Source organism: Candoia aspera, chromosome 2 (assembly GCF_035149785.1).
Source record: "Candoia aspera isolate rCanAsp1 chromosome 2, rCanAsp1.hap2, whole genome shotgun sequence".
Taxonomy (NCBI): domain Eukaryota; kingdom Metazoa; phylum Chordata; class Lepidosauria; order Squamata; family Boidae; genus Candoia; species Candoia aspera.
In genome coordinates, this window is record NC_086154.1 from 8,412,529 (window position 1) to 8,482,609 (window position 70,081).

The following is a 70,081-nucleotide window of genomic DNA, read 5'->3' on the forward strand; positions in this document are numbered from 1 at the left end:
GTCTGATGGAAACACTTTCCTCATCCTGAATGGGTGTCTACCCACCACATTAATGCTCCTGATTTAGTTCACCGTTTCCACCTTGCTTACCCTTTGAAGCCTGCGGCTTAATGTATTCTTTGTTTTGGGGGGGCAGTATGTCATGTTCACTGATTCAATGTAGTTTATACATTGTAACATTTCACATGCCATGGCGCTGACGCGCGTTTCTGTTTGGGAGGGAGCTGCTGTGAGACCTTGTGCCAAGCTCTGTATCTGAAATCAGGACAATGGAATGAGTTTGGGTTATGTTATCTGCTCAAGGCCTTTTCCTGCAGACCATCAGAGACCATTAGGAGCACCTGGGATTGTGAACTTGAGAAGATTCTACGGGGGGAGGGATTTCGTTTGCGCCAAGGATTTTTAGTTTGAATTTGGCGCGCTTCCATCATTCTCAGCTTTCTTTGTGATCCTGCTTACTGTTCTTTAATAAATCAGATATCCTTGAATTTTGCCTGTGAGTCTGATACTGTTTTATAATAGGCAATCATTACACATGGTTTCATAGGAAAGGGGACTAACTAAGGGAATGTAGTTTTTAAGTTAGGTTTGAGTGGGAAATCTTTATTCGCAGCTTGCCTTCTGTACCATTCATTACGCTTCATTAAAACAGTTAAAGGAATCCCAGCCTCCTGACTGTGATTGTGTGAATGCTCGAATGATCAGGTGCTGACATTAGGCTGCGAATCCATCTTTCGAAAACTCTTCCTGAGCAAGTAATCAGCTGAGAGTTGACGAACCATGCCTAAACATGGAAAATCCCAGGCTAAGCACCATCACCTTTACCGTCATCGGAGAGAACAGTGCTATATGCCAAAGTGGAAGAAGAAAAAGTTGAGACAGAGGAGAGCTCAGGGAGTGGGGACAGTGAGTGCGAGATGGAACCCCGGCTCAACACTATGGAGTTGGAAAGTGCCCTCCATTCCCTCAATTTTGTGAGAGAGCCTCAGACGCCAAGCATTATTATAGAAGAACCACAGATGGGTCCTTCCCAGCTCGGTGCCAGAGAGGAAGAGGGAAGCGCCCCTCCACCCATGGAGGCACAAGTAAGGGTGCAGAGTCCGGGGTCGCATGGGACCATTCCAGACCCCAATGGAACTCCGCAAGAAATGTAGAACTTGGAGGCGAGGATGTCTGCTATGGAAGTGATGTTGCAGCAGGTATCGAGAACCCTGGAGGCCATGGCATACCCCTTGGCAGAAATCTCAACTCAGCTATCCAGAGTGGCGTCGCCGGACTCGCGAGGAAGATGGCGTACCCTAATCCCAATCCAGGATTTCGAATCCCCAGTGAGGTGCCGACGGAGTGGAGGCCACCCAGAGAGCCAAGGCGACTGGGGGAGAGCTCTGCCCAGTGGGGCAACACTGGCTGCGACCCCGAAAGACATACAAGTTAAGTTTGATGGAGACCCACGACAGTTGGCGTTCTTCTTGACCAACGTGTCCATATACATGAAAGAATATGGGTCTTGCTTTCCCACCGAGTACAAGAAAGTGAGCCAGGTAGGCGCCAGACTTCAGGGACGTGCAGCGGAGTGGTTTGTGCAACTGCACGATGCCATGGCCCCAGAGCTGAGCAGCCTGCGTGACTTCATGAGGGCACTGAGAGACCGGTTAGAGGACCCACTTGACAAGATGAGGGCGAAGACAGGTATCCAGCAACTTAGGCAAGGGGGAAGGACCATGGCGGAGTATGCCATGGAGTTCAAAGCTCTTGCCAGAAAAGTTATGGACTGGTCGGAAACCACTAAGATTGATTACTTCAAAGGAGGCTTGCAGCCAGAAATCCTGAGATGGGCGCTCTGCCACGGAGACCCCCCCACTTTGAAAGAATGGATCTGCCTAGCAGGGGAGGTGGAGAATACCCAATACTAATTCTGTTGGCAACTCCAAGCGCAAACGATGGGAAGAAATACCGTAGCCCCATGTCAATTTCCCTTCACCCAGCAAAAAAACTTCCATGACAAGGAGGACCAGAAAGACCAGCCAGGGAAAAGAGGCAGCTGTTTTAAATGCAGGAAGGACGCCCACAGAGCAGCAGAATGCGCACGCGGGGAGTCAGATGCCCCGAAAGGAGCAACCAAGCCAGCTAAAACCCTGACTAGGCGCAAGGCAGCTGCTGCAACGGCACTGGCCCGAAAGGATCTAGAGATGAAGTCCCTGATTGACTCCAGCGAAGACTCCGAACAGGAGGAACTGGAACCGGCGGGAAACAAATTTCACCTGTTCTAAATCGTGCCCGCAAGCAGGTGGAAACTCCAGGGCACAACATGCCTACTTTGGAGATAGACGACAAAGAAGACCCTTTGGTGAGTGATGATTGCCCCACCTTGCTGGTGAAAGTAGAACTAAAAAACTTAAGAACCTGGCACAAAGCCTATCTGACAGCTATGTTAGACTCGGTGCACAAAATGCTTGATACACCCCACCCTAATTGACACACTGAGCCTTAAAACCAAAAGATTTAAAAATCCAATTATTTTTACTCAGATGGACGATTCAGTTGCCCATGGGGGACCCATGGAATTCTGGACTGAGACTTTGGCCATGAGGTTGGGGGGGCATAAAGAAACCTTGCAATTTATTGTGGCCCCTATTGCCAACTATTCTATCATCCTGGGACTCCCATGGCTAAAGAGTAGAAAGCCACAAATCAACTGGGACTCAGGTACTTTATTGTTTAAAAATGGGGCTGGCAACCTCCTTACTGTACCACAATCCAGGCGGAATGTAGCCGGCACCCTCCCCGACCACACCCCTGCGGCGGAACCTGTGGCACAGCCCAACATTCCACCCAAGTATACAGACTTTCTTGATGTGTTCGATGAGAAGGAGTGTGACCAATTGCCTCCTCACAAAAAAACTGACTGTGCCATTGAAATTGACCCAAAGGCTAAACTACCTAAGCCTAAAATGTATGCTATGTCAGAAACTGAGAAACAAGTTCTCAGGGAATTCATTGACAAAAACTTAGAGAGGGGGTTCATTGAGCCTGCCAATTCACCTTTGGCAGCCCCGGTGCTCTTCCCGGCGAAGAAAGATGGCTCTCTGAGACTCTGCATGGATTACTGTGGAATAAATGCCATCTCAATAAACAATCAATACCCTCTCCCCTTAATGAAAGACATGCTATCACACCTATCAAAGGGAAAGGTATTCACCAAACTTGACCTCAGAGAAGCCTACTTTAGAATTCGAATTCGGGAGGGGGATGAATGGAAAACAGCACTTAACTGCCTTCTAGGTTCCTATCATTACAAAGTCCTCCCATTTGGGTTAGCAGGGGCTCCTGGAGTGTTTATGCAATATATCAATGAGGTCCTACATGAACATTTGTACAAAGGGGTCGTGGTTTTAATCTGTTCTGACAACTTCAAAGACCACGTTCAGCTTGTCAAGAAAGTCTTGCGCAAACGGAGAGATGCTAAGCTGTATGCCAAGCTCTCTAAATGCGAGTTCCACAAATCCCAGCTGGACTATTTGGGCTATCGTATTTCTTCCAAGGGGGTCGAAATGGATCCTGCCAAAGTACAAGACATCATGGGGTGGGAACCCCCTTGCACCAGGTGTCAACTTCAAAGTTCTCTAGGCTTCACGAATTTCTATAGAAATTTTATCCCCCAATTTGCTCAAATTGCTTTGCCTCTAACTGACTTGTTGAAAACTAGAGGGAGGGGGGAAACCTGGAAAGTTACCTCCCTGGGGGCTAGACTTGCCTGGACTTCTGATTGTCAAGCAGCTTTTGACCGTTTAAAGCTTCTTTTTTACTAAAGAACCCATTCTGGCTCACCCAGACCCAACTCGCCCCTTTTTTGTGCAAGCAGATGCTTCTGACTCAACCATCGGGGCAGTTTTGGTTCAAAAAGATGAAACAGGTTTCCCCCACCCCTGCGCGTACCTCTCACACAAATTTTCTGACTCTGAGCGCAACTGGCCCATTTGGGAAAAAGAAGCTTTTGCTGTAAAGACTGCTCTCACACATTAGAGGCATTTGTTAGAGGGTGCTCGTTATCCCTTTGAAGTTTGGACTGATCACAAAAACCTCCAAACTTTACAAACCCCCAGGAAATTGAATGGCAAACAAATTCATTGGGCTCAATTTTTTAGCCGTTTTAATTTTACCCTAAATTTCCTTCCTGAAAAGAGGAATTTTGCTGATGCACTTTCTCGCCTCCCGCAATATCACACTGCCCAAACTCAAAGTGTAGACACAGTTTTCTCTCAGAAGCAGCTTGGAATGGCTTGCGTAAGGTGCCAACAAGCAGTAGCCGGGAAAGTGAAAGTGCAGGCTGACCTAAAAGAGGAACTGCTTCAGGCGCTCCCTAATGATCCCTGGCTACAATGTAACAAAGCCCAATTAACTGAAATTGACAACGTCTGGTATTGTAACAGCGTCTGGTATTGTAACAGCAAAATCTACGTGCCTGAGTCTCTTCGCCAGACAATTTTGCACCGTTCCCATGATATTAAATCTGCAGGTCATTTTGCCTTCACAAAAACTCTCCACTTGGTGAGGCACCAATTTTGGTGGCCCTCCCTTTGTGCTGATGTACAGTCCTACATCACATCATGCCACGTCTGTGCCCAAGCGAAGAGAAGGGGGGGAAACCGCAAGGACTTTTACAACCCATAGCCTCCCCCAAGGCTCGATGGAAAGAAATCGCCATGGATTTTATTGTGGATTTACCTGAGAGTAAAAACAAGACTGTTATTTGGACTGTAATTGATTTGTTTTCCAAGCAGGCTCATTTTATACCTTGTGCTAAAATCCCAGCTGCTCAGCAATTAGGCAAGCTATTTCTCACACATATCTATAAAATTCATGGGTGTCCCACGCGTGTAATTTCCGACACAGGCGTCCAATTTACTTCCAAATTTTGGCGGGCATTTTTGAAATTAATTGGTGTCCAACAATCCCTCAGCTCGTTGAGCCATCCGCAGACGGATGGAGCGACTGAACGGGCTCAGTCTACTCTAGAGCAATTCTTACGCTACTACATTAGCTTCCAAGATTGGTGGACCTCCTTCCTTTCGCTGAGGTTGCTTATAATCAGTTCACCAGAGCACTGGGTTTTCCCCTTTTCATATTGTTTATGGTCAGCTTTGTTCCAATACCTTAACTTCAATTGCACTCCTTGCCTGACTCCTCAGTAGCCAACTGGGCTGCTCAGATTGCCACTAATTGGCCGGTCATCCACCAGGTGTTAGATCACACCCATGAAACTCAGAAAAAGTTTGCTGACCATCACAGGAGCCCAGATTGGAAATTTAAAGTGGGCGATCTTGTTTATCTCTCTACCAAATTTTTACACTCCCAACAACCCTCAAAGAAGCTTCCCCCAAGTTTGTTGGACCTTTCCCCATCACAAAAATTATTAATCCAGTGACTGTTCAATTACAATTAACCCCCACCCTCAACCTTTTCATTGCAGCTTGCTTAAACCTGCACCGGAATGTTCTAAGTGGCACCAGCCTGCAGCAACCCCTCCACCCATCATGGTTGATGGCCACCAGCATTTTGAAGTTAAAGACATTCTGGACTCTCATTTTTTTCACAAATCTTTACAGTACTTAATTCAATGGAAACATTTTCCAGATCCTGAGTGGGTTAATGCATGTAATGTTAATGCTCCTATTTTAACCAAAAAGTTTCATGCAAAGTATCCTTCTAAGCCCCCTCCTTACTAACCTCATTGCTTAATTTTATGTGATATCTGATTATTTTTTTAGTCTTTCTTGGGGGGGCGGTATATCAGATCCCCCCAATCAAAGGTTTCACAGAAACCCTTATCGGAGCATCTCCCATCATTTCCTTCTCCAAGGAATGGAATCCGTGTTGCCAGGTGGGAGGGGGTGTGAAGTTGGAGTGTGAAGTGGTTTATTATGGCCATGGAGGACGTCAAGGACATGGGGTTGAGATATACCATCTGGATGGGAGGGGGGGTGACATGGTTTCATGGGAAAGGGGACTAACTAAGGGAATGTAGTTTTTAGGTTAGGTTTGAGCGGGAAATCTTTATTCGCAGCTTGCCTTCTGTACAGTTCATTATGCTTGATTAAAACAGTTAAAGGAATCCCAACCTCCTGACTGTGATTGTGTGAATGCTCGAATGATCAGGTGCTGACACTCTTCTTTGCTGCATTATGAGAGAAAAGGAGGAGTGGGTGAAGGTTCCCCTTTTCTCATTGTTTTCCCCCCATAGTATGTCATTCAGAAATGGATTCCCCTTCATTTCCCACATACACATGATATCTTGATTTTCTGAAGCACTTTCTCCACCAAAATCATGAAGAGCCCATCTTAGCAGCTGGGTGGATAGCTAGCAGTTTGAGGAGAAGCCGCAAACTGTGTCTTTGCTCGTTAAGTTTCTTGATGCCAGGGTTCATATTAGTATCCCTTTTCAAGCAGGGACTGAGACTGAGGACAACCAAGTGTAGCTCTATTGTTACCTTAATTCTCCCCTTGTTTCAACAGGGGTTGACTTTCTCAGTGAGAGCAAGGTACAACTTTTTCAATGGAGTTTTCCATGGATCTGAAACCCCTTGACTCATTTGGAGAAGGAGGGACCCTCACCAAGTGCCTTGAGGAGCACATTGTCCTTCATCCTCAGCAGGAATGAGAGTCCCAACAGGGGAGCTGTTCATTGGAAGGAGCAGGAATTTTTATCCCTCCCTGGAAAAGCTTGGAGTCTGCCATTCCACAGACAATCCCCACCGGAGAGAGCCATGGACTGTGGGTTGAGAAGAAGGAAAGCCGTGCGGGATGTTGGCCAGACTTCAGGGGAATCCCTGAAAAACAAGCCAAGCCGTACTTGTGCTCCAAGTACAGCAAGAGCTTTGGGACAATTAGTCTCCAACCTAAAACCTCCCCCCTCTGGGGGAAACAGGAGGCGGTTGTTTGCTCAGCCAGCACAAAGAAAATGCAGCAGCTTCTCGCGGAAAATGCACAGTTTGCACAGCAAGTCGCTCTCCTTACAGCTCAGCTAACTCAGCTCCAGTCCTTGTGCTGGAGAAATTCGATGGGACGCTAGCTCAGTTTCCAGCTTTTTTTGCTCAGTGCAAACATTACATAAGCCTCCATCTGGAAGACTTCCCGACAGATCGACATAAGGTGGGATTTCTAATAAGCTTGCTGTCTGGTCCTGCAGCCAGATGGGCCACTCCCTTGCTTATGCAACAGAGCCCCCTGCTGGACGACTTTGATGAATTTAGCAGGCAACTGAAACTCCTGTATGAAGATCCTTTTAAAACTCAGACTGCAAGTAGATGCATTAGAGAACTGAAGCAGGGTCCCCGGCCAGTAGCTGAGTATATCGGTGACTTCCAACTTTTGGCTCAGGTTTTGCAGTGGAATGATGCGGCCTTGGTGGACCAGTTCGAGGAAGGTTGGTCATCAGAACTACTGGATGAGCTGGCCCGGACTGAGTGCCCACAGACCCTCCAGGCTGTCATGCACCTGTGTCTCTGTATTGACAGCCGTCTCCAGCAATGGTCAAGGAGGCACCCCCTGATAGCACCTTCGTGCAAAACAGCTCCGGAACCCAGGAATCCTCCTGTAGAAGAGCCCATGCAAGTGGGTGGTGCTAGGCCTCGTCTTACTCAGGCAGAAAAGGACAGACACTGGCGTGAGGGATTGTGCCTATACTGTGGGGGCCAAGGCCACTTGGCTGCCACTTGCCCCTCCAAGAAGGTCTGACTCATGTGTTAAACACCCTTCAGGAAATGGACTCGGCCCAGTCTAGCAGGGCAGCTAGGCTGGGCCAAGTTGGCAGCTAGCCAATCCCAGATGCCCCTGCTTACACCTGCCAAACACCCGGTCACAGCTGTTTCTCTTCAGATCCCAGGAAAGCCAGCTTTACCAGTCCGTGCCATAATTGATTCAGGGGCCGCTGCAAACTTTATGGATGACGTCAGGAAAGATGCGTGGGGCTTGGAGTCAGATCCGGATGAGGAGGAGGGTGAGCTGACAGTTGAGCCTGAGCCGGCAGAGAAGGCGGAGTTGTAGGGAGAGTGGCAAGAGCAGACGCTGCTGATGGCAGAAGTAAGGACATTGGGTTGCTGCTGCCACCCAGCGCTCGCGAACAAAAAGCAGAGAGGCGAGCAGAGCAATGGAGGCAAACAGAGCTCCTCGTGCATAAGAAGGCACGCCCTCCTGAGCGCACGGGTGAGCCTCTGGGATGGCGGCTATATAAAGGGGGCCTGGAGCACGGAGAGGTTGTCAGGAACAACCGTTTGACTGAGGTTCCTCTGCCTTGCCCCAAAACTGAGTCGGATCTGCCTAGCCCTGAAGCTGAACCGAACTTGCCTTGCCTTGATATTGACTCGGACTGTGACTTACCTTAACGCTGGCACTGGACTATGCCTTGCTGGAGGGAGGAAATCGGATTCCTCTTAAACACGGATTTCTGACATAACATGGCAGTTGCTGACAGAACATTTTAGAGCTGATTGAATCCCATGAACCGGGGAGGGTGTTGCCTTTCGTTAACAGTTGCGATAATAAATCGTAGTGACCATTACCGTGTGTGTGTCTTAGACGGGAAAAGGACAGATGAAAAGTTTGCCCAAGAGTGGGCTATTCCTCGCCATGCAGTAGCCCCTCCTCTGCTAGTTGAGACAATCGATGGGTGGCTACTGTGCTTTGAGACAATCGATGGGTGGCTACTGTGCTTTGGGCCCGTGGCCTCAGCAGCAGACCCCATGCAAGTGGACGGTCACCCAGAATGGGTGGAATTCTCCCTGGCAGCTGCACCTGACTTTCCTCTTGGGTTGGGATTAGAGTGGCTTCAGGCCCACGACCCTCGTATCATGTCCTCAGGGGTCATTACATTTAGCGGCCCTTGTTGTGAAGCTCATGTGTTGAACACCCTCACTGCGGGGCAGCTGGCCCTGCCTCTTCAGGGTCTTCCCTGTCAATTTATGGACTCTGCGGATGTGGTGATCAGTGAGGAGGAGGCAGGCCTACTCCCACCCCATAGACCCTATGACTGTCCCATTGGTCTGACGCCAAGCTCCCAGTGGGTCACGTGTACTCCTTGTCAGAACCGGAGCTGGCAGCCCTGGGAAATTTCATTGACAAGAACCTGAAGAAGGGATTTATCAGACCTGAACTGAAAGTCCCATCATTCCCCAATAAGCACAGCTATTGGCCATGATGCCTGTCCTGAATCTTATGCACTGGACAGGTGTCATGCATGGGAACTTGGTCTCCCTTTCCCACCAGGAACGATGCAAGATCTGAGGCCACTGTGGGGATTTAAAATGACATCTGTCTGATGCTGATTGGAGCATGGGTAAAAAAACCCGTCGGAGTAGAAAAAAGCTTACAGGGAGTCCTCACTTAACAACCATTCATTTAGTGATGGTTCGGACTTACGACAGTGCTGAAAAAACCGACTTACGACTAGTCCTCACACTTACAACTGTTGCAGCGTCCCCACAGTCACGTGAACGCAAATTGGGCGCTTGGCAACTAGTTCACATTTATGACCATTGCAGCATCCCTTGGCCACGTGATCACCATTTTCGACCTTCCTGGCCAGCTTCTGGCAAGCAAAATCAATGGGGATCCACCTGAGTTGCCTAAGGACCACGTGGTTTGCCAAACACCCACAGCGATTCCCTTAATGACCGCTGCAAAGAAGGTTGTAAAATCGGGTCAGATTTGCTTAATGACTGCTTAGCAATCAAAATTCTGGTCCCAATTGTTCTCTTTAAGCGAGGACTAGCTGTATCGTAGAAGGCACTTGGTTGAGGAGCAAAATAGGAGCAATGCTCCTCTTTTGAAAGTGAGTATGGAGGATACCAGCAAATATGTTTCTTTTAATTTCATCTCTGTTTCTTACACAATCCTCAACTGCCAGTTATTTAGGCATAAAATCTGATTGCATGTGTAATGATGCAAAATTGACAGCCAAGGAATCTCTTTATTGGGACCAACTGAAAAGGCTGCAAAAGGCATCTGTGGTCTGTTTTATGCCTCCTTTTTTCAAGGACAGGCCAGCATACGGTTCTGAAGTTCTGGTGTAGGATTAAAATAAGCACCTCCTCATCCACGTGCAGCACACTTGCTGGTGCCTTTCATGCGGGGGTTGGTGGCATGAAATGTGGGCAACATGCCTTCGTGGCCTGGTGCTCTGTAGCTTTCCAAATCATCTAGCGATCAACAGGGTTATTAAGCAGTTGATGTTTGTTGCGCTGCTGATTATTTCGTGTAGAAAGGGTACTTTTCACCCATGGCCACATGGGGGTTCAGGGCCACTTTGGGAGGTGCTTCAGAGCCTTCATACTTGATGCAGCACGTGGCAATGCTAAATCCTTGGATGGGACACCACCAGGAAATCCCAGGGCAGTAGACTACATTGGGAAGCTGAAAAGAATTACAAATTGGAATGCACAATATGGCGTATCAATTTAATAAACTATTATTATCATTATAATTATTATACAGTCGCAAAACACTTCCATCTTGTTGCTGAGAGAGCTACATGGGCAGGTCCATGAAATCACCAGGGTCAAACTCAACTCAGAGGTGTCTGGTATATCAGGTTTTTTTGAAAAACGGCATCTTTCCAGAGACTCAAATCAAGCTGAAGCCTTCCTATACTCTTATTCTAATACCCCCCCAGTTATGTTTCCTCTGCGAATTGGGAAGAGGCACTCTGCAAATGCTTAGAATCTCGACAAAGACTCCGTGGCTGGCAGTCTGCATATGTTCATGAGGAAAATTATGATTTATGATTTATTACCATTAGCAGGTATCTGGAGTCATTGAGGAGTTGGACGGACACCCAATCGAATAAACAAACACACATAAACACTACTTACAATTTTGTTGTCTTGCACACCTCTAGGAATGCATTCTTTGCGCATGGTCAGAGTCAAGAGGATAATTGCACCAGGGCTCCCAGGGGGCAAAAAAGTCAAGATGGCATCTGTGACTGTGATCAAAGCCCCACCCCATTTTTACAGCCCTTGCAGATGCCCTGGTTACTAATTTTTTTAAAATAGTAATTTTATTAAAAATTACAATTGCAACAATAAAAACTGATGCAAACTAAAAAAATAGAAGAAATAGAAGATGCATAAAAGAAAAAATAGAAAAATAGAAAAGAAAAAAATAAGACTAAGGAAAAGAAATATACAGAGAAATGACTTCCCCCTTCATCACAACATGTATAAACAATTTTAGTAACTTAGCACCTTCTCTTAAAATACAACAAATTATCTCTTCTCCCCATACCCAATCTCTTATCTATAAATAAATCCTTAAAGCCTCATCATTTCAGTCTTATCAGCAAAAGTCCATTAAGGGTTACCAGAGATAGCAACATATTATTTTAACCTTAATCAAATAAACCAACTTTAAATTCCTTCCTTTTACTTCTAACAAACTTGATCTTGATCTTTAGTCCCTTCAAATAAGGTCCTAGAATTTGATTTCATTTTTTTCTTTGTACCTTTTCACAAAATTCTTTACCAAAGCCTCTGTCCAATATAGGAAAATTATCCAGGTCACTCTCTTGGTTTGTTATTTGTATATCCTTTTTTAATTATTAAGACATCAGCCGGTTTCTTTTGTATGTCCAGTGCAGTATCTTTTTCCATATCATTCCTGTAGTCTGTCATTTCTAAATCCACTTTCAGATCAGTCTCAATCCTGTCAGGTAAAACTTGTTCCTCTTCCATAACATCTTTTAAACACTATCTATAGAGGCAGACATTCTTAAAATTAACTTCTGGGTCCATTGTTCAAAAATATCCTTCAATATGTTCAATGTTAAAATATTTTGAGAGCCAGCTTAGTCTAGTGGTTAAGACTCCAGGCTAGAAATCAGGAGATGGTGAGTTCTAGTCCCCCCTTAGGCATGAAAGCTGGCTGGTGACCTTGGGCCAGTCTCAGCCCTACCTACCTCACAGGGTTGTTGTGGGGAAAATAGGAGGAGGAAGGAATATTAGGTGTGTCCCCCACCTTGAGTTATTTGTAAAAATAAGGTGGGATAAAAATAAATAAAAAAATAAAATTTTGCTCCATTCTGTATTAGTAAGTCAAATTCCAAAAAAAAGGAAGTATGTGAACCCAGTGTCCTTTTGAAGGTCCCCACTACGGTTTGAGCAAGATAGCTATTCCCTCGTCTCCCAGAGATCTGAACCTGCCGGAGGTCACTGTCCTGCAGTCCTCCCACAAGGAGCAACTGTCTGGAGCGCTTGTGCGCGATCTCAAGTCCTCTCCTTGTCTGGAGAGGAGTTACAAAGAGCCAGCATACTTGTCGGCAATTCACTCTCCCACTTTTTGCAGAGCCATCTCCAGTTCACCATTTCTTCCCCGGAAGTCCACTTGAAGGCCGTTTAGAGACAGCACATATCTCAAAGGTGTGTTAGCAGAGGCTGTTGGCTACAAAATGTGGTAAAATATATACGCCCAAAGCTCAATCCAATGAGACTCTGGACACGAAGAAACTTTTCTCCATTTTATTTGGTACCAAGTGAAATGGGATTCCTCTCCCAAAAGAGGAACCCTGAACTTCTCAAAAACCAAGCAATTTATACTTTTTCAAGAAGGAGTGGTTACAAGCCAAAAGCAATAACTGGATAATTTTTGCTGCAGTGGTCTCAGGTATCTCTCAGGTATGCATACATTTATGTTTTTACCTAATATAGTTATATTTTCTACTTCCTAAGAATCATCTCCACCTTAAGGCAGGAAATCACCTAATGGAAGGTGTGATTTTTACCATGCTAATGAGCTGTCCGGCTACTTTCAGGCAAGATATTTCTTATATGCGCATGCTTGCATTCTTTCCCATCTCTCTACTGGCTCTATTTTATTTCACCCTTGCTATCTCCCCTCTGTGCCATCTCTGCTGCCCATATTACCTCTACTGTCATCATAAATCAGCATTCTTCTCCAGGTTTTACAATTGCAACACTCATTTCTGTTCACTGCTGTCAAGGCTCCTTTAAGAAACTGCGTGGCTGTCAAGATTACCAGATTTTCCTCTCGGGTTATCAACTTTGCTTGCCATAACTAGTACCTTTTTTTATTTAGGGTAAACTTATGTTATTTGGTACCCAGAGAGAGGGAAAGATTTTCTGGAATGGATGGCCCTTCAGGGCAAATAATCTAATTACTAGCTTGATATATTTATTTATTTATTGAATAAATTTATATGGCCGCCCACCTTGTATGCATGACTCTGGGTGGCTCACAATTAGAGTAAAAACAAAATAAAACCAGGGTAAAAAAGACCATTTTTTTAAAAAAAACAGTATCAATAGAATAAAATAGCAGCCAAGAACATTCATATACCATTCTATGCTCATTCATATTACATTATAGCCCCAGGCTAGATGGCAAAGCCAATTTTTTATTCCTTGTGATTGGGACAAGTCTAATCTCAGGGGGAGGATAATAAGGGAAGGATGTGTGTTCATTTTTAATCACCTGGAATTGTGATTATGTGCTATAAAAACCCAGAATTCATTTTATAGTGTGTGCTTTTTTAACTACTTCTCTCCACTGCTCAACAGGAGTGCCTTGTCTACATGGCTTAGGGATTATCAAATCAAGTGCTAAGTACCAAGGCATCCATAGAACCTTAACAGAGAGGCTTAAAACTGAATTAAGAACTCAAAGGGTGTTAAAATATCTGGGAAAATAAAGTATTTTGACTGAAGTAAGAAATCAAAAGGCGTAGGATGCCATTATGAAGATGTGGATGCTAGTCTTCTGCTAGAGACATTCCGGAAGCCAGCAACCATACAAAGTTCTGTTCAGGTCTAAAGGATGGATCATAAAGACTGGAAATGGCTAGAGTGTCCTTGAGGGACAATGCTATCATTGTCCAGGGCAGATGTTCTATGGCTCAGACCCACCTGGAGACACAGTCAAGCTGTTCTCTTCTGTCTGTGTGTATCTCCTTTGATGCTGAAGGTTCTGAGTTCCGAAAAGAAACGAAAGGTTCTGTGAGAAGGCAAAGATGGGAAGTTGCTGTTTCAGATTCCTCAAGTGCTTATTCTTATTCCTCAATATCTTTATCTTTATTCTGGGAGCTACAATGTTCGGTTTCGGAATCTGGGTTTTGATCAGCAAGAGCGCCTTCATTCCGTTTCTGCAGTTTCTGACACCCTCCTTCAACAAGCTGCTGTACATTTTCATTGCAGTGGGGGCTTTCACTATGATTCTTGCCTTAAGTGGCATCCTGGGAGTCTTCTGGGGAAAGCGATATATTTTGTTCCTCTATATCCCCCTCCTGTTACTCATTTTCCTCCTCCACTTAATTCCTGGCTTGTTCATCTACCTCCGGCAGCTGATGATTGAAGAAAACATCTCCAAGAGCATCATCAGCCTCATCCAGACCTATAACCCAACTGACACCACCAATCAGACCAAAGAGATTGCTTGGGATTATGCCCAGTTCAAACTCTCTTGCTGTGGCTGGACCGGGCTAGAAAACTGGCGAAACAACACTTTCTTCCAAGGCAAGGCAGGAACCTATCCATGTTCTTGCAGCAATCACATAACCAACTTCCAGACAGCGCTGGGCGTCTGCACGTTGGACACCATTTCCTATAAAGCTGCCGTGGATGACTGGCCTGTGAAAAACCAGGGATGTGGTAAACTTGTGCAAAAGCGGTTCAGGAAGGTAGTCAACATCATTCTCCTCATTTCTACGATCATTGCCCTTGCCGAGATTCTGGGATTAAGTCTTTCATTTTTCTTTTGCGTGGGCAGAAAATGTGTATGCTGAAAGTGACACCCAAATCTCCAAATGCTGTTAGGGGGAGCACTCCTCCAAGGGAAAAAAAAAAATCCCTTGTTTCCAGGTTTTCTTCGGCACTCAATGGGTGTTCTGAGACATCTGCCATTGCTGATAACCAGTTAGCTGAACTGGAACCATGAACTCTTAGAGCAGATGGCCTCCAGGTGTTAACCAAAATGTCCAGCATCTCTCACCCTTGAGCATCCTGGATCAGACTCCTGGGGGCTGAGTTCCACTATGCCTGTAACTTAAAAGGTTTTTGAAACCTGGGCAACCCCCACCAGTTTTTGGCTCTTCTCTACAAGGCCCCAATCAACATTATCCACCATTACATGTATGACACCTTGAAACATTAACACCAGCTCTGAGCTACATAGTCTACTCTTTAAGCCGTAGGATGTCAATGTCAAGACGTAGGATGCGCCTTCTCTGCAGGTCTCTAGCACTCTCCCTTTATCCAAACACGCAAACTTGGCATTCAACTGAATCCACAAAAAACTTGGGACCTTTGCTGCCAATTTGACTCTCTTCTTCAAAATGCAGCATAAAAAAGAGCATTCAGATTGGTCTCTTTTCTTCAGCAATGCACCTGACACAACAGAGCGTCCAGTTGCTTTGTTTAGTTGGCGAAAAGATCTCCCTTTCTGCGTCTAGTCCAGCACCGCTGATCTCAAGCTCTTGAATCTGTTGTTGCATTATTTCCCACTTTCTCCATTTTCTTAAAATAAAATCATTACCCAAAAAGAAGGCCACTAAATCCTTTCCATTACTGCTCATTTGTGGATGACATCGAGCAGATCAAAGACTGGCCCAGCCATGCCCGTGTGATTTTGCAGATCACCCCCTTGGACAGCTGCATCCAATGCCTTGTGGTGGTGGGGATTTAATATCTCCTGTCTCTCTATTCTGCCAAATTATTTTTCCTGGATCTTGTTAGGTTGGAGGCACTTCAGAAGGTATTTCAGGAGTGGGTCTCTAGGAGAATTTTTTCAGTTATCAACTGTTGTAAAAGATGCTGGTTTCTCCTAGGCAGGGTTTCTCGACCAGGGTTCATTGGCACCCTAGGGTTCCATGAGAGGTCCCTAGGGGGTCCCTGGGAGATCACAATTTATTAAAAAAATTATTTCAAATTCGGGCAACTTCACATTAAAGAGGTAAGTTTCATTCTTTATTTTCAGTTAAAGAACTCTGTTAATGCATCTATACACGCCTACCCGTGAAATGAATATAATAATTCTGTAACTTCTGGCCTATATTTGAGCCTGAACGTGCAGGGGTTCCCCGAGGCCTGAAAAATATTTCAGGGGTTCCTCCAGGGTCAAAAGGTTGAGAAAGGCTGCTCCTAGGGGAAATAGGGTCTACCTTCCATAATTATGTCCCCATGTTGTTAAGCGTGAAATAATTAGAATTAATGGCTTTTGGGGGCACCAATTCTTTACACAGGCTTCTGTCTCACTCACTTCCTGTCTCACACACATATACACAGGGGAACAATGATGCCTTCCTCTTAAACTACACCTTGGTGTGTCATGCCTCCTAGGAATTAACTTGTACTCTTTTTTATCTATTCCAACCCCATATGTGGCTGATGACAACTTCTGTTGAGTAGCTTACCAGGGACACCTATGGCCAGGGGGTGGGAGAATGTCAGCAGCACAATTGAAACCTCGCCCCTGTTTTAATACAGATCCCGCATTTAAAAAGGGCAGGGCTTCAATCGTGTGGGGCAGCTGCCATCTTGACGTTTTCGGCCCCACTGCCCATGGACATGGGCTGGACTTACAGTATGAAATCAATTGCTAAAACACTAGAGTTGTCTGTAGCGCTTCAAGAGAGCCAGTCAAAACGGAATTTGGGATCTTACAAGATGTTCAGATGTTCTGGAAAACATTTCAAAAGACCTCAGAATAAGTGCCCAAGAGGTTCCCTTCGATCTGGAGAAAAAGGATTTGGACACCCCGATGAGAAATCTGGATTGGCTTCTGCACCCTGAAACTTTCTGGTCCTTTGGATGGGAAAATAACTCAGGGAGGGAAATAAGAAAAGAAATACGGGTGTCAGCCAAAATCCTACCTAATTCAACCCCCCTCTTTCTCCAGATTTCAGGCTGGTGTCTTTCCATTCAATCTACATAGACAGGTTTTCTTCGTGATCTTCTGCCCCAACCTGGTGCCCCCACCCCCACTGCCACTGAGCCCACCCCCCTTGCTGCTGGTCCTCCTCCTCTTCGCTTTCCCTCCACCTTTCCCAGCATCAGCGCCTCCTCCAGAGAGCGGGGTCTTCGCACAAGGTGTCCAGAGTAGGATAATTTGAGCCTGGCCCTTTGTGCCTCGAGTCCACTTATGCTTCTGAACACACCGGGGGGGGGACCCTCTGCAGGAAGACCGGAGACCCCACGTTCCCTCCTGGGCTGTTCCTGAACGGCTTTGCTGGCGTCATCCGCAGGCTTGATAGGCCCTTAAAAGGGTTAAGCACAGCAAGGTTTGCGCCCTAGAGGGGACCCGCTCTCGCGTGGTGCCTTCCCTGTCCAGCTGATAGAAAGGAAGCCGCCGCTGTTGCTGGCTGGCCGCGAAGCCCCGCGGAGGTGAGGTGGAATTTCAAGGGAGGGGAGAAACAGCAGCAAAAGGTTTGGGAGAGAAGAGGCCAGCCAGGAAGAAAAACCCAAGGCAGAATGGGCAGACGAGTAAGAAAACGTGCACCATCTCTCTTAAAAAAAATCTGAACTCCGATCTTTCCAATTAAAGGTGCTAGTCCCTTTGATCTTCGCCGGAAACAGAACATGAATTGAATTGCCATCTTTTTTTCTTGGTAGGGTTTCTATAGTTACTCATTTTCTTGGTAGGGTTTCTATACTTAGAGTCCCTCCTTTGGGGGGGGGGGGAGATGGGCGTTGATAACAAATTTGATAAATAAATTTTTGAAGGGTGGTCAGCTTGGGGTGGGGTGGAGGGGCAGGAACAGGAAATGCCTGTACATTTGAGTGAAGTTTTGATGGCCTGGAATCGGAATGGGGAAGCGTTGCAGGGCCTGGAGATAAGCTGTGGGTTCAGCTGAGTTTAAAGACTCAGCGGATCTAATTTTGCCAAACCTAACCACAGTGCTTTGGAAGACAGAAGAAATGGACCGGTGAGGAACAAGAGGGTCTGCGCAGGTTGCCGCTTGTTGGACTTCCGGATAAATGTTTGCGGAGTATTTTGTCACGAGGCATCTGTCACAGAGACGAGGTTCAGCCTATTTCCAGTCAGCTGGATTTCCCGGAATATGATCAGCTTGTGCTTGCGTTTCTTCGCTGGGAGGCTGTGGGTTCTCTCTCTCTAGCTGGTTTTAGGAAGAGCTGGCAGCCACGTTTCAAAGATGATTTAATTGTTTTTCCTTCACTTTGCAGAGGGTTGGACTAGAGGGTCCTTGTGGTCCCTTTTGATGGCATAATTCTAGGATTCCGTTACTTAAATTAATTAGTGGGATTGCAACTTCGTCTGTCGTAAAAATGTAGTAGTTTGTTATTAAATTTAGAAGGCTGCCCACTCCATAAGGCTCTGGGTGGTGTACAACCTCGAAAAGGGTAAAAACAAGATATAATGTTTCATGGGCTTCCTTACTCTCCAGAGCGGTGTTTCTCAACCTTGGCAACCTTAAGGCATGTGGACTTCAACTCCCAGAATTCAGTGTTTTACAAAAGGCTGTTCTCTGAATGGGAATGGAATTGAAGTCTCAGAAATTGAATATTTATACTCTGGAAAAGAGACATCTTTCAGACCTGCTTGTCATTTAGCTGATGGAGCAAAAACGTTCCGTTTTTCAGTAGGTACTATTAAACAGGCTAAAATTATCAGAAGGAGACTTAACAAGGGCTAGATTGTCATAAGACCATTGACTGACTAAGGGATTCACTGATTGACTGGTTATGTGCCATCAAGTTGGTGCTGACTCTTATTGACTCCAGAGATCAGTGTTTCTCAACTTTAAGAAGTGTGGACTTCAACTCCCAGAATTCCCCAGGCAGCATGCTGGCTAGGGAATTCTGGGAGTTGAAGTCCACACATCTTAACATTGCCAAGGTTGAGAAACACTGCCATATATAGATTCTCTCCATGAACTGCTGCCCCCAACCTGGTCCTTCAGCTCTTCCAATGGTGCCCCCCTGGCCACTGTAACTGAGCCCATCCCCTTGCTGCTGGTCCTCCTCTTCTTCTCTTTCCTTCCACCTTTCCCAGCATTACAGGCTAGCCTAAGATGAGGCTGGGCAGTTATGGGTGTTGTGGCCAAGTGTCCCACATCTTAGCATTTTCTGAGCGAGGCCATTACCTTAAGCCAGAATCTGTTTATTTGGGGAGACATGTCTTGTTATCCGAACGCAGCAATTCTATTTTATTATCCAGGCTTTAGGATTAAGCACGGGATAAACTCAGCTAAGGGAGATCTGGGGCTGTGGGGACTTTTTAAAATGTTGAATTAGTTTTTCAAATTGCAGAGTGAAGTTGTGATTTGGGTTTCCTCTTTCCTCCCCTTCCTTTTTCATCCATCCATTCCCGATTGATTCATTTCTGCCTCCTCCTTTTAGAGACCACCTTTTTTGAGTCCCCTGTGAGACTGCTGCCTCTCAGCCAAAGTTTCACGCTGGTGTGATTTTGGAGCTGCAAGTTCTGTGCCATGTTTGAACGGCTTCCTTGCCTGCCCAAGAGAACTATGCCAAGCTGAGGAGGAACCGTTTACGAAAATGTGCCACAAGGCCGAGACATGAAAGAAGGGAGGCCTGAACTGGGATAAACCTGAGACAAACCAGACCGAGCTGGAGAGTGTTTTCCCTTTCTCAGCGGGGTTGGGGAAAGAGACAGGAATGGCTGCAGAGCAGGTCGCCCCAGTAAGCCGGACTCTCTGGCTCAGCCCAAGGTTGGAAAATGAAGTTCTACCTCCGATGGAGAGAGGGAACCAGGATTCGTCTGGTTCCCACCTCGTGGAAAGGTTCACAGGACCTCCCCAAAGGGGTCATGGTGAGAACCTGGGCAGCTGCAAAGGGGAGCACCCTGCTAAATGGACAGCTCTAAATTCAGGATGGGGCGTTGCTCAGCCACCCGACCCTGACCCGTGGGAGAATCCCAGAGCTGTTTTGCCTTTCAGCACGGGAAATGAGGCGTTTCCCCCTGGAAACCAGGCAGAGCCTCATGCGCAAGGTTGGAGCAGGGAAGCTGAACCAGCTGACAGTGGCCTACCTTCCAAGGAAGGCTATGCCTACGTGAGGGAGGAAGCTTCCAAGACAGCCATCCCCACCGAGATGCAGCGGCTGAACTTCCGCCAGTTCCGCTACCAGGAGGCCGAGGGTCCCCGCCAGGTGTGCAGCCGCCTGTGGTACCTCTGCTGCCAGTGGCTGAAGCCGGAGAGACACACCAAGGAGCAGATGCTGGAGCTGCTGGTCCTGGAGCAGTTCCTGGCCGTCCTGCCCCCGGAGATGCAGGGCTGGGTCAAGGGAAAGGGTGCTGAGAGCTGTGCCCGGGCGGTGACTGATGCCGAGGACTTTCTGAACCGGCTGCGAGGCCCTGGGAGTTGGTGTGAGCAGGTGGGGTGCACGTCATCCTGGCTGAAGAAGGCTTCTTCTTCTGTGTCAGCTAAAGTTTGTGCTCAGGTGGTCGATAAGATAAGAGTCAAAAGCAGATAAGAGATTTGAAGGGGGAGAATCATAACAGTTCTGTAATACACAGCCTGCGTGGGAGATAGATGGAGTTCAGGGTTGAAATTGTGGACGTGTGTGTGTGTGTGTGTGCGTGCCTTCCAGTCTGGCTACTACCTGGGCAAGTCCCTGCAGTTTTCTTGGCCACATTTTTGGAAGTGGTTTGCTGCTGCCGCCTTCTTGCTGGGGCTGAGAGGGAGGGATTGGCACGAAGTCGCCCGCTGGCTTTGTGCTGAAGGCAAAACTAAGATTCGTAGTCTCCTGGCTTTTAGCCCAGTGCCTTTACCCACTACACCGCATTGTTGGTGTTTCAGACTGGTGTTTCTCAACCTTGGCGACTTGGAGATGTGTGGACTTCAACTCCCAGAATTGGAACTCAGACAACCAGCTATTCATAGGGTAGTTTTCAAATGTAAGTTACTCGTGTCAGATTAGTGGCGAGTCTACTTTTCTGTTCTGGAGCCCTGGGTTCACAGAAAGATGGTGGCTTGCAAGCTAGGAGAGGAAACTCAGCTGCCATCTTCATTTTTTTTGTACCACCCCCCCCCCCACATGGATACACCTGATTTTTGGGGGGATATCAGGCATTTAAAGGGGTGAAATCAGCTCAAGTGGACCTCCTGTAACAGTCTGTGGAAATGACCCTGGGAGACAGGAGGGAGAGTCACAGATGGGACAAGTGTCGTGCAAAAGATATCTCAGCCCACAGAAGGAGAGATGGCGTGGGAAGCATTTCAGAAGGGACCCTCCCTAGTTTTCCAGAGAGTAAAGGAAAGGAGGAGAGAAACACGTTCAGACTTGCGAGGTTCTGTTAACGTAAGCTAACAATAGAGTTAGTATTCATTGCTGTGCTTCTTGTCTGGACTGCCTCAAAGGGCTAACACCTCCTGACATCTCCCCAAACCAATAAAAGGGTTGAGAAGTTAAGCCTCACTCACTGAAGCGGGGGTCAGAGGAGACCTGTGCATCCCAAAAGCCATGCTGGCAGTCCTCCAGGGTGGCTTTGCATCTCAGATAACAAAGACCTGGTGGTGACTTGCAGCCTGAAACAAGGCTTGGTGGATTGCAGCAAGAGGACAGTCTGTTTTCGGTCCCCCTCCTCATTGCTGCTTCTAATATGGCTACCAGCTTATCAACATCTTCTGGGAAGGATCCCACTGTCTGGGTTCACTCATCACAAGCCCTAATGTAGTTTGTTTGATTTTCACTTACCTGCGTGTGTGAACCCTGCCATTATGGTTGGTTAGTTGGTGGCAAAGGTGAGCAACCTGTGGAGCACATGCATTCCCCCACCCCATTTCATTCCATGGGAGAGTCAGTGTCGGGTAGAAGGGAAAGTGCTGGACTAGCAGTGGGGAGACCCAGGTTCGAAGGAAATGCCGTATATGCTGTCTCGAGCTCCTGAAAAACAGGCTGGACATAAATGTGATGTACCACTCATTGTGTAGTCTTCCAGTGATGGTGGGGCCACCCTCTGCTCTGCCAAACCTGCTGGGATGATGGGAATGGGAATCTGGCAACATCTGGATGGCTCCCCCATTCCAACCAGGCTGTTCGGATCAACAAGGCCCTGAACCTAGAATCAAATCCTTCCTTCTGTTTTTCAGGTGCCTTGCCCAGCGCGGCCTGTGAACTCCCTCCAGCCTGGGGGTGCTGATTCAGAGGCTGGGGAGGACCAGCCTGGCACGGAGGTCAAGCAGGAAGGCTTTTGGGGTAGGTGTCCCATTGCAGGGTGGACACTGGGCTATCTCTAGGCCTGCATGCCTATCTATAAGAGGGGTGGGCAACTGGCAGCCTTAGAGCCAATGGAGGCCCAAAGGCTTTTCTTGCCCCTCTCTTAGAGCTGAACATGTTATGTTAAACCAAGTGTGTTTATCCAGACATAGCTTTTCCCTTTTATTGTTTACTATTTGTTCATGTAAGCTTCCCAGTCATTCTGGACAGCCTCTAAATCTCATAAATTGATTTTAAAAAAATCAGTGACATGTTGCTTCTCCATTTTGAAGCAGGAAAGAGTTTAGTACCAGCCTAAAGTAGGTAGGGACTCCAGTGAATTAACCCTGAGTCATGTAGTTTTCTTGCCCACAAAAGTATAGCTGCCCAGAATAGTTCTGGAATAGGGTGGTACCAAAATCAAATTAAGTAATGATTATGATAATGATGATGTCATGGAATGGAATGCTCCAGTGAATAAAACAAAAGAATGAAAGCTTATTTTGTACAGGTAGTCCTTGTTTAATGACAGTAATTAGGACTGGAAATGCTGTCGCTAAACGGCACAGTCATAAAGCGCAATGTCACATGACTGTGCCGCTTAGCGACAGCAGTTACGGCAGTCCTGGTTGCCATTGTTAAGTGAATCGCTGTGGGTCATTAAGTGAGGACCTCATGTGACCGCGACTTCTGACTTCTTGCCGGCTTCCCCGTTGACTTTGCTTGTGGGAAGCCGGCAGGGAAGGTCACAAATGGCAATCGCGTGACTGCAGGGAGCTGTGATGTCGTAATTATGAGCCGGTCCCCAAATGCCCAAATCACGATCATGTGACCGTGAGGCCAGAACTTTGAGGACCAGTTGTAAGTACAGTGCCATCGTAACTTTGCTGAACAAGAGATCATTAAGCAAGGACTACCTGTAATAGGCTTCTCTCTTTTCAAAGAGAAACCGCGCTGGGCTTCTATGTTAGCAGAAACATCCTAACAGAGCAGCTTCGCAGCAGCACTGATCACCGAGAGAGGGATCCCATCCAGCTCCCATTCACTGCATCCAGGGAGAGGCTGCTTGAATTTGGATTCCTGCACTTAGTGGGGGATGGACTGGATGACCTCAGTGGGGCCTTCCAGCCCGATGGTTCTATAACAGAGAAGTGTGCCTTGTCCATCGCAATAACTGCCCTCTAGAATAGCCTCCCCCCAGAGATCCAGGGATGTCCAGAAAGTCTCTGGAAACCTGGCTATTCTTCCAGGCCTTGGGTAGTTAATAGCCTCTGGGGGTGTTCTTTTGCCTGAGAAGTATGATCTTCCCCTTCTGGACATACATAATCTGTTTTTCTATTTTATTGCTTCCTTTTTAAAGGATAACCCTCCCAGGGTTATCTGGAGCCGGGTAGCCTCTAAATTGTACAAAACAGTGTTTTTCAACGTTGGCCGCTTGAAGCATGGCTGGCTGGGGAATTCTGGGAGTTGAAGTCCACACATCTTCAAGCGGCCAACGTTGAGAAATGCTGGTATAAATAAATCAATGCACCATTTTATTCTTACAGGTGAGGGACTGGCAAGCAAGACGCTGGAGCCAAAGCTGAAAAATTCAGAGCCAGGAACGTTTCAGGAAGAGGGGGCAAGAAGCCACGTCCTTCTTGCCACAGAGGAGGAGGTTGGTTCAAATCATCCCAAATCAGAGAAGAAGCCTGGAAAGGGTCTGGAGGAACATGTTGCTCAGGGAGAAGTTTCCAGCTCTCTGGAGGAATGTGCTCAGCATCCGAGGACTCCCCAAGGGAAGCAGGAGGCGATGTGTGCCGTGTGCGGGAAAAGCTTCAGCCGGAGGACGGGCCTCCTTGCTCATGAGCGAGTCCACACGGGGGAGAAGCCCTACAAGTGCTCGCACTGTGGGAGAAGCTTCCGGTCCAAGTCGACCCTCGTGGTTCACCAGAGGACCCACACGGGGGAGAAGCCCTACCAGTGCCAGGCCTGTGGAAAGAGCTTCCCCGTCACCACGCAGCTGATTGAGCATGAGCGGACGCACTCGGGCGAGAAGCCCTACCCGTGTGGGGAATGCGGGCAAGCCTTCCGCCAGAGGTCTCACCTGAAGAACCACCAGAAGATCCACTCTGGCCTCAAGCCGTTCAAATGCTCGTATTGCAGGAAGGGCTTCAGCATCAGCTCCGACCTGATCCGGCACGAGAGGGCCCACACGGGGGAGAAGCCGTACCAGTGTCCCGACTGCGACAAACGCTTCTGCAACAGCTCGCAGGTGATCACGCACCGGCGAGTGCACACAGGGGAGAAGCCGTACAAGTGCCTGGAGTGCGGGAAAGGCTTCACCGTGAGCCAGCAGCTGATCCGGCATCAGTCGGTCCACACGGGGGAGAAACCGTATCGCTGCCCGGAGTGTGGGAAAACCTTTGGGGTGAGCACCCTCCTGGCCGGACACTTGCGCATTCACACCGGGGAGAAGCCATATGAATGCTCGGAGTGTGGGAAATGCTTTCGGCTGCGTTCGACCCTCATCACACACGTGAAGATCCATGCTGCAAAAAAGGCATAATTGTTATTGCGTAATTCCCCATAATTGCAGGGAAAAATAACTTGTGGGGTGGGGTGAATCATTGCAAAATTTCTCATTCCAGGTTAAACTGAAAGCCAGCAACAGCCTGGATAAAATGCTTTGCACTTTTCCAAGGGCTCCATCCTCTCGTGACTGTAACAACGACCCTGTGAGGCGGTCACATTCCCTCTATTAGAGTTGTAGCAAGGCAGCTGAGGTGGGCTTCATTAAGTTGATCTTTTCTCAAGGCCAAAAGTGAGATTGAAAGTGAAGGTCTTCGGATCCATTGGTTGGCCCGATTCTGTGATGAGCTGATTTGAGAATGGAAGGAAGTTTATGTGTAAGATGGGATGGGCAAGCTCAGGACAAGATTTGGGGGCAAATTTTTTAGTAGTCCAGTCTTCCTAAGGGGAGGAATGGGAAGCTTAAGGCACTCATTCTGCTCCTTAAAAAAAAAAAACAGGCCAGAAATTGTTGGTGCCTTCATCCAATAGCTCCAGAGCCCACAAAGTATTTTTAAAATTAAGGGAGCAACCGCTACCTTAAAATTCAAATCCCCCACTAATTTAAGCAGACAAGTAGCTTGAGGTCTGATGAATTGTGGAAGGGTGAAATATGAAAAAGGGGGGAGGCAGGAAAAAGAATGAGATTGGTTCTAATTTTATCTATATTCATTTAATTAAAATGAAATACACATAAGGTGATTACGCCCCAATAATCTATTGATTCCTCCTTTTCAACACATTCAAAATGAATACTTGGTAATAAAGTTTTGTCTTCTTGGAATCTACCTCCAAGGCTTTAGGGGATGCATGTGACTCCTGAAATCAAGCTTTGACCTTGGGGTTTAAAAATCACTAAAGGAGAGTGATTTTTGCCACTAATGGCTGCCTGGGGAATTCTGGGAGTTGAAGTTCACACATCTTAAATTGCCAGGCTTGAGAAACACTGGTGTAAAGGAGGGAGGGAGGGAGGAGAAATGGCAATTTGGTCCTGGGGAAGTGGAAAGTGAGAAAGAAACTCAAGATAACCACACCTTGATTCTCTTTGGTATAAAGTGGGGCAGAGGGAAACTCTGACAGTTTTTCAATATTATGTTATTCTACCTGACAACAATAAAGTGGCATTCCTGGAATCCCTGTGGTGTCTTTTTCTTGCCCTGGCCTACCTCGAAAGGCTGGCATTGGAAAACCTTTCAGAGTTTCCCTCTATCCTATCTTACACTCTCAGAGGGATGTAATGTTTGTGATAGCAACATCCTAATTCTGGCAGCTGAGATTAGGCTGTCTGATCTTGTCTGGTCTTAGAAGCTAAGCAGGGCCAGGGCTGGTTAGAACTTGGATGGGAGACTATCTGGGAAGTCAAAAAAATCAGGAGATCCCAAGAGAAAGTCTCTTGACTCTAGAGACTTTCAGCGGGTAGCAAAATCTAGCCATTGTTGAGCAGAGTTAGTACTTGTATGGGAGACCACCAGGAGATCCCAAAGCTGTAGATTTATTTTTATTTATTTATTTTCTATCCCACCTTTATTATTTTTATAAATAAGTCAAGGCAGCAAACATACCTAATACTTCTTCCTCTTCCTCTTTTCCCCACAACAACAACCCTGTGAGGTGAGTTGGGCTGAGAGAGGGTGACTGGCCCAAGGTCACCCAGCCAGCTTTCATGCCCAAAGCAGGACTAGAACTCACCGCCTCCTGGTTTCTAGCCCATTGCCTTCACCACTAGACCAAACTGGCTCTATTGTTTGATGCCCTGGGAAATCAGGGTGGGAACTTTAAGAAGTAAGTCTTCAAGCAGAGCTTCACTCTGGGGGATTTTGTGGAAACCCCCCCCCCATTGTTTTCTTGGCAACAAAAATCAATGTAGTTTCCTTCTGGAATTTTCTTCCATTTCCCGCTGTAGCCCACTCTCCTGGGATGTACTTGTGGATTAGAATGGGAAGTCCCCAAAACATCCCAGAAGATGGCATTGGCAAACCACTTTCATGTAACTGCCAAGAAAACACCATGACCACGTTGACTCAAAATATCTTTAGCAGGTAGCAAAATGTAGCCAATGTTGGCCAATCTCAACAAGCTGAGTTCTCCTTGAACCTACCCAGCATTTAGTTGGGAAAGGTGTATGGTCAAGAAATCTACATGGATGTGTCCATGACGTTATCAAGGATCCAGCTTCCCTTGAAGGGGATTTTGTTTTTAGAGAGAAAGCCAGGTTAACCTCTGGCAGAAAAACAAAAATAAAACCTTTGCACTTTAAAAGCTAGTAAATTTGTTACAACATGTGCTTCTGTGACTTTATTCTACAGAGCCTTGCAAAAAAACTGCAAAGAAAACATGAAAGAACAGAAAACCAAATCTGAAACGCCTCTATCTAAAAATGAACCAATACAAACCAGCATGTGCTGATTTCTCAAGGAAAACTGCTTCTGATCCTGAAGGAATTCCTGATTTAGGACAAAGTGGAATACCATCCACTCCCTGAATCTGTCAGATCCCTTCCCACAACCAATTACACTCACAGCCACTGCTATTTATTTGTGGGTTTGTTTCACTTCCAGTTACCAAAGTCTCACCTGTCTACAATCAAATCATAAAACTAAGGTTAACCCCAAGGGATAAAACAAACTAAAATCTGAATTTAAAATCTGACTTGAAGTTCATGGTTAGCAGTTCAAAGCCTGTTTTTAAACTGGGTTTGTTTTTAAGGTGGTTTTTTAAAAGCTCTGAGCTCAGAAGACATCCATCCCAGACATATGGGTGGGACTGAGAAGTCTATGATCTTGAGTTGCCCCAAAGCAGCTCCACCACAATGCTAGATGAGTCTCCTAAAATGATCTCAGGAAGGGGACAAAGTAGAACGACCAACACTTCATCTTTCATTCCAGATCAAAATAGTACGGGTGAGTTAATCATTCAGAAGAGGTGCTTTGGAATACATTTCTTGATTCCAGCTTCTATTCAAGCTTGGTGATCGATGCAGCTGCTTTAAGGAGTCAGTTCCTTAAAGCAGCTGTGTCTTTTCCCAGGCTCCTACAGAAGAAGAAAACCAACTAGTTTCCATGAGGTGATCTTGAGCATATACCCACCACTGTCATGGAGAACATCAGGAATCGCTTTGAAGTCCTGAACCTCATTGATAGAGAACCAGAGGAACCGGGGAATGAAACTAAAGAAGCTGTTACGGATGGATGTGAAAAGAGACTGCCAAAGATGAAGAAAAGGAAGAAAGCAAACTGCATGTCAGAATGAACTGGAAATTGCCAAGAAGGGGAAAGAAGCCAAAATATCTCAGGAATGGACAAAGAATTTTAGAGAACTGTTAGAAGAGGGAAAAAAGGAGCACAGTATTATAACAACATCTGTAAAGATGTCAAACATGGAAACAGTCACAGATAAACAATGGCAGTGTATCTATGGCAGTGTTTCTCAACCATGGCTCCTTTAAGATGTGTGGATTTCAGCTCTGTCTATGTGGTCACTAACAATCAACAACAACTTGATGGCCACATCATCAATCAAAACTCCTCTGTCAGCTTTATCTCCTTCATGGATACGTCCATCTCTGTTGTTTTCTTGGGAATGAGATGGAAGTGGTTTGCTTCTTAGACGTTTTTCCCCTTCCCAGTCTAACCTACAACCCAGAGATTTCCTAGTGCTCCCATCCAAGTCCTAATCCCACCAGACCTGCTTAATTGCCACATGCTGTGACTTTTATGGAGTAATAATCTGGAGTGTAGCAGATTCTCACTCTAGAGCAGTGTTTGTCAACCTTGGCTACTTTAAGAAGTGTGGACTTCAACTCCCAGAATTCCCCAGCCAGGACAGCTGGCTGGGGAATTCTGGGAGTTGAAGTCCACACTTCTTAAAGTAGCCAAGGTTGACAAACACTGCTCTAGATCAAAACCAAAGTCTGTGCTGGGTATAAAGGACCTGGAGAGATGTCTACCCATGAGGTTCTCTTCTGGTCCAGTTGATTCTACCCAGCGTCTTTGTCCCTGTCCCAAAAGAGACATCCGCGGAAGGGTTAAATCTAACGAGTTGTGCCTTCTAGAAAGGCTCAGGGATGGCAGCAGGCGCGTTTGCCTTTCCTCACCGAGAGAAGCGCAGCGCGAGACGGGCATCGGCGCAGAAGGCTAGAGGTGAGCGGAAGGCGTGTTAGGCGAGCGGAGCTGCGCGCATGCGCGCTTCCTTGCACGCGTGCAGAAATGCAAGCGGGGGACGGAGGAAGGGGCTTGGAAGGCGTCCAAGAGAAAAAAGGAAATAAACGAATGCAGAGGCTTAAGAACGTTTCAGGGAGAGTTTTCCAGATCTTGATCTCCCCAAACTGGAGGCAGGGAGTTGGCACCATTTCCTGCCAACTTAACCCGTCCCGCCGTTGGGGTTTTAACAGCAAGCTGATGCCTGTTGCCATTTCTATTTCATTCTTTGCGCTAGGCTCAGCCTGAACAACGCAAGTGTGCGAAGCTCTCCCTCTCCTTAACAATGCAAAAGCTGGAAGTGGGGGGGACATGTATCCTTGGACAGCTCAGTCAGGGAGAAGGGGACAACTTCCCTGCAAGGCAGGCCCACCATTTTTGGTCAGGGTCTGCAGATTGGAGTTGTATTCGGAGGAGGATCATGGGAGCTGGTGAGCGATGCAGGAAGGACCACCATGGAGGTATCCAGTGGCAAAGGATGCCAGAAACCCCAAGGAATAACTGGATTGTAGCTGATCAGTTCCACATGTGCATCTGTGTTTCTGTGTAATAAAGTACAGATTTCCCAGTTTCACAACAGAAATCTGCTCAAGTTAAATCGCACTGACTCCCAAAAGTTGGTTTTCACAATATCAGTGTTTCTCAACCTCAACAACTTTAAGCTGGCTGGGGAATTCTGGGAGTTGAAATCCACACAGCTTAAAGTTGCTGAGGTTGAGAAACACTGCACAATACATATGGCTGAGTTACTGAATTAATTCATTTTCTGGGTTGATCCCGGCTCAGCCCTTAGATCCTGGGCCAGATAGCAGGCAAGCACAACCTTGACCAGGGCAGCAAGGTAGAAAAATGAAATTAAAGAGCCGCAAGCGGCCATTTTAATAGCCTGCACTCTAGCCCTCACTGACACTGGCCAGATGGTTAACCAGATTGCAGCAAGCTGGCTTTGTCCCAACCCCCAAAAACTGACTGGCTAGGAAAGGGGTCAAGAGATAGCTTTGAATGTCAAAGGACCCCACATTGTAAAGATCTTCCACATTAGAGATCAGTGTCGGGGGAGGGCGGGGATCAAAAAGTTCAAGATAGCGACTGTTGTTTTGAAGCCCAGATCCTGCAAGGTAGACTTCAGCAATTCATGGAGCGAGAATTGCCAGATGCACAAGCTGGGTTTAGAAAAGGCAGAGGAACTAGGGACCAAATTGCCAATATCCGATGGATAATGGAAAATGCCAGGGAGTTTCAGAAAAACATCTATTTCTGTTTTATTGACTATTCTAAAGCCTTTGACTGTGTGGACCATAACAAATTGTGGCAAGTTCTTAGTGGTATGGGGATACCAAGTCATCTTGTATGCCTCCTGAAGAATCTGTATAGTATAACGACCAAGTAGCAACAGTAAGAACAGACCACGGAACAACGGACTGGTTTAAGATTGGGAAAGGAGTACGGCAGGGCTGTATACTCTCACCCTACCTATTCAACTTGTATGCAGAACACATCATGCGACATGCTGGGCTTGAGGAATCCAAGGCTGGAGTTAAAATCTCTGGAAGAAACATTAACAATCTCAGATATGCAGATGATACCACTTTGATGGCTGAAAGCAAAGAGGAACTGAGGAGCCTTATGATGAAGGTGAAAGAAGAAAGTGCAAAAGCTGGCTTGCAGCTAAACCTCAAAAAACCCAAGATTATGGCAACCAGCTTGATTGATAACTGGCAAATAGAGGGAGAAAATGTAGAAGCAGTGAAAGACTTTGTATTCCTAGGTGCGAAGATTACTGCAGATGCTGACTGCAGTCAGGAAATCAGAAGACGCTTAATCCTTGGGAGAAGAGCAATGACAAATCTCGATAAAATAGTTAAGAGCAGAGACATCACACTGACAACAAAGGTCCGCATAGTTAAAGCAATGGTGTTCCCCGTAGTGACATATGGCTGCGAGAGCTGGACCATAAGGAAGGCTGAGAGAAGGAAGATCGATGTTTTTGAACTGTGGTGTTGGAGGAAAATTCTGAGAGTGCCTTGGACTGCAAGAAGATCAAACCAGTCCATCCTCCAGGAAATAAAGCCAGACTGCTCACTTGAGGGAATGATACTAAAGGCAAAACTGAAATACTTTGGCCACATAATGAGAAGACAGGACACCCTGGAGAAGATGCTGATGCTGGGGAGAGTGGAGGGCAAAAGGAAGAGGGGCAAACCAAGGGCAAGGTGGATGGACGATATTCTAGAGGTGACGGACTTGTCCCTGGGGGAGCTGGGGGTGTTGACGACCGACAGGAAGCTCTGGCGTGGGCTGGTCCATGAAGTCATGAAGAGTCAGAAGCGAATGAACGAATAAACAACAACATGGGCTGCCCCAATCTGTTACAAGTTTGCATCGCTCTGATCATGCAGTGGTGGCACCATCTTGACTTTATTGACCTCTCCACCCGCAGATGGTGGTGAACAAATACAAAGCAGAGTAAACAAAATTAACATTTAAAACAAACAGTGGAAACTTTTGGGTGCTAGCGACATCCCAGAATTAAGGCCCTCCCAAAAAGTCACCATTTTATTAGCCTTTGGAAAGCCATGTAAGTCGGGGACCCCCCTCTTTGCCATTCGGAGGGGCGAGGCTGTTCCCAAAGAGGGGAGCCCCCACAGAGAACATCCAACTGAGTCCCCCCATTACGCCTCCCGAGTAGAAGGGACTTTCACCGGACCATCCTGAATGGGTCAGCAGAATCTAGCCAAGAAATGGCCATGTTCACACAATCCACTCAGCAGAAACTAAACCAAGCATATGAGGTCTCATGCAATATGTGAACCCAGTCCAAGAATTGTAATGTGGAGTCCTTGGTGCTCTCTGAGCTTGGTTGTTGGTTTGCAGACGTTTCATTACCTGACTAAGTAACACCATCAGTGCAACGGAGGGTGGGGTTTGCTCTCTGCTTATATACAGTAGCTTGCCCTACCAGTGTTGGTGGGGGTGAGGTTTTCTCCTTGGTAGTTCCTTGATTAGGGTATTGTTTTCCGCTTGATTGTTTGTCTGTTGTTACTCCCTGCTTAACATTACCATACATCCATCTTGAGCCCACCATCCATTGAAGTGAGATGCAATGCATGAAGTAGGAAAGTTTAACTCAAGCTAAGAAGGAAACAGAAAGACCAGAACACATCTTCCCCAGCAGCCAACACCCAGATAATCCGGGATTAACACACTGATGATGTTCCCTAGTTGGGTAATGAAACATCTGCGAGCCAACAAGCAAGCTCGGAGAGCACCAAGGACTCCACAGTTCAACCCTGAGCTACAGATGTTCTCTTCTATTGGAACCAAGAATTGTTCTCACAGCACATCGGGATGGCCGGATATGAGGGAAGGCTGATACTTGGTGATTTGCGACCTTTTTAAAGTTTGCTTATTATTGTTACTATGATCAAAATGCCACTCAGTACAAAACACTCGCCTCAACTTTGCCTCTGTGGGGCAGAAAGTGTGAGGATCGTGAGGTCAGAATCCTAATAGCAAGAAATCTCACTGCAAGCCATTCAGGTTTTCAGGAAAGAATCTATTAAGATCTAGGCCCAGCCCATTCAAAGACGCAAGTGATTCAAATTCCCTGGATCCCTCCCTTTTAGATTTCCCCATTTCCCGCCTTGCATTTGAAATTGGAGATTGATAACTGCTTCGTTCACAACCTCATTCCCCGCTGCATTCTTCAGGTTTCAGTTACAGCGATAGCCAAAATAATTGCCGTGTCAGTTGGTGCGGTCTCTGTTTCCAGCAGCAATCAATCACTCCCCTCCCTCCTGTACAATTCATGGCAGAGGAGAAGAATCAGAAACATTTTATAGTCTCTGGGACAAGCCTCTGACAGAAAGATGCAAAAGCCTTGGCTATTAAGAATAACAGCTGGCTGGCAAATCCAGCCACAATGTACCAATCTAGAAGGCAATGAATGAATGTGGCCTGCTTTGGTTTGGAAAAGAGGAGAGAAAAGTAGTGGAGACTGACATTTTTGATGGTGGCTGGGCTTGTCATGAGTAAGGATGGCGAGCAGGGGGCTCCATCCAGACTGTCAAGCACATGCGTAGCACTGAGGAATTGGTCAGCCATTCAAAGAGACACAGATCGGGACCGCCTTAACCTTTGGGGTTTATATGTCTGGGTTTTTCCCACGCTTCTTCAGTTTGTTAGGATTCCTGTTATGTACTAGCAATAAACATTAGAGACCAGTTCCTTGTCTCAGCGTGTTTCCTGGCTGTTAGGACATCAATCCTAACAAACTGAAGAAGCGTGGGAAAAACCCAGCCATATAAACCCCAAAGGTTAAGGCGGTCCCGATCTGTGTCTCTTTGAATGGCTGACCAATTCCTCAGTGCTACGCATGCGCTTAACAGTCTGGATGGGAGCCCCCTGCTGGCCATCCTTACTCATGACAGGGCTTTTGCTAAGCTACTGTATGATTTGCTGAATAAGGATCACACATCAGGGCTTAATGGCGATATGTAAACCAGGCTTCAACAGCAATTTTTAACTGCACCAAACTTTTCCATCTGGTGTTGTCCAGATGGCTGGATTACAACTCCCAGAATTCCTTGTCACAAGCCATCTGGAGGATGCTAGCTTGGAAGAATCTGCTTTAAACCAAAAGAGGGGTTTTTTTTCCTTGACCACATTCTGTATTTCAAGAAGCAGCCTGTCTGCTGAGATCCTTTCATTTTTGCAGTGGCAGCAAGAAGAGGGATGGGATCTCCAGCAAAGAGGACAAGGCATCTTTATTTAGCCATTCAAAAGATTATTGGTTCAGTGCCCAGGCCAGCAATAGTCAATGGCATATTTACACAGATCATAATCTACAAATCCAGCAGATCTCCCTGGTGTCTGTTCAGACCCCATTTCAATGTATTGTGTTGCATCTTATTCTGACTTTTAGCATGAGAAGCTGCCATCTCCCATAATGCCCCCAGTAGGGTCTCACTCCAGGGCATTGTGGGAAATTTAAAGGGTGGCTCCCTGGCTTTGTTGCAAGGAGTCTTACTCTGGGACACATTGCAGCCATTAAGGAAAGCAATTAATTACATAATTAAGCAAGGTATGATGAAATAAATAATCCTGTGAGTGCCCTAGAGAAGAGGTTGGCTTGTTCCATTCTGCCCACGCGTGGAGGGCATCTCATCTAAAGAAGGCTTCAGGCTTTGGAATCATCCAAAAGAACGATCAGTTTCATTCCAGCAGAGAAAACGAATCAGTAAAAATAGAACTGGCAGGTATGTTTAGTTCACACTGCTCTTTTTTCAGCCACTGTTTATAAGAAAGAACAGCACGAAGAACAAATGGGGAAACAGGAGGCACTGAGAAGAAAGTCAGATGGGGGTTCAAATGCTCACTGTGCCTCATTCTGTAAGCCCCCCCAGCCCCCACGCCACCTACAGCAGTGTTTCTCAGCCCTGGCAACTTGAAGATGTGTGGACTTCAACTCCCAGAATTCTCCAGCCAGCATGCTGGCTGGGGAATTCTGGGAGTTGAAGTCCACACATCTTCAAGTTGCCAGGGTTGAGAAACACTGCTGTACAGGTTGCTTTGAATTTTGTATAAATACCGTGCTGGATATAGAGCAGTATAAATACCGTGCTGGATATTTTCCCTTCTGGTGTTACTGATTTTGTAATATTTATTTTCTGGGCACCCCTCCACGGGTTTTGTGACAATGGAAAGACAGGATAGAAAGAGGCTTAAATAAGAGCAAACCAAACAAAGTATTTTAATTTTGGTACCTGGCTGAAATGCTTAGCTGGACATATTCACTTCTTTTTTAAAATGCTGATATTGGGGGCCACTCCAGATCCAAACAGTTGTGAAAAAGCATTTGTGAAGCATTTTGACTGTGTCGTACAACCATCCCCATCATGCCAGCTCAGCAGAACCAAACCTTTCCAAAGCTGGCGGGAAAGGTTCAGAACGCAAATCGGTGGTGGTGGGATTTGCTTGCTGGGGATGATGGGAGTCGCAGTGCAGTAGTCCATTTGGAGGGGACTCCATTGGGGAAGGCCTCCTCTAAGTACAATAATGTAAAGCATTCCTCTGGACAGGAAGAAATCCCAAAGGTGTAGCTTTCTCCCTCGGTGTGTTGCTATGAAAAAAATCTTCTGCTGTCACGCGTGGACAGGAAGTGTGTGTGTGTGTGTGTGTGTGTGTGTGTGTGTGTAGATATATATATATATAGTGCGCGCGCGCGCGTGTGTGTTTTTAACACTGCCCCCACACCTCCTTCGGCTTTGCCATCCTGGAAGCCGGGAGGCGCGTCTCTCCGCGCTTACGGTTCCCAACTGCCACCTGGTTCTTTGTTCTCAGAACCTTGGAAGCAGGTAACCGGGACCTCGGTCGCCACATCTGACCTTATTTTGTTCGTGTGCATGCGACCTCACGCTCATTCTCCCCTTTCGCGTAGGTTGACCCTTTCTCTCTCTCTCTCCAACAGCAGCGCTGCAAAAGCTCGCTAGGTTGACTTTGTTTTTCAATGAAAGCTTTGTCTGGCTGGGAAACCCCTCCTTAAACCTTCCTCCTTCCGCCTACCAGACTTCTCTCGCTCGCTCTCTTTTTAAATAAACATTTCTGTCCTGCCCACTGCCAGTTAACCCTCTCCTGCGCCCCTTTCTCCCCCTGCCCGGCTCCTTTTTTCAAGCTGGGAGGTGGGAAGCCCTTGAAAACCCCCGCGCCAAACACGCTCCGCGGGCGGCGCTTTTACGCACCGGCTCCGGTCAAACTGCCCGGGTTCGGCTCGGGGGCGCCGCTCGGAGGGATCAGGCGGCTTCGGCGATCGTTTCCTTTTTAAGAAGCCGGAGCCGATCCTTTCCTCCCGAGGAGGTGCCGGACGGGTTAAACCGATAGAGGGCCGCGTTTCCCAGAGAGGACGAGAAACTTGAGCTTCAAGAGGCTTTGAGGAGCCAAGGCCCCTTTCCCGATGGGAGGGGAGCGAGCCGTCGCCAGCCCAGACTGGAGGAGAGTTGTTTTATTTTTTGCTTTCTTGCCCTTTTTGGGGGGGGTGGATCGAGAAAGGAAGAAATGTGCCGGCGGACGCACGGTGGGTAAGCGACCGAAGAGCGGAGGGGGGACGGGGGGGGCTGCCACAGAGGGGAACTTCCCCCGCTCGCTTGCAAATAAAAGTAGCAGGGGAGGGAGAAGCGGACCGGGAGTAAACTAAACGGGGCTGCTCCCCCCGCCCGGGGCTCCGTTCGCGGGGGCTGGGGAGGTTTTGTGCGGCTGCTCCCAGCACAGCATGGCCTCACCCCCTCCCCGCCAGGACAATGGCTGAGCCAAGGACGAGGCAGGCAGCCTTCCCCATCCATCCCCCCCCGCCGCTGCCGCTGCTTTCCTATTTTCTCTCCCTCTCTTTCTTGTTTCCATGTCCCCCCCCCGCCCGGCTCTCCTGTTCTTCGGAAGGGCGGGAGAGCGCGGTGCAATGGATCGCGCCTGGACCTTTTGTGCGTTAGGGATCAACTACTACTGTAAGGAGCACCTGGATTCTGGAGGGAATTGGATCCGGAACGGAGTTGCGTTGCGCCGCTCGCTCCGACTTTCTGTCTGGGGGGCGGGGGGAAGAGGCGCGCGAGACCCGCGCCGAGCTTTTGATTTCCTCGCTCATTTTGGAGCCCGGAGTCCGCCGGACAAAACACATGGAAACGAAACAAAACAAACGGAAAAAGGGAAGCCCGGAGGCGGAGTGAGTTTGGAGGCACCGGACGAACCCGGTTTTCTTTGGGGCGGGGCGGGTTCAGAAAGCCCTCGCTGGCAGGAGCGACTTTATTTTTCGTTCAAGCTCAGAGATCCACCGAGCGGAGCTGGGCAGCGGACACGCACTTGGGAATGGGGTGAAATCCGAGTCCGCCCCAGAGAGCTGCTTTACAGTGATGCTCGTTGTAGTGATGTCGGAATCCTTATGTCCATGATTAAGGTTCTTAGCTTTGAGCGACATAATTTTCAGAGGGAGAAAGTAATTTTATTGCTGCTCTGGGCAACCCCTTGGAAATCCCCCGGATCTACTGATGGACCGATTTTCCCCTTGGCCTCCACAAAGGGCTTTCTCAGCCAGCTACATCTCTGGTGCAGAATTCTCACTGGTGGGTTAATCTAACCAAAGCCTGGGTATGTCTGTTCAGAGGTAAAGCCAAATCCCGGAGTAACTAGGTGTTTTTGCCCCTAAGGAGAACTAGCGGCCAGTTGTTCCATGCTGCCATTGCCAACCTGGCGCCCCCCAGCTGTGATGTGATATGGAAGTTGAAATCTGGCATTTCAAAAGGGCCCAGGTTGCACAAAGGGGTATAAATAGTAAGGATGGGCAAATCAGTTTGGAAGCTGCTCAGAATCTAGCACAGTGTTTCTCAAGTCCACACATCTTAAAGTAGCCAGGGTTGAGAAACACTGATCTAATTTTTCCAGTAATTTACTGTGCTATTCCTGTTGCATGTGGCTCTAAGTGGCTTACTCTCCAGGTACAGTAATTAAAAAATAACAAAATGGACCACCTACTTTCTAACAGCACCAAGAGGGCAGAACAACGATCTGCCACCCCCTCACTGCACAAGAGATCAAAATTTAATCTAATCTGGATTCAGAAGCCCTCTGAAAGCAGCCAGATCTTCATGATCTGTTTTGGCTTGTTTTCTTATAATTTGCATTTTATTGAAGCAAAAAACAATCCAAGTCAAAATCAAAGCTCTCAGGTGTTTTCCTGAATGCTGCTTTGAACAGCTCACCTGTTAGATGCCTTTTTCCAATAATGGGCCTTTCCGTTATTAATTGTTCAGGCGTAATATGCTCGTTTTTATCTCTGGTGCTATCCCCTAATACACAAGTATGTGGTGTGTTGAACACACAAGTGTGATGCGTGCTGGGGATGTGAGGGGTGGTGATGGAAGTATTTTGCAGACACTGAGGGTGTCCATTTCTACTCTTGTTTTGGCGTGGTGGCACGGGAAATTATTATTGCTACCACCTTTATTTATTTATTTGCATCATTCATAGTCCGTCTCAAGGACCCTGGGGGATGTCCTTGAGCAAAGTGGATCTCAAAAGCAGTACTGTACAGGACAACACCACCATAAGGTGACAATAAAAGATGGATGTCCCCACAGTGTCCTAAAGCCTGAAATCCTGCTGAATCAGGTGCTTTTGGACTGGTTGGGCTACACATAGGATGGGCGATGTGTTTGAATTGCAGGTGCTCCATCTGTGCCCTACTATGCGCATTTTGGGCTTTGCACCCTTTTCCCTACTATATGGTCTTATGCGCGTGCAGGGCTTTCTTCTAATCTGTACATTTTTGTATGCACCTTTTCCAGCTGTGAACTGCATAAGAATGACCGGAAAACTTCTGATTTCGGTATAAGAGTGTGCGTGTGTGCAGGACGTGTGAACTGGGTAAGTTCCCATCACAGATAGGCTGAACTGCAAGGGTTGATGCTCTCGCTTGACAGCTTTCAGCAGCTTCCTGCGTGTCAGTTACAAGAACCTGAGAAGAGCCCTGCTGGATGAAACCACAAGCTGGACAAGTTCAGTGCTGGGTGTCATCCAGTGGATGGGTTCACATAACCTACTGCCCTTGGTTACCAATTAACTAAGGTTAAAAATAAGATTAGCCTGTCCTGCAAATGCAGCTGTTAGGTATTTCGCTGTTGTGCTGATAAGCACATTCCTCTGGAAAATTTAAGGGGGAATGAGTTGTAACTCATTGGTAGAAGCCATGCTTGGCAGAGAGAATGTCCCAGGTTTGACCCCACCAGGGTCAAATCAAGGAGGAATTCTTAGTCCCCTATTCTCTTTTTGTTCCCACTCTTCAGGTAGAAGGCCTGTCCTCCGACCCCTGACCCCATTCATTTGGAGATTCAGGGTGACCTTTTGAAACAAAGGCACCCCCTCTTCTGTTCCTCAGCCTCATTTCCAGGAAGAACAGACCAGTTGCCAAGTTGAGGCACTTCGTTCCCCAAACCTCTTGCGTCGGCACAGAGGGAGACGGCCATTCACGAGCATCTTCCACAATGTCGGCAAAACGGGGATCGGCTCCGAGCCTTCAGTTCCAAGGCCCATTGGAGCAGGGAGCTCGTCGGGGAGCGAAAACAGAAGAGGAGGAACCCAAAACGCCAGACTCGGAGGAGGGGTGGAGGGGCAAAGCAGAGGCCTCTCGCCGCCCTCGAGAAAAAAACGAGAGGCTGCCCAAGGCGAGAACAGCCCAGCAGAAAGACCACCACAATGCCACTCGTTCCCCTCGCTCGGGGTGGAAGAACCTGCTGCGCCCCACGGAGTTAGAAGACCGGCGGGGGGTCTCGCCTTCTGCCGAGGGACCGGCAGTCACCCGCCAGTGGCCCAGGGGCGGCCGGGCCAGCCGGCACCCTCCAGTCCTCAGTGAAGAAAGCCCCGAGGCCCAAAGCATCTTGGACTCGGGCGAGATTGAAGAATCGGGGATGGTCAAGGTGAAGGAGGAGGTCCTGGGAGACGACTTGGCCAGCATGGAGATGAAGCGCCAGCGTTTCCGCCAGTTCCGGTACCAGGAGGCCGAGGGTCCCCGCGAGGTCTGCAGCCAGCTCTGGTACCTCTGCCACCGGTGGCTGAAGCCCGAGAGACACACCAAGGAGCAGATCCTGGAGCTGCTGATCCTGGAGCAGTTCCTGGCCATCCTGCCCCCGGAGATCCAGAGCTGGGTCCGGGAACATGAACCCGAGACCTGTTCTCAGGCGGCATCCCTGGCTGAGGACTTTCTGCAGATGCAGCGCGAAGCTGAAAGGAAAGAACAGCAAGTATGAATGCGCTTTCAGGAGGAGGGTTTGGGGAGGGTAAGGAGGACTTTGTAGAGCAAGGTCCTTGGTCAAGTCCTTCTGGATCCCCCTATTAAATCCGGGTCACGGCTCCCAAAAAGGCTCCTGAAAAGCCCAGTTGGCACCAGTCCTGTTCCACTTCTGCTCCCGAGCCATTGGAATTTAGAGACAAATTATTCTCAACCTGCAGATTCCACATTTTTAAAAAAATTTTAAAAAATCAAAAGTTTTAAAAGTTTAAAATTTTTAAACTGTGGGAGCCTGTGTTTCGTCTTGGTGATGGAACGGCGATGGGAAAACTCCTGGAAAAAAATGTCTTTCTTTCCCCAGTTTCTTCCCCCAAATCTTTTTTTAGAGACAGCATTTTGGAAACGTTGAAACTTGGAGAAACCAAAAATAAATTTTAAAAAGCCAGAAAAGGACTAAAGGAAGTGAGGAGAACATAGCTTTCCTCACCCCTTATTTTTGTCAGGGTTTTCTTGGAGTCTGGAATAATGGACAGGATCACAGAGGTTGAGTAATCCTTTTTTAATTGAAAGCCTTCAAGGGCATCTTTGGAGTAGAATATTCCGTATATTTAAGGGTTTGGCTTTGTTTATCCTAAATGCATTTAGTGATTCAGACTCCCCAGTATTACAAGCGACACCTCTCTGTCCCCTTTTACCCCTTCCAGCAATATTCTATTTTGGGTTGGTTTGTTACAATTCACATATCCCCTGGTCCCCAAGGCTCTGGGTGGCTAACATAAAAAAGTGATAAAACCATTGATATAAAAAGTGACAAGAAAGGATTGAAAAATACACTTCTGGGTTAAAAATGCCCAATGCTGCAGGATCTTAAGCTCCAAATGCTCTTCTCTAAGCTGAGCCATCATGGCTTTATGGAGTAATAGGAGGATAGGGGCCCCACAGATGTTGGGGAGCCACATATTTCACAGAGGTAGGGCCACCACTGGCAAGGCCTGCTTTTGGCCTGCTCCCCCTGTCCCCTGAGGCGGGGGAACTCTGATTGTCCCCTTGCAGGAGATCAAACAGGCCAAGTCAATTCCTACTGGAGGAGATGGTCCCGTAGGTAGTCCTAAGCCAGATGGGACTTGGGAGGTCCATAACCACGTCTTGCAACGTCCCTGAAACCAACTGGGGGGAAATGCAGCAACTGCAGGATAAGCGCAGTGCTGTTAAAGTGACCTTCAGGCCCTAGTTTAGAGGTTAAGTTTAAGTTAGGTTTCTGAGCAGGGTAGGCCTCAAGTCGAGAATGTTGCAGAAATCCATCTTAGAAGGAGGGGTGTAAGGGACTGTTGCTAAAGCCACATTTCATGAACAGGCATGAATCTTTAGACTACAGTTCCCATAGCTCCTTGCTACCCTACTGGCTGTGGCTAATGGGAGTCAGAGACCAGAACAATGGGAGGACATCTCCCTTGGTGCCCACTATGCTGATTTTACATTAGGAAAAAGAAGAAGAAGAATTAAAAATGGGAAGCTGGCGCATGGCAAAGCAAAACTCCAATTTCCAGCATTCTCTTTATTTCCAAGAATAATTCTAGGCCCCAAATGCCTATCCTAAGCTTCCTTAAAAAAACAAAAATGAAAGTCATGGGTGGACAGAACACAGAGAACAGAACAGCTAGAGGGAATGTCAAGTTGTATGTTGGTATACTGGTAACTTTTCCCCAGCAGCCATTTTGTGAGAGTACTCACGAGTTTCAAAAAGTGCCCTTTGGGCAAAAGGAAAGTTAGAGACCTGTGATCTTTCTTCCCCGACCTAGAGCCCTCCAGATGTGTTGGGATGAGAAATTCCATACAGGTAATCCTCGCTTAACGACCACAATTGGGACTGGAATTTTGGTTGCTAAGTGAAACGGTCATAGAAGACTCTTGATAAGATTTCTTCATTCTCACAGTCTACTGGAAAATTCAGGACAAAACTTAGCTACAAAACAATCAATTCCTTATGTTTTCCCAACTGTTTCCTTTTTTAAGTCTAGCTCCTCCCTGAAATTAAATGCAGCAATCTGATGGTTGCATGTAGTCAATGCATAAGTTGAGTTCTGTGTTAGCACATGTAATATGTACTGATTTAAATGAGGTGCCAATTTCACAGCCTCTCATCTGTGCAATTTTATTGTGCTTCTGCTAAATCAAAGGGAAGGGAAAAAAGCTTAACCAGTTGTTGAACTCTAGAATTTCTTCCAGTCCTCCCAAGTTTTTTTTAAAACATTGTCCTTTTTCTTTAGAAATTTCTAATTTTTGAGAACGTGAAGCATGGATATTTTTAAAACGTTTTCAGTTGAAAGATGTCAGTTTCTAGGTACTAAATATAGAGCTTCACAGCCCCATTCCACATCCACTCATCACTGCAGACCATAATATAATCCAACATATCTCCTCATTTTGTTGATGATGGTCAGGAAGAAGCCACCAGAAGCACCAAGCTTTGTTGTTAAGTCCCAGTATTTCAAAATAAATGTTTTAAAACGTGGGTTCAAGATAGAATTAGCCATTGGCCCATCTGACTCCTCCTCCCCTGACCTTCACATGTTTGAACCCCAGTTCCCAGAATTCTCAGCAAGGGACATGCTGCGTAAGGAATTCTGGGAGTTGAGCTTGATGCAAGGATTGAGAAAGGCCTTGTTCTGAATTTTGACCAAGGTCTTTTTCGGTTCCTATTACTGTATTCGTGATAATGAGGATTGAGCTCAAAACCATCCAGAGGTTATTTTGATTTTGAGCTTTTGTCCCACTGCTCGTTGCTAACACAGGGTGTATCTAGGATGCTTTAATCTGGAGTCCTGGCTGGAGTAGGAGGTCAGACTAGTTGGCCTCAAAGGTTACTTCTGACTCTGGTACTCTGTGTGGCAACACAGACATGATGTGGGAGATTGTGAGGAGGCTGAGAAAGAAATGAGAGGAATGCCAGACATTAACAGTCCATAGATGGGATAGGAGGTTGTCGTAGCTGATCTCATTAATGCCGCCTCAGTCCATCTTGCAGAAGTCTCGGGAATGAGAGGTTCAAAATATTCAGAGGCTCCCCCTTAGACTAACAAAAGACTATTTATTTATTTAGAACATTTGTTGGTTTAATTAGAACATTTATATAGCTGCCCCACTCAAACCGTGTAACTCTGGGCAGCACACAAAACTATTTAGAAAAATGCAAAAGAAAAACAAGGCACGTCAATAAAGCAAACTAAAGCAATGAAGTGGTGATCAGGACTAAGATGCATCTCCTCTCGCCAACTGGGAACTGAACTCATCCTGATCCAGCCACCCAGGGGTAAGAACCAGGTCCTAATGGTCTAAAGCCTGGCAGGTTCTAAGTGCAGTTTCCAAGATTCTGTATGTTACCCCCAGTCTTTGCATTAAAACCCCTAACTGAAGTTTGTTTAATTTTTGTGTCCTTGACTGTGCCCTGCCATGGGGGTATTGCACCTTCCGACCCAACTAGTTGGAAAGCTGGGATGTTCTTGTTCAGGCAGCGAGCCTGTGACATGCGTCATGCCGGTAGATTCTTATGTTCCCTGACCTTTGTCCTTGTTAGCCAAGGCTAGTGGGAAGTAGTGTCCAACATCTGATGGACCACGCTGTGCCCAGAGAATATAAAGCAGAGATGCACAGCTTTTTCCCGGGGAGGTCCGTTCGTCCATCCATCCAATTTAGAGGCTGCCCAACTCCCAAAAATTCTGGGTTGCTTACAATGAAAAAAGATAAATACCCCCCCCGCCCAAAATCATGAGTGACAGGACAAACTTAAGAACAATGCCACCCCCCCCCCCCGAATCCAACGGGCACCCTGCCCCAAAGCCTGGGAGAATACCCAGAAGTGGGAGTGACAAGGATTTGTGCATGGGGGGATCTCATTCCAGAGGGCAGACACTGTGACAGAGAAGGCAAGCTTCCTGGATCCCACCAGATGACACTGCTTAATTGATAGGATTCAAAGACCAAAGCAAAATTCAGTTTGATTTCATTTGGCTTAGGTTTCAACTGAGTTACTATTAAGTGCAGGTAGTCCTCATTTAGTGACAACAATTGGGACTGGCAATTGAGTCGTTAAGCAAAGGGGTTGCTAAGTGAAACCGCAACTGTGCTTATGATCTTATTTTGGCTTTTCTTTGCTTTACAAACCTGTGAAGGTTGTAAATGTGAGGATTGGTGGCAAAGTGACTTTTCCATCACTGTTGTAACTGAATGGTCGCTAAATGAGGACTACCTGAATATTTAACATACAGGTAGTCCTCACTTAACAACCAAAATTGAGACTGGCAACACTGTTGCTAAGTGACGCGTTTGTTAAGTGAAACTTCACGTGACGCTGAAGTCATTAAGTGAATCACGTTAAGTGAAACATCACGTGACCGTGACTTGTGGTTTTACTGCCAGATTCTCCATTGACTTTGCTTGTTGGAAGCTGGCTGTGAAGCTTGCAAATGGCGATCACATGACTGTGGGAATGCTGTGACAGTCATAAGTTCAAGGACTGGTTGTAAAGTTACTTTTTCAGCACCGTTGCAACTTTGAACAGTCACTAAACAGGGCCATCGTTAACCAAGGACTACCTGTAATTCCTCTCCATTCGTGTTGCTGATTTCCCCAGTCTGTCACTTGCTGTCAATCTTTGAGGCTTCCGAGCCTATCGCTCTTCTGGAGTGACACTCACCCTTTGCTTTATCGCCTTGACTCTTAAAGGTCCAGATCTTGCTCTGAAACAGGATCTTTGCTGTTCTCAGGTGCTCGGGCTGTTTGAGATGGATAACGCGGATTCTCCAGAGGCCGAGGCGGAGCAGCCTCCGTCGGTCGCTGTGCCAGAGCCCCTCTTCAGAGAAGCCAAGCGGGAGGCCGACGAAGAGGAACGCAGCAATTTAGGTAAGAACCCAATTTATGGTGCTTGTGTTTATTTTGGGGGTGTTTTTTGGTTCTTGGGGCAAATCACAACTGTAGCTCCCTTTTGGCCCTTTGAACGTTCAGGGGGCCAGAAATCCTGCATGTCCCTTTAATAAATGAAAAGGGTTCTTGTGATAGGTTCCCAAATTGTCCCTTCATGCATATGGTCAACTCAATGGACAGTTTGAGAATCTATCACAAAGACTCTTAATTCTTGATTAGTTTTACATCCCGGCATTAAAAGCACTCTGTCCTCCCCTCTTTTCCTCAAACAACAATCCCGGGAGGTAGGTTGAGCCAGAAGAGAATGACTGTCCCAAAATCACCCAATGGCTGAGGGCCACCCTGAACCCCAGTCTCCCCAATCTTAGTGTGACATCTCAACCGCTACACCACATAGTTTTTTCCTGGAGTTAATATTTTTTCAAACTCTCCTCTTATTTTTCAGCCTCCTCCAATGTATTGTCGTCTAGAAACAGGTTGTTACAATATGCGGCTAACCAATGCGGACAGAACAGTGATAACCTGTGTGAAATTATTTTTTTCCCTCGGTCCCTGGTGGAATTAATCCAAAACTTTTGTTGCGTATGTGAAATCATCTATTTATTTCTTTGGCTCTGTTTTAAAATGCTGTCCGTGTAAGATTGTAATGGGCTTCTTGGAACCTGGGAAAAAGTTTTTGTAAAGAGTTTTACAAAATATTACAAGCGTAGAGCATATTTTTCCTTTATCAGGAAAACAGGTAGCCACCTCCCCACTGCATCAGAGGGTGATTAGCAAGAAGATGAAGAAATCTCGCTTTGTACGAACTTAAGAGATAAATTGAGTGCTAAAGTAAATGTGTCCAGTTGCCAAGATTTCCATAAACTAATTCAATACAGGTAGTCCTTGACTTACAACCACAATTGGGATTGGAACTTCTGTTGCTAAGCAAGGCAGTTGTTAAGTGAGTCATGCCCAATTTTACGACATGTTTTGCTGTGGTCGTTAAGTGAATCCAGCTTCCCCCATTGACTTTGCTTGTCGGAAGCCGGCTGGGAAGGTTGCAAATGGCAACCATGTGACCCCAGAACACTGCAAGCATGGTAAGTGCAAGGACTGGTTGTAAGTCACTTTGTCCAGTGCCGTTGTTAACTTTGAATGGTTGCTAATCCAATGGTTGTAAGTTGAGGACTACCCATGCATCTGGTTCAAGAAGATTCTGTGAGAATCTTGCTTTATGGTCTTACTGAGTGCAGACTACTTTTTCATTAAAAAAAAATAGTATAATGTGAAGGGAGGAACAATATGAAAGCTTCTTAAGAATGTCAGATTCTCAATTATTGCCAAGTTGTACCCTGGAGAAGCTGTACGAGGGCAGCTGATATGGATATAGTAGACTCCTTCCTTTAAATAATTTTTGGGAAAGGCGCGCTCGAGCAGAGATGTGATTTGCTAGGCTGAATCTAGGATGGGCTGCTGTGAGCCACGTGCGAACCCCCAGGCCACTCACGATTCCCTTGCTGTAACTTGAGGGCAGGCGTCCGAATTGCAAGCTTGGAATATTCTCTGGTAGGACTGATGCTCTTAAAAACTAAATTTTAAAGCCTTCACAAGAGCAAGGTGCGTGGGAAAAGGTCAAACATTTCAGCCTTGCCCCTTCAGGAAGACATTGTAACCTTGGCATCTTGGCAGGAAAAGTAATTGTGGTTTTTCACATCATCTTTCCATCCTCCCGTGGCCTCTCCAGGGGAAGCTGTTCTGGGAGATCCCCTTTTTTGGCCCAAGACCTGCATATCAGGGGAACTGGAATCGACAGTCTGGCTCGAACAGACCAGAGTGGGGTCACCTGTGACACTCGGGGTGTGAGTGTTTATGCCGAATGTGGCCCTTGAGCTGATGAAATATGCCCCCCCCCGCCAAAATCACAGTCACTTGATGGATTCAGAATCTTGATATAGTCCGAACCTTGGAAACGCCCAGGTGCATCCATGGGGGATGGGGCAGAAAAGTCAAGATGGCTACTGACCATGCAGTCAAACTCTGCCCCTGTTTTACATTTGTTATACATTAAAAGGGGACATGATTTTCATTTCATGTTCAAAGCCACCATCTTGACTCCCCTGGCAGCCTGCTAGATAGAGGGTGGGGGAGACGGAGAGTAAAGAAAAAAATGTGCCCAGGAGTGTCTTGCCAACAGGCAGCACACCTTTTATAGATTAGATCAGGGGTTGGCAACCTTCTTCTGTCTTGGGACCGGAGGCCATTCTGACATCATTTCCATGGATTTGTTGCTCTGCCCACGCTGAGGCAGCTGGTGAAGCCATTGCCAAAATGTCTGCCAAGCAGGTAGGAAGTCCTCTCTTGAGGGCTGGGTGAATATATTTCGTTTTGGGACCGCAGGCTAGATGATTTGGGGTGGCAGGCCACATCTGGCCCATGGGCCGCAGGTTGCCAACCCCTGGATTAGACTGTGGTGCTTGACATAACTAAGATTCTTCTCACCTCAAGTTGCTGGATAGTGTAGAGGGCAGACAGATTGTGACTCCAGATCCAGAGCCTTCTGAACTATGGTGTCTTTGCCTGTGGTTGAAGGTGATTGGATAACCAACCCTGGTTTAATGGTGGCTTCTTCAGGAGTTTTTTGTTTTAATCCATTCAATCGTCTCTGCTTCTTGGAGAGTGCCTGGACAAATCCCTGCAGTTTTCTTGGCAAAGTTTTTTGGAAGTGGTTCGCCATTGTCTCCTTCCTAGGGCTGCGAGAAAGTGATTGGCCCAAGGTCACCCAGCTGGCTTTGTCCCCAAGGCAGGACTAGAACTCAGGGTCGCCCGGTTTCTAGCCCATTGCCTTAACCACTACACCGAACTGCCTCTGTCTTCAAGAGTACTTACCTTCTAAAACAGCGGTTCTTAAACTGGGGATAATTTGGGCATATCCTAGGGGCAATGGAGCAATACAGATGCAGCATATTGTCCCTTAATTCTCCCTTTAAATATGAGTGTGTGTTAGCTAATAGCTGTAGTATTATTTTCCTTCAATTTTTTTTCTTTCTTGATTGTATAGTTTTAGTAAATAACATTACTACTTTATTATTGTTTATTTTTGATGTTATGTAAATATAGAGAACTCTTGCACCAAAGTCAAATTCCTTGTATGTCTAATCATACTTGGCCAATAAAGTATTCTATTCTATATTCCATTCTATATTCTATATTCCATTCTATATTCTATATTCTATATTCTATATTCTATATTCTATATTCTATTCTATTCTATTCTATTCTATTCTATATTCTATTCTATTCTATTCTATATTCTATTCTCTATTCTATTCTCTATTCTATTCTCTATTCTCTATTCTCTATATTCTATATTCTATTCTTAAACTTGCTTGTGAGTCAAGGATCCAGTTTGGGACTGCTGCTGCTGAGATGCTTACGTAAAACAACAGAGTATGGGTTTTTCGGGGGGGGGGGCGGTAATGACATTATTTGAGATGGGAAAAGGAGTAAAATTGGGACAGACAATTTAAGAACCCACAAGCCAAACTAGTTAGACCAGGGTGTGTGTGATCATTCCAGGAACCAGACACAATGAAATGCAAACCAAATTTTGAAATGGCTCTAATGTTGTGCAATTTCAGCCATTTTTTAAAAAGATGTATTTGGGGTGCGGGAGGATGGAGTTCTAAGGATGCCGTGCTGCTGACCGCCAATTTAGGGAAGGAGAGATTATATCATTGGGAATAATAAAGGTTGGTAGGAAAACATTAAAGCAGCTTTAGACCATGGATAACATACATTGCTCTCAGTGACCTTAGGTGGATGGAGCATTTCTACACACACGTGAATATATAAAGCCCCAGAGTCTATAAAACCCAGCTGCATAGAAATCCAAGAAAATAAACCGACGATTTCTGGTGCAGTCAGGATCTTTCCCTTCTCCTCCTCCTTGGCCCTGCAGGAGCCCTCAGGCAGGTGGAGCCCCGGAGGGGGGCCCCTCTCCCCCTCTATCCAGAAGAGGGCAGCTCGGACGATGAGGGCCTACTGGACCTCGTCTACGCAGCCAACCTCGAGATCCACAGCCGGCGGCCCCCCCGGCGAACCCGCCTCATCCGAATGCGCACCCATGAGCTCCAAGTGTCCGACGAGGAGTGTCTGACCCGCTTCCGGCTGGACCGCCAGGCCATCCAGGATTTGTGCACTCTCCTGGCCCCGTACCTGGACGGGGCCTCTGCGAGTCGCCGGCACATCCCGACGTTACAAAAGGTCCTGATAGCCCTGCAGGTCCTCGGCACCGGCTCCTTCCAGCGGATGACGGGAGACAACCTGCGGGTGTCCCAGTCCTCTGTCAGCCGCTGCTTGGATGCGTTCCTGGAAGCCATGCTGCGCCACGTGCACGAGCACATCACCTTTCCGACCACCGACTCGGAACTCCGCCGGACCAGGGAGGCCTTCTTCGACATCGCAGGGTTCCCCAATGTCATTGGGATTGTGGACTGCACCCATGTGCCTATCATCGCCCCGGCAGACATGCCGGCGCTGTACCGAAATTGCCACAACTTCCACAGCCTCAATGTGCAGGCCACCTGCGACGCGTCGGGTTGCTTCACCCACGTCCTGGCCAAGTTCCCCGGGAGTGTCCATGACGCACGGATCTTCCAGCTCTCCCAGCTGCAGAGGCTGCTGGAGTCGTGGCCTGAAGGGAAGGGGTGGCTTTTGGGTAAGCGCATCCTGTGGGTTTTGAAGCGGGGGAGGCTGGGCCGTGGGAAGGGGGGACCCTGTGGAGTACCCTTCTGGGCTGTAATGGTATGTGGGAGAGACCTTGGGAGACGACCCCGAAACGCAGCCAAGGGAACAGTCCGATAAGAGGCAGCACAGCCCTCAGCTGGATAGTGGGAGGGGCAAGAGGCTCAGAAGGGACCCTCCCTAGTTTCTCAGGCTGTATAGGGGGGCGGTGGGAGGATTGTACTTTCAGACTTGCAAGATTCTGGCAACGTAGCTTTACAATAAAGTAGAATTAGCTCATCTGGTTGTGTTTCCTAGGCTGACAATACAAGGCTGGTTGTTTCTTTAGAATAGTGTTTCTCAAACTTGGGGACTTTAAGATGTGTGGACTTCAATTCCCAGAATTCCCCAGCCAGCATTGCTGAACTCTCAATTTCCTCTGTTCCTCCAATATATTCTAAGAACATGGTGCAATCGGGGGGCAGGGGGGTGGATTGTACTTTCAGACTTGCAAAATTCTGTTAATGAAGCCTTACAATAAAATAGAATTAGCGCACCTGGTCGTGTTTCCTGTCTGGTCTACCTAGCACGGCTGAGATGTGCTGACATTTGCCTCCTGTCTTCCACAGGTGACTCTGGGTATCCTTTGCGCCCTTTCCTCATGACCCCGCACCCCGACGATGGCCCTGAGGCTGTGGCACGCTACAATACTACCCACAAGACGACGCGGATGGTGGTAGAGACGGCCTTTGGCCAGCTCAAGATGAGGTTCCGCTGCCTTCACTCCACGGGGGGACGCTTGATGCTCCGCCCAGAGAAGGTGGCTAAAGTCTTTGTGGTCTGCGCCATGCTTCACAACATGGCCTTGAGACGCCAGCTGCCTATCATCAATGGAGGACAAGGGGTAGACACTGAGGTCCCTGTGCCTCCCTATCTGGAGACCGACAGCATGGTCGAGCAGGACCCTCAAGGAGTGGAAGTCCGGGATCAGATCATTAGCACTTATTTCTCACAATAAATGCAGCTTTCCGTAGATGGTGTGCAGTTGGCTGGTGTGTTCCTCTTCCCTAGGGAACGTAGTGAGTCTGTGGGAGGAGACATGGGGTGGTGTAGTCGCTCAATTGCCTCTCCTGCCGTGGAATCTCCTAAGGGGTGCTGCATTTCCTTAATACAGTTTTCTAGGAGCAGGTTAAGCTGGAGTTGATCTGACAAACTGGGGATTTCAGGCCTGGAGATTGGTGTCTCCTGTTTTGTAGTACGGAATATGGGTGCAGAGAATTGGTATGGTGCTCTTTCAGATCTCATTGCACAATGTTCTTAGAATATATTGGAGGAAAAGGGGAGATTGAGAGTTCAACAAAATCTAATTTACATATAATCATGGAATGGAGGGGTTGGAAGAGATCTTGAAGATCATCTAGTCCAGTGTGTCTCAAATTTGGGGACTTTCTTTAAGATGTGTGGACTTCAATTCCCAGAATTCCCTAGCCAGCGCATGCTGGCTGGGGAATTCTGGGAGTTGAAGTCCACACATCTTAAAGTCCCCAATTTAAGAAACACTGTTCTAACGAAACAACCAGCCTTGTATTAATGTCAGCCTTGCGTTAACATCTAACCAAGCATTAGAGCAGCTATTTCCTATTTGGGGCCCATCATCCCCAACTGCAAACATCGCTGTGTTTTACACCCATCTCATAGTGCTACTGGTTGTGCTAGATGTGGATGATGGGAGTTGCAGCTCAGTGCTATGAGGTGGGTGTAAAAAACACAGGTGCTTGCAACCTGCATAGGTATAAAATAATTCTTCATCCGCCAATAAGATAATTGGTCTCTAACGCACAAGGATTTTATTTGGAAGTGGAAATTGCTTAACTACTCCCAGGTAAGTGTGCATGGGTTCCCAGCCTGAAACACTCCTTTCCCGCTACTGTCAAAAAACTGTAGAAGTCATGGTGAATTTGAAGCGTCATCAATGCCTAGCTGGCCACTATGTGACCACTTTCTGTCACAGATCCAAGTTTCTCTTGTGTGTTTCCTGTTGCATCTCACTAAGATGCGGGGAGCATTCTCAATGGCGGTCCCAAGACTCAATCAAATACAAACCCAATGCATTGGGGGGGGCTTTGCTTAACGTATTAATCACGAGACTATGGGGGCCTCGGCCCAGTTTCTTTTCAATGGATTTGTAAATTTTGGTTGATGTTTTTTCTCTCCGCTACCCAGAGTTCCTGATGGGCAACTGTATTAATCTGTTAAACCAGCAAAGAAAGAAACATTTGGCAGGATGCACAAGCCTACCACAAATTAAGTGGGGGATCAACAGAGAACCACTTGATGGGTTTGGGTACAGCTTCTGGATTGAAGAGAGGTAAAAGGCCACCGAACCATGTTGGTTTGGGAAGGGGAGTATCATCCCAAAGTGGCCGACAACTTTTTCAGAGTTGGCCAAAACGGCAGAAAAGCAGGTACAGGTTTTCACATTCTCCACAACTCTTTCTCAAGCAAGGGGGAAATAAAAAAGATGGGAGAGAAGCAAGGAACTAAAAAAGGCAGGTGTTTCAGTCGTGAGGTGAGCTACTCAGAAAGAGAACCAACACCACCTGGAAAAGTTGGATTTTAGGAATTATTTAACGGGATGCAAAGGCTAGAGCAGCATTTCTCAACCTTGGCAGCTTTTAGATGTGTGGACTTCAACTCCCAGAATTCCCCAGCCAGCTAGTCTGAGAATCACTGGGCTAGAGCCTATGATGATGATAATTCTGCAAAAGATCTGTGGCCATGCCCTGCCTCCTGGAATAATCCCACCTGCTTGGGAATAAGCATCAAACTCAGGTTTATGCCCTATTACAGAGGTTTTATCTTGTTGACTTTTAACAGAAGACCTTCAACCAGCTGAAGGTCTGGTTCTACTTTAAAATAATTCCCAAGGAGCTGTAAATCCCAAGGAAGTAGACCAGGAACTCAGTTGCCAGTTTATCAGATTCATGTCCCTCCTGTCTTATAAAGACTGCTTGGGAGGTGACATGGGGACATGGTGACATCAGCTTCCTTGAGGGAGGGGGTGGTTTTGATGGCCTTGAAGGAGATGGTGTGTTCAAGATACTGTCATTGGACGTTATGGTTCTCACAATTTTTGTCCCATCTCCAACCTTCCCTTTTTAGGGAAGATTATTAAGGAAGTGGTCAGTCTGTGGCTTCAGAAGGTCTTGGAGAAATGGATTATTTGGACCTATTTCAGATCGGGGTTGTAGATTGAGATAGCGCTTGTTGATAACCTCTGGCGGAGCTAGAAAGGAGGTGTGTTCTTCCCTAGGGAATGTAGTAGGTGTAGGTGTCCATCCTAGTTCTTGATTGCTCAGGGACTTTTGATACCATCAACTACAGAATCTTTTAAGAGGGTCTGGGGGATTGGGAGTGGGGAGCGCCATGTGGTGGGGTTCTCCTCTCCCTGTGGTCAGTACCAGTTGGTGTTAGCAGGAGAGGAGAGATTGAGCCCAAAGCCCCCCAAGGGTGGTGTGTCATGAGGCTTGATGCTCTTGCCCCTCCTGTTTAACACCAATGTGAGATAACTGGGTGAAATCATCCATTGTTTTGGAATTGGGTATCATCAGTAGGCTGATGATACCCAATTGCACATCTCAACTGCAGTCCCTTCAAGTGATGCTGCTGAAGTCTTGTCCCAGTGTCTGGAGGCTGTGAGGTATAGACATGGGCTCAGCCCTAGCAAGACTAAGTGGCCTGGTATTTGGGCCCCCAATCCTGAAAATTTTCCATCTGTAGTCCTGGGTGGAGTTGTCATCCTGGACTCTCAGCACCTTCTCAAAGGCTGGGTGGCAGCTGAGGCCAGGAAGGTGTTTGAACAGATCCATCTGGTGCCCCAATTGTGCTCTTTCCTGGACCAAGAAGCCTTTCAGACAGTCACTCATGCCCTAGTCATCTTGCATGCGGATGATCGCAATGCACTCTGCAAGGGCTGCCCCGGAAGACCACTCGGAAGCTGTAACGTCCAGAATGCAGCAGAGGAGGCAGAAATGGACACGCCCCATATGCTCACGTAAGGCCTCTGCTTTGTGAACTGGGCTGGTTTCAGGCCATCTCTCAACAAAGTCTTTTTTAATGCATTACGGTTGTTAATTGAGAAGGTACTTGTCATCTGTTTCACATGAAACCTGCATCTGCATGACCGTCCTGTCTTCCCTTCCCTTTCTCCCCACCCAATTCCAGTTTATAACTCCATCAGTCTAACTGCTCCATCCATCTGTAGCTCTCAAAAGCTTCTGCCTTCTACTAAAATTCATTAATCTGAATAGGCGCTGCCAGGCTCCTGGTTTTTGGCCATAGGAGATAGCAAGTTGTGCTTTTTGCATTGTGTGTGTGTGTGTGTGTGTGTTTTCCCTTGCTGGTATGTCTACCTGGCACTGGGAAACAGAATGGGTTGCCTCTGCTCTGCTCTGAGTCATGTGACCAGAAGGGAGGTGGGAGGGAGCTTGGAATGGAGGAGAACACAGCATTCTGGGCCGCTGCCCCACCTTCTCATCCAATAGGGATACGAGATTGTTTTAATGGATTTCTTTTCTTCTAAACCCCCAACCCATTTTGGAGAAATACAACCACAGGAAATGAACAGATCAGTATACAGTTCAGAATTCAAACCTGGTGGTTTCCAGCTGTTGATAAATTGTGCAATCTGGCTGGGGCTGCTGGGTATCGTAGTTCACAAACGCCTGGATGGCTGCCACCACCTGCTCTTTTTATTGATTTACTGGATTTATACCCCACTTTTATGCCCACTTTTATACTGGATTTATACCCCACTTGGCCATTCAGGTGGCTTACAACAGCAAGGAAAATAAAAGCTATAAAGCAGAGCAGGGTTAAGACAATTAACATTCAAATAAAAACTAATTGTTTATAAAATGAAATCAATTAACAGTGTAAAGCTTTTACCCACTTCCTAAATAGGGCTGCAAAGATTTCTGAGCGTGCAAAACACACTCCTCTGGCATTTACTGGGTTTAACTGATTAAGTTCTGTTACTACTCCTAGAGGGGAAAGAGGCTAAGAGAATGAGAAGAAGGGAAGAGGGCTGTGTGTTTAAAAATAAATAAAATTTTCTTTTCTTCCGGAGAAATTATACTGGACTACAGTTTTCCTACCTTGGAATGAAGTGGCGAAAATAATGCAAGTTTTAAGAGTGTGTCTGTATTTTTTTTATATTGTTTTTCTATTGTTACACACACACATGCACACACACACATTTGTTTCTTTTTATATAGTTTTGATTTCTTGAGCTGCCCTGATTCATATGTTTGAGATGGCTGATTATATAAATAAAACAAAATAAAAAAAGCCTTGCAGTGAGTGATAGGGAGAAGACTTTGCCAGAGAAACAGCTGGAGGAAGCTGCAATTGTAGGGAATTTACCTATTTTCTGGTTTTTGTACCACAGGCAAACAGGAAAACTAACAGGGCTGGGCTCGTACCCCACCCTAAGGCAAATCTAGTGAGGTTGTGTGAATGCAATCTATAGCTTTTCAACTGATCAGGGTAAGCGTGTGCTGTGAAGGGATGGGGTTTGCCTCCAAGGCTATTCATCCCCTTCCTGGGGGTTAAAGAATTTGAAGCAGACTTTCGGGATAAGGGAAGAGTGAGCACAGCCTTAACGGGGGACTTGCAGACAGGATTCAACATTCCTGAGAAAGAGGGAAGTGTGAGAAAGCAACTCAAAATGATCCTGCCTTGATTTTATTTAGTATCAGGTGGGACAGAGGGAAACTTGCCCAGGCTTTCCAGATTTGCGGTAGGCCAGATCAAGAAATTGACCCTGCAGAGATTCCAGGAAGGTTCTTTACTGTAATCAGGTAGAATATCAGAATTCTGATAACCCGTGTTCATTCGGTATCCTTAACCTGGTGGACGAATTAACTTTTTCTCTGGTTTGTACAATACCTTAACCCAGCAGCTAGCCACAACATGCAGACTATCAGTAACCAAGCTTAACACATCATCAGCAAGTGTCACAAAGTAGCTTCCAAAGAAGGTGTGCTGTTGTAGTGTGTAAGAGGAATGTAGCACTGCCCTTGAGAAGGGGGTAGAAGTGAAATGGCTGCTCAGCCCCGGGAACGAAGAAAGCATGAGAAAGACTCAAAACAGCCCCACCTTGAACTTGCTGTCCTTACAAAGGGGGCAGTGAGAGGTTTGAACAGGCTTCCATGATTCTGTTAATACGGGTAGGTCCCAATTAGTGCGAATTAAAATAACGCGATACTCGATTTAGTGCAAATTGTAAATCGATACCAGGTTGTGTTCCATGCGACCCAAAATTCAGTTAAGGCGAGGCTAGCTGTGTGCGCAGCTGGGGTTTAAGATGCTGCTGATCTCTGTGTGTGCGAAATGGAAAAAAGGAAGATTCCGTCAGAGGAAAATGATTTTGTTAAAGAAGTTTTTAAAGAAGTTTTAAAGAAGTTTAAAAAAGAAGAGGCTCATTATGACATTAGAGCAACAATTTGATGTAATTGAATGAGACAAACATGGACACAGCAAGGCTAAAGTAGATGGTGGAATGCCTGAATCTATGGTAGAATTTGTTTGTTTTTGTTTTGCTTTCTAGAACTACAGTACTCTGTGACTTGGTTAACCATAACTTTAAATTACGTATATTCTTTTTTATCCTTTACTGTAATATTCCATTAGTATACATAAAAAAAATTACGTTTAAAACTTTCCGTTGCCTACTTCCATCAAGCTGAAACCAACTACCCTATTTTCCATAGAAATATCACTCTGAATAGTACGAATTTGAATAATGCGACCATTTTGTGGGGTTCATTAACCGCACTAATTGAGACCTTCCAGTATACCCTGCAACAATCAAGTTGCATTCCTGGAATCCCTGCAGTGTCTGTTTCTTGACCTGGCCTACCTCGAAGGGCTGATATTATGTTCCATTGAGTGATAGCTGACTCCTGTGACTTCGGAATGAAGCTCTCCAATCTCCTTTGCACAAGTATGTGTTTGTTTATTTTTCAACTTTTATCACCACCCGTCTCCCCCGAAAAGGTATTCTTAGTATACACAAAGAGGTAGCTTGCCACTGTTCGCTTCTTGGCTGCAACGTTGCCCATGGTTCCCTGCTCATAAGCCCAGCTGATGGATTTCATCTTGGCACCGCCTGCAATCAGGAAAATGGGGCAGACATTTAAGGCCGTTCATACTTGCCCTGACCTGGTACCGTCTTTGCACTTCTGTAGCATTTTGAGGAACTGCATCCTCCCTCACTGTTCACCGCACCCTGACGCCACTCGACTTACGCTCTGCAACTGCTTATTTGTGGGAAAATATCTTCCTTCTATTGCAGCTCACCTTCTATCTGCAGACCATCCTATCATCTGCCACCAGTGGACGCACCACAGTTCTTTGAGCTTAGGTCCCACTCAAGGACCGAGGAGGTTCAAACTGTTAATTGAAAAACCAGTTTGAAAGAACCACACAGGGGAAAAGAGAATAAATCACAGACGCTCCAGTGGCTTCATAATTTTGGGCCTGCAGGAAGAGCCAGGTTTTTAGAAGAATTTCTCTCTCTGGTTTGAGAGATTCGATGGTTACAGTCGTGCTTAAATGAGATGAGAAGAAGTACCTGTGGTTCTACCTTGATATGATCTTAACCATCGATCTGCAAAGGAGGACCTGAAATTATCTTCCAGTGGGGGGCCAGGTGCTTGCAACAAAGACCTTGGATGAGTGCCAATACCCACACATTTGAGTGGGATTTGAGAGATTATTTAGGGTATATGACCACCCAGACATGCCTCTTGCTTACAATTACTATTTATAAGACATAAATCCTTGTCTAAGGCAAAACAGATTCCCTGTTTGTGCTGCAGATATTAATAGCTTGCTGCTAATCCCCATGGAGCCAGCCATTTCCCCTCCAAATGATGAGATTTAACTTGACTTATAGGTATGGTGACCCGATTTTCTTGGAAAAAATAAAGGACAAACCTGAAAAGGGGGCAAATCTGAAAGAGGTTCATAAAGATTAAAAAAAAATGTTTATGTTTATAACCTGGCTTTGCAAAGGAAAATTGAAGAGCAAAACCAAGAAACCCTTTATAAAAATACATCTTCTAATAAAAAATACCTAAAATCAAACCATATATGTAAATTTATTTTAAAAAGACAATTCAATTCCCATTATCTTTCACATGAATGCAAAAGACTGTGTATTAAGTGGCACCATTTGCACGGCAAAAATTAAATGACCAAAATAAAGGACAAAAGTGAGTTTTTGAAAAATAAATCTAAAGGACAGCTTTCTGAAATAAAGGACTGTCCTTGGTCACTGTTCTGACTTAAGCAAAAACCACGCTGAGACAAGGAATTAGTCTCTAGTGTTTATTAACTGCTCTAGTAGACAGAAAATCCTACCAAACTGAAGGAGCGTGGGAAACCCAGACAGATAAACCCAAAACTCAAGGTGGGTCTGCTCTGAGTCTCTTTGAAGGACAGTTCAAAGCCTCTAAACTGCGCGTGTGTTTTTCCCCCTGGGTAGGGGCCCCCTCCTGCTCACCATCCGTACTCATGACAGCACTGTACTTACATGTCCAACAATACCCTCAACCACCCTCCCAAAATCCATCGCAGAGATCAATACAGCATGGACTGCTAGGGTATAGCCTCATCCCCTGCCACACCCAGCCCTGCTTTGACAATGTGGAGAACAGGCCAGGATTAATAATGGGTATAATTAGCCTGATACGAGCATAGGAAAATTCAGTTCCCCTTTCTGGATCAACAGGACACAACAACTCCAAGAAAGTTTCACTTCCTACTTAGGCAACTGCCAGCATGTTAGGAAAAAGAAGAAACGTGTGCCGAGCGCTACGCACCATGCTGCTTGGGGATGATGGGAATTGTAGAGTCCATGCATATTCTACAGGAGCCGATTAGCAGGAAAGATTCATAAAGAAATAACATAACGTGAAAGAAAATTACTTGAGCTGGATGAAATGTAAGTGCATTGTGGTAAGCTAGTCTTGTTATATCCCAAGATTAATAGGTAAAGCAAGAGGAAGAAATGATGCATTGTGGTTGGGTCCTAAGACAGCCTGAATGTGCTCAGGGTATGAGCCTTTTCCACAGGTACATAAGGACACTGAGTGCAAGGCTTGCATACCTTAACTGTTAGGCCCATAGGCTGCCACCTCAAAGGTAACGGGGAAACAAAACTCTTGCAGATCCTTACCTCTGAATCAAAATTAAGCAAAAGGAACAGAAAATAAGGAGAACAAGAAGTTATGATCATAAAGAGGTGCAAGAGACCAATAAAGGAACTAAGCGTGCAGAGCAAGAAGATGAACAAAGGTACTAGCAAAATTGGAAGGCCTTAAGCTGAGTTCAAACACAAAGCAAGGTCACAGAGCTGTGTCTAATCAACAAGAGAGTCTTCGGAGACTGAGAATCTATTGCTTCATAAAAGGAAGCCAAAGCTGAGGCAATCAAATTTAGTCATGCTCATCAGGAAGTAGATCATAACAATTTTCTAAGGCCAGGAATTTCCAAAATATCATTTTAAACTATTAAAGCAAAGATTTTGTGTGTGTGTGCGCCTTCATTGATTCCTGGTGACTGCCTGTCTGTCCAGGAAAGGACAAATCCCTGCAAGTTTTCTTGGCAATATTTTTCCAGAAGTCTTGTCTTCTTCCTGGGGCTAGGAGAGAGGAACTAGCCCGATATCACCCAGATGGCTTTGTTGCTAAGGTGGGACTAGAACTCACAGTCTCCCAGTTTCTAGCCTGCTGCCTTAACCGCTACACCAAACTGCTTCTCTAAAAGAAAACACTACACCCTCAAAAAAAAAAAAACCCTAAACAATACCATCGTCAATGAAAAAAAGAAAAAAAAGCATCACTAAGAATAATTTTAAAAGGGAGACCAATAATACAACACAATTAAAAACGCAATTAAGTTATCTACTTTTTCTACCAAATCAATATGGTTCTGTATGATCTTGATTTAATTAATCATTTAAAAACTGAATTACAGTGATGGGCATAAACATAATAGCCCTGGGAGTTCCTGGTGGTCCCTCATCCAAGGACTAATCAAGTTCAGTTTTGTTTAGTTTCTGACATCAGGAGAGGTCAGCTAGGTGGTGCCAGCAGTAAGAATGATGACACATAGGCTGGCTGGAGTGAATAATTCAAAACATGTTCTTCAAAACGTTCTCACCTTTCTTGCCCAAAATCTTGCGAGATTTCACCCTTTACAGATGAGACTAAGCAACATTTGGCCATGAAAAAATATTAAGTTAATTTTTATTTAATGTGAGTTGTGGCTGACCAACCCTGAATGAAATCAACTATTAGGTCCCATGATTTAGAGCAGCCTTCCACAACCTGGGCAACTTTAAGATGTGTGGACTCCAACTTCCAGAATTCCCCAGGCAGCATGGCTGCCTGGGGAATTCTGGGAGTTGAAGTCCACACATCTTAACGTTGCCCAGGTTATGAACACTGGCCTATCTCATATAATGGGCTGAGCTGTACTGTACGGTTAAATCTGCTTGGGATTGCAACTAACAACAACATGTTATCAGGTCGACTTTGCAAAGGTTTGGGGAATGCTAAAATCGGCCAGGTGCTGCAACCCGCTTTGATTTGCGGGGGTGGGGGGGGAGACGGGAGACTACTTCCAGCGTTGACAAGCGACGCGTATCACCCCTCCGCAGCTGCGAATCAAGCGCAGATGGATCCAGCGCAGGTTAATCCAGCTGAAGGCGTCTGACCACGCAGAGAATGCTTTTCCAAAGCCACCCCCTACCCCCGCCTTTTAAATGCAGCCGGCTTTTTACGACACCGAAAGTTGGTCAAGCGTTAAAAAAAAATCGCATTTAACAGGCGGGGTCGGTCGATCTTCGCTGCCCGGGGAGCAGGAGCGAAGCCGCGAAGGAGCCCGTGCGGCGCTCCAAGGGGTTAAATCCAGAGAGGCGGGCAGTCCCGCGTCCTAGAAAGGCCGGGCGAAGCGAAGGGGCTGCGGGTTTGCCTCGTGCCGCCCGGGAGTCCCTGCAGCCGGCCCGGGGAAAGGGGGCGCTTGCGGTGCAGGGGGGAAAAGTGAGTCGCGCCGCCCGCGGGAGGCGGAGAGAGCGGGGCGGGTGTCGCAGCCCCTCCGGCCGGGATCCCGGCGGGCCGTTTGCTCCGCGGAAAGCCCCCTTCCCCCGCCGGGCGCGGAGCCCTTCCTCCCTCGCAGAGGCGGACCGTCGCTGCGCGTCTCCTCGAGGCTGGATCAGCTGTGCCCCGCCGGGCGCGGCGCGTTAGGATCGCGACCGGGCGCATCCGGAGGGGGCCTGGTTGGGAAAAGCCGGGGCAGATGTGCCGCTGGGGACCAGGGAAGGCGGGCGCCGGTTCCGGCCTGGAGTGGGGCGTGCAAGAAATCTGTAGGCGCTCGGTCTGCGGGTTTGCAGCTTAGCCAGTTTCCAAGCTGCGGGGCTTTCAAGTTAGGATCGAGCGCAGGTCGCCTTGACTGATCGTGGAAATCACTTGTAGCTCTTCCAGAGAGAGAGTGTGTTTTCTTGGATCCCATTCCCAGCTGTCCACCGTGGTTTTCTCACCTTCCACCCTCAACCATGCCAAACATAGGGTTATTATTTTTTTAAAGTCTGGTATCTGCTTGGCTGGCAAGCCCAAATTATGTGACTCTTTGCTTTGGATGGTCTGGAGTCAGCCTTTGTTTGAACCAAGATTGGTTTTGCAGTCCCTCTTCGTAAGCATCTCAATATCCATAATTCAAAGGCATCTTTTTTCTCTTTCTCACCGTGTAAATTTCACAGGCTTCCACTCAGCTGGAAACTGTGCTCTAGGCCAGTGTTTCTCAGCCTTGGGAACTTTAGGATGTGTGGACTTCAATTCCCAGAATTCCTCAGTCAGCATGCATGTGTGGACTGGCTGGGGAATTCTGGAAGTTGAAGTCCACACATCTTAAAATTCCCAAGGCTGAGAAACTGTCCTAGGCTAAATGAGATGCATGCATGCAAATCATCTGATGGAACATGTATCTGGAAAGCAAACTTTGTTTCAACCTGTCTTCACATATGTGTCCAGCCCAGTACCGGGTGATAAGAGAAATTACTATTTTGTAAAATTACAAATAAGCACATCAATTTCATCATGTCTTCAGTTTGCATGTGCAATACATAATTTCATATTGGAAGGAAGGCAGGAGAATGAGGTTCTTTTAATAACTTCTTATTGTTATTCTTTATTCTTTTTTTTATTCTATATTATTATAAGTTATTCGTATAACTTAATGGCTTCTTTAAGGGCTCCTTAAATTCAATCGTACTGCTTTATAACTTTGCCAACACATCAGATGACCAGAATGTCTATTTTTAATCATTGTGCCAAACTTGTTTGGGACTCTCCTACAGGTGTCTTCCCAGGTTGTGGCCCTTTATTCCTGGATGTTCTGCCGTGTGCCGTCGTCCTGGTGAAGGTCTCCAAGGATGAAAATGGAAGAAGAAACATCTCCCAGTTGCCTGCTAGGAGAGCCATCCAAACGAGCTGGAGAAATCCCTCATGGGGTCATTGTGGATTGCACGACCAAGTCCCGAGGGGGCTTGGCAGGACGAGGCCAATCTCCGGATGGAGACACTGGAAGATCCTGCAGGCAGGCGATCCTGCATCAGGTGAAGGAGGAGTCGGAAGAGAACTTGGCCCGGCACTGGGAAGTCCAGTGGCAGACTTTCTTGAGGACCGTGGAGTCCGCTCAGTCGGGCTGGGGAGCTGCACATTTCCCGGAGGACTCTTCCTTGTGGGAAGATGCCAAGGCCTTCCTGGGCTCCTTTGAGCAAGTGGCCGAGGCCTGTCGGTGGCCCAGGGGGGAGTGGGTGGCCCGGCTCCTCCCCGCGCTCAGGGGAGAAGCCCGGCAGGCCTTTGATAAGCTGGAGGCTGGAGACCGAGAGGATTATGGGAAAGTGAAGACGGCCATCTTGCGAGGGGATGCTCTGAGCAGAGAGAAGATTCGCCAACGCTTCCGGCAGTTCGGCTACTGGGAGGCCGATGGGCCGAGAGCCGTCTATGCCCAGTTGCAGGAACTCTGCCGCCGCTGGCTGAAGACCGAGAAGAACAGCAAAGAGCGGATTGTGGAATTGCTGGTCCTGGAGCAATTTCTGGCTATCCTCCCCCCAGAAATGCAGAGCTGGGTGTGTGAGTGTGGCATGGAGACCTGTGCCGAAGCGGTGGCCCTGGCGGAGGATTTCCTTTTGAGGCAGCGAGAGGCCCGGAGGAAGGAGAAGCAGGTGAGTTTGACCCATTGGCTGTGTTCTTCCTGGGAAACATGGGCCCCGTGAAGAGACGCTTCTGGTTTCTAACAGGAGAACGGTTCTGATTTTGTATTTTCCATTAATGCGGTCAGTAGCAGTGAGGGCAGCACAAACCGAGTGGCGGTCTTTGTGCATTGGTATATAAAAAACAATGGGGCGCGGTGGCGCTGCGGGTTAAACCACTGAGCTGCTGAGCTTGCCGATCAGAAGGTCGGTGGTTCGAATCCGCGTGATGGGGTGACCTCCCGTTGCTAGTCCCAGTTCCTGCCAACCTAGCGGTTCAAAAACATGCAAATGTGAGTAGATTAATAGGTACCGCTTCGGTGGGCAGGTAACGACGTTCCGTGTAGTCATGCTGGCCACATGACCACGGAAATGTCTACGGACAAACGCCGGCTCTTCGGCTTTGAAACGGAGATGAGCACCGCCTCCTAGAGTTGGACACGACTGGACTTAATGTCAAGGGAAACCTTTACCTTTACCTATATAAAAAAACAGCTACTTAAAATCTTGAACTTGAAAGCCATCTTTTGATCAGCAACACAGTAGTTAATCAAATACAGATTGAAAGATACAGGGAGTCCTCGCTTAGCGACCACAACTGGGACTGGCAACTTGGTTGCTAAGTGAAGCGGTCACTAAGTGAAACTGCAACTCTACTTACGATATGACTTCAGTTTTCCTTTCCTTTACAGACCTGTGAAGGTCATCAGTGCAAGGGCTGGCTGTAAATTTTTTCCCCACCGTTGTTAACTGCAAATGGTCGTTAAACAAGGCAGTCGCTAAATGAGGACTACCTGTAATGTGGGAGCCACCATTAACGAGGTTCTGACCCCAGGGCCTGCAAGTCTAAACATGGACAACCTGTGGTCCTTCAGATGTGTTGGATTACTTGTCCCATCATCCTTGACCCCTGGCCAGGAAGTCCTGGCTTTTCCCCCAGACATTGGGGTTAAGATGTTAGTATTGGGCCACTGGTATTGGTGTATGTGATTAGTGGTTTTCTGGTTTTACTGAGTCTTGATGGAGTTTTATTTGATTTTGTTGGTTTAATGGAATCCTTTGTTTCTATCTTGTTTACCACCTGAAGTATGTTGGAGGAATGGGTAGCCATATAAATTGGGTGGATAGATGGAGAGAGAGAATCTGGGTGACTGGGATTGGGTGATGGCAGCTAAGTCCCACATCTGGAGAGTCCCAAATTCCTACCCTCATTGATGGGCCATAGAAAGAAGCTCAAAGGGTTGATTGTACAGATGGTCCTTGCTTACTGACCACTCATTCAGTGACTATTCGAAGATACAACAGCCCTGAATAAGGAGACTTACGACTGGTCCTCAAAGCTGTGGCCATCTCAGCATCCCCGCAGTCAAGTGATCACAATTCAGGTGCTTAGCAACCAGCACACATTTACGATGGTTGCAGCATCCTTCCCTGCCGGGTTCCCACAAAAAAATCAATGGGGAAGCTGGCAGGAAGTTGCAAGTTGTGGTCACATGACATCTTGCTTAAAGTCATTTGTTTTAACTGTTCTATAGTTTTATTGTTGTAAGCTGCCCAGAGTCACTTGTTGAGATGGGCAGCTATAGAAATCAAATAAACAAACAAACAAACAACCACAGCTGGAACTGATGAACTGCCATTGTAAGTTGGGCATGGTCACATGATTTTTCATTTGATTTTTCACAATGGAGTTGTCAGTCTCAATTGTGGTTGGTAAGTGAGGACTCCCTGTATAATTTAGGCCCTCCAACCCTCATACTAAGCCTGCCCCCTGTGCTGGAGGGGAGGCCTTGGCAGTGCTTGAAGGCAAACAGGTGTTTTGGAACAGATGTGAAATGTTCACACGGCCCCTTGTCTGCAACCCTTTAAAGCAGCTGCGTCTTTTCCTGGAGCTGCACAGCCTTAGCAGATGGACCCATGAACTAAGCTTGTGTGGAATTTCACTGGATCTTCCAAAGAATATCCGTAAAAGCCTCTTTATGGTTCACCAAGCAACTCCATTCTAATTTCTTCCTTGGTTGAGTTCCAAGTTCCGATGTCATGAATAAGGATGGCGAGCAGGGGGCTCCCATCCGGGCTGTAAAGCGCATGCGTAGCACTGAGGAATTAGGTAGCCATTCCAAGAGACACAGATCGGGCCCGCCTTAACCTTTGGGGTTTATATGTCTGGGTTTTTCCCACGCTTCTTCAGTTTGTTAGGATTTTCTGTTATGTAGCAGTAATAAAACACTAGAGACCTGTTCCTTGTCTCAGCGTGGTTCCTGGCTGTTAGGACATCCAAGCGGGGAAAAGGATCAGATTGTCCTATTTAACACCCTCTGTGACTTGTTCCTTTTTGGATCTTGCAGGGGGCCTTGGAGCAGGCCCAGGATATTTGCTCCTGGACTTCCCCTGGGCCTGGACAGAGACCCCTCTATGCTGAATTGAAGCAGGAAGGCAGTGATGGACGTGCCACCTTGTCAGGTAAGGAGTGTGCTGTTTGCATTCCTCCAATCCACGGAGGTTCCTTGCCGCAGTGTGGTTCCTTCTCTCCCATAAGGGAGCCGGAAAATCATCACTGTGTAATGGTATGTGGGAATGACCTTGGGAGACGGGGCCCAGAGACGCTGCCTAGGGAACGGTCAGATAAGAGACGGCACAGCCCTCAGCTGGATAGTGGGTGGGGCAAGAGGCTCAGAAGGGACCCTCCCTGGTTTCTCGGGTTAGAGTTAGAGATGGAAGGAGAATTGTACTTTCGGCCTTGCAAGATTCTGTTAATGAAGCCTTACAGTAAAGTAGAATGAGCTCATCTGGTCTTGTTTCCTGTCTGTCTACCTGGTTCTTCTGGGAAAACAGAGAGAGTGGAGGAGAGGAATTCAGACAAGCATCTGTCCAAGATGCCTTATATGAACCTTCGATGACTGCAGTGGCCCTGTTTTCCATGGCCACGGAAATTAGGATGAGCAACAACGGTCATAAATTGCAGCTCCCTAGGTCTCACTGAAATATAAGGAAAAACGTCCTGACAATAAGAGCTGTACAAATCTTCTTACAGAGGTTGTATTCTCCCTCTTTGGAGGATTTTAAGAAGAGGCTGAACAGCCACCTCTAGAGGATGGTTTAACTGGTTTTTCCAGACGTGGCAGAGGGTTGGGCAGATAATCCTGGTGGCCTCTTCCAACTCTACAGTTCTATGATTCTGTGTTCCTAATTCAGCTTCTTGATATTCTGTACTAGCCGTTCCTTCTCTGGGTTCTGCATGGCGCCTATTTAATTTTCACCAGGGGTTCAGCATGGAGGAGGTAGCATGTTCGTAAACATTCCACAACCCTCTTAGTAAGTTCCCTCCATCCCCAAGCAAACTTGCCAAAAGACCACCTCTTATTTTGTTAAAGAAATACCTACAAGCTGAATTCTGATCCAGATGTGCAACGGGCCCCTTTTTGTTTCTTTCTGCACTCGGGTATTTGGCAAGTGCTATTGTCCCCAATTTGGCGCTTTCCAGATGTGTGAGATTACAACCCCTATCCCCACTAGCCAGCACAGCACAACACAGCACGGGATAATGGGATTGTAGTGCAGCACATCTGGAAGGTGCCATCCTGGAAACATCTGTCACTGCATGAGACTTTTGAAAGGAACCTTTTTTTCTTTATTATCCTCCTCCTCTCTCTTCCCCCATCCTGATTTTCATTCTCCAGCTCCCTAGGAGTAATATTCCTTGGGACGGAGTCTCGATATTTTTCCACAGCTGGATGGTATCCAAGTGCCGAAGTTGCACTGAGTCCCAGCTTGGAAAGTGGGAGAAACATCTGCCTAACGTTGAGTACGGTGGAGAGCAGGGCCCCAGGCCCAAACCTGCCTTTGAGAGGAAATAGATGAATCTATTTCTCACGAGGAAGTCCCTGAGACTCCAAGGAACACACAAGTCCTCCAAGCAAGCTGTTATAGAAATATTGAGTGAGAACTCAAAGGTCATCTAGTCTAGCCCTTTGGCAAGGTCAGTTGTCTGCTGCTAGAAGGTTTCCTAGGAGATAGGACCATTAACTGTACTTGTGTCCGTAGCTCATGGGTTCTGCTCAGTGGCCATTCTGAGCTTAGATTCATGGGACAGGTGAGGACAACCAATTCTTGTTCTTAAAGATTGGAATATTTGTCTATCGCTAGAAATGTAGAAATTAATTCTGTATTGCATTTTTGCTACCTGCCACAGAAGGACCACCCATACCCCAACGTGATGTCTTCTCCTGGCTGGAAGAGAAAAAAGAGACATTTTTTCAGAGTTCAGAAGAAATCAAATCTGCAGGTAAATGGGCATCTTCCTTCTTTAACAATTGTGAATTGCTTTGAGATAGGTGACAGGTTGGGTGTCCCTGACTGCCAGTAGGTAAAATCATAGATCTTCCAAGCTCTCATAATTTGAAAATCTCACAGTTGTTCAAGAAGCCAGTGGTGTGAGATTCAATGCAGACCAAAATAGGATGATAGAAACACGTTATTATATGAAACACGTCATTAAATGGTGGAATTCACCGCCACAGGATATCATTCATTCATTCATTCATTCATTCATTCATTCATTCATTCATTCATTCATTCAATTTCTATAGCCACCCATCTCAGCAAGTGACTCTGGCCAGCTCTCTATGTTACAGAATGTTGTAAAAAGGGATTAGGCTGATTCATGGGTTTATCAGTGACTCACAGCCAGGATCGATGTTGCCTGTCTTTGTACAAGATTTTAACTTAGCTAGGAAGACGTGGCCTGGGTTTAGTCAGAAAAGGTGTGGTGAATTCCAACTAGACTTTTTGGTGATAAAACCCTTCTTTATCATGCCTTTTCTTAAAGCAGGGCCTAGCTGAATTTGAAAAACTAAGCAGGATCATAATAGGAAAAAAAACATGGACTGTTTTAATCACTCTGACGATCCTGTACTTTTTTGTCACTTTTACCTGGGCCTGGAGTTAAGCACTTGGATGGGGGACCACCAGGAAATTACAGGGCTGTTGATTAGATTAGAAATTTTAAAAAAGGATTTTGGATGTTTCCATGAAGACCCCAGGAATCCAAAAGAGACTTTACCTACCAAGATTGTCTCCTCAAAACTAAAAATAGAATATGGTCCTGGTGAATTGAGTATTTCTGATTTAATATTTAGTGTTCCACGTTGTAACAGAATAATATTCAAAATGTTGTTGTTATATTTTTATCCCACTTTTTAATCTATCTATCTATCTATCTATCTATCTATCTATCTATCTATCTATCTATCTATCTATCTATCTATCTATCATCTATCTATTTCAAGGCAGCGAACATACCTAATGCAGTATTCCTGCCTCCTTTTGCCCCCACAACAACAACCCTGTGAGGTGGGTTGGGCTGAGAGAGAGTGTCTGGCCCAAGGTCACCCAGCTGGCTTTTGTACCCAAGGCTGGACTAGAACTTTCATACCATGCCTGATTGGCTCTTGGGTGAGAGAGTGACGGGCCCGAGGTCACCCAGCCGGCTTTCACGCCTCAGGCAGGCTTAGAACTCCCAGTCTCCTGGTTCCTAGGCCAGCACCTTCACCACTAGACCAAACTGTTTTGCTTTAGGAAGTAAAGGAGCATGAAATGTACGGGTCGGCCTGGTTGACTATGGTAACAGGGACCAGAAGTTTGGTTGCTACGTGCGATGTCACGTGACCACATCGCTTAGTGATGGCAATCCCAGCACTCCCTGTTGTCATAATTAAGTGAGGATTGTGGGTCGTTAAGCAAGTCCCAGGCAGCTTTCAAGCAGGCAGGCTGGTAAGGTGTGGCGCAAATGCAGGAGGGCCGGGCTGCCTGTTGCCGGGTAGGGGAAGGTGCGAGTGATTTACTGGAGTGACTTGTGACCTTCCCTGCCGGCTTCCCCATTGACTTTGCTTCTGGGAAGCCAGCAGGGAAGGTCGCAAATGGTGATCACATGACCTGGGATGCTGCAACCATCTTAAGTGCGAGCCAGTTGCCAAGCCCCCAGATCGTAATTACGTGACAGTGGGGATGCTGTGACAGCTGGAACTTTGAGGACCGGTCATAAGTCTCCTTTCTCAGCGTCGTCTTAACTTTGAACAGTCGCTGAACAAATGGTTGGTAAACGGCGACTACCTGTACCGTTGCTCACTCATTTTCATCATAGGGCCACCATGGTAGGTGGCATGATTGTCAATGGGGAGTGCTACTTACTACCCAAATTATAGAACAATTGGCTAAAGGTGTGGTTCTTAAATTGTTTGTAACAACAGACTTCAAAATGGTTGCTTAGTAGTTCTCTATCAGAAATATTTTGCCAAATTAGATTTTAAAAATCATCCTGTTGGCCAATTTTTCTGTAGGTTAGCTAGCAAATTGCCCTCACCAGGCCACCACCCTAGCCACTTTTGTGGTCATATGTCATGAGTGCCGTTGAGCTAAAGTCATCAGCGCAATGGCACACATGACAATGACAAGGAAATAGGTGAAGGGGTACAAGTTAAGTAGCCATCAACCCACAACGACTAACGGCCAACAAACAATAGCTAAACGGATCACGGAGCCACCCAAGCCATCAGCGGCAATACAACGGGGATCGCCCAGCTGAAAGCAATCAGCAGAAGAATGGAAACCTGATGATGGGCGATCCCGGAAACCCTCACCCACCGGCAGGGCAACGCATGGGACAAAGGGGGGTGACGTGACCGTGAGCGAGGGGGCGCTGACCGGCGCGGGGTATTTAAACCCCGCACCGGTGCGCTCGTGTCACTCTCAGCTTTTTTCTACCAACGCTGTACCTGCCCTGCAATAAACCAGAGCCTGATTCGCAAACCAGTGTCTGAATGTTATTCAGAGGTAGGCAGCGCATGACATAAAGCTGAGAGTCATAAACTCAGCCTCGCCGAGCCCCACCGGACGACAACGAGCCGCGGGAGGAGTAGACGGCGAGAAGACCAGCAAGATGAGGCCGGAACGGCGCGGGCAAGGAGGGCGAGCCGCGCGGCAAGAGACAGAGGAGGACCGACCAAGGCCAGAGGCACCGCGGACTCCCGGAGCCATGGACACCCACCCCACCCGACCCGAGCCTCAGCTCCAACCCCAAGGGGAGATGGCGACGGAGGCAACCCGACCGCGGGAGGGAGCAGCACGACTTCCGAAACCAGCGGAGGACCCCGCGCTCCACATCGCACCCCAGCAACGGGCGTGGAGCGACAGCCCCACGGCGCTCAACACGGAGGAGGACGACGGAGACACCCATCAGACGGCGGAGGAAGCGGACCCGCGGCAGAGGGACGATGAACCCCGCCGGCAACCCACCCCCGAGGACGCGCCAACGGAACCGGCCCCAGCGGCGGCGCGGGCTGTGGACGAGGAGGCACGAGCTGAACTCGCGGCCATGCGGGCTCAACTGACGGAACTCCGGACCATGCTCCAGGCGCTTATGCCCCCCGCGCCACCCAACGACGTC

The 70,081-nt window shown here is 46.9% G+C and overlaps 4 protein-coding genes across 5 annotated transcripts in view; all 4 read left to right on the top strand.

Annotated features, from left to right (window-relative positions):
- Positions 1–14,095: 14,095 nt before the first annotated feature.
- LOC134489804 (CD82 antigen-like) lies at positions 14,096–19,426 on the top strand. The gene is made up of 2 exons (XM_063292671.1): positions 14,096–14,654; positions 19,362–19,426. The coding sequence occupies exons 1-2, from the start codon at positions 14,096–14,098 to the stop codon at positions 19,424–19,426; spliced, it is 624 nt and encodes a 207-aa protein (XP_063148741.1).
- Positions 19,427–19,637: 211 nt separating this feature from the next.
- LOC134489805 (zinc finger protein 397-like) lies at positions 19,638–25,139 on the top strand. Its single transcript, XM_063292672.1, has 3 exons — positions 19,638–20,450; positions 22,046–22,178; positions 23,726–25,139. Exons 1-3 carry the CDS (start codon positions 19,638–19,640, stop codon positions 24,724–24,726), a joined length of 1,947 nt encoding a protein of 648 aa, XP_063148742.1. The 3' UTR covers positions 24,727–25,139.
- Positions 25,140–35,773: 10,634 nt separating this feature from the next.
- LOC134492081 (uncharacterized) lies at positions 35,774–50,349 on the top strand. Of its 2 annotated transcripts, none has more exons than XM_063296217.1 (6): positions 35,774–36,000; positions 38,254–38,332; positions 38,752–39,705; positions 44,456–44,591; positions 48,553–49,311; positions 49,946–50,349. In XM_063296217.1, the coding sequence occupies exons 3-6, from the start codon at positions 38,950–38,952 to the stop codon at positions 50,332–50,334; spliced, it is 2,040 nt and encodes a 679-aa protein (XP_063152287.1). In that variant the 5' UTR covers positions 35,774–36,000; positions 38,254–38,332; positions 38,752–38,949; the 3' UTR covers positions 50,335–50,349. The 2 variants fall into 2 exon arrangements, with proteins under 2 accessions (XP_063152287.1, XP_063152288.1); XM_063296218.1 differs by having other exon boundaries at positions 35,774–35,996.
- An 11,298-nt stretch (positions 50,350–61,647) lies between these two features.
- Positions 61,648–70,081, top strand: part of LOC134492102 (zinc finger and SCAN domain-containing protein 31-like) — a 15,689-nt gene continuing 7,255 nt past the window's right edge. The window contains exons 1-3 of the mRNA XM_063296260.1: positions 61,648–62,610; positions 64,986–65,100; positions 66,830–66,922. Coding sequence (XP_063152330.1) covers positions 61,816–62,610; positions 64,986–65,100; positions 66,830–66,922 — 1,003 coding nt within the window. The 5' untranslated portion in view covers positions 61,648–61,815. The remainder of the gene's footprint in view (positions 62,611–64,985; positions 65,101–66,829; positions 66,923–70,081) is intronic.

What these genes read in the sequence shown, in the direction of transcription:
- LOC134489804 (XM_063292671.1), top strand. Translation starts at nt 14,096, where the DNA reads ATGTTCGGTTTCGGAATCTGGGTTTTGATCAGCAAGAGCGCCTTCATT. An exon ending in TGTGAAAAACCAGGGATGTG is followed by an intron (nt 14,655 to 19,361) that starts GTAAACTTGTGC and finishes TCCTCCTTTTAG; the next exon opens with AGACCACCTTTTTTGAGTCC.
- LOC134489805 (XM_063292672.1), top strand. Translation starts at nt 19,638, where the DNA reads ATGGCTGCAGAGCAGGTCGCCCCAGTAAGCCGGACTCTCTGGCTCAGC. An exon ending in AGATAAGAGTCAAAAGCAGA is followed by an intron (nt 20,451 to 22,045) that starts TAAGAGATTTGA and finishes CCCTGAACCTAG; the next exon opens with AATCAAATCCTTCCTTCTGT. An exon ending in CAAGCAGGAAGGCTTTTGGG is followed by an intron (nt 22,179 to 23,725) that starts GTAGGTGTCCCA and finishes TTATTCTTACAG; the next exon opens with GTGAGGGACTGGCAAGCAAG.
- LOC134492081 (XM_063296217.1), top strand. Translation starts at nt 38,950, where the DNA reads ATGTCGGCAAAACGGGGATCGGCTCCGAGCCTTCAGTTCCAAGGCCCA. An exon ending in AGAGGAACGCAGCAATTTAG is followed by an intron (nt 44,592 to 48,552) that starts GTAAGAACCCAA and finishes TTGGCCCTGCAG; the next exon opens with GAGCCCTCAGGCAGGTGGAG. An exon ending in AGGGAAGGGGTGGCTTTTGG is followed by an intron (nt 49,312 to 49,945) that starts GTAAGCGCATCC and finishes TGTCTTCCACAG; the next exon opens with GTGACTCTGGGTATCCTTTG.